The sequence below is a fragment of the Symsagittifera roscoffensis genome, chromosome 8 (assembly GCF_963678635.1).
Source record: "Symsagittifera roscoffensis chromosome 8, txSymRosc1.1, whole genome shotgun sequence".
NCBI lineage: Eukaryota > Metazoa > Xenacoelomorpha > Acoela > Convolutidae > Symsagittifera > Symsagittifera roscoffensis.
In genome coordinates this window covers 50,465,688-50,537,776 of record NC_087069.1, presented here as the reverse complement: position 1 = coordinate 50,537,776, position 72,089 = coordinate 50,465,688, and the positions used below count along the sequence as shown (strand labels likewise).

The following is a 72,089-nucleotide window of genomic DNA, read 5'->3' as shown; positions in this document are numbered from 1 at the left end:
TTGAATTCATTCAGAGTATAATTGACCTAGTCAACTTGCTTCAAGGCTTCATTTTCTTTTGCATTGAAGAGTCGAAACTGAATGAAGGGTGGTTTGTTCACACTGCATTTCTTGATTGTGATACACACGATCCTCATGTCGTATTTCGCTATTTTGTATACTCTATTAGAGATGTCGAGCAACTGATCCATAGTTGATTCTTTGACTGATTTGGCTTCATTTATAGGTTCAGGTCCAAGATTTTCAGCATCATGAGTCACATCATTCAGTTTTTCTGATATCCTCTCTCCTTCTTTTTCTCCAAGATAGACTTGCTGAGATTTTTGAGTTGCCTCAACTCAATTTTCTTGATTAGTTGGAAGCAGTTTTCAATGTAAATTATCCACTTGTAGGATTTTTGGGACCAAGAAGCTCTCCTAATTCTTTTCTGATTTCTTAAAAATTCAAGGTAATTGGGACTAGCGTCTTTTCTTGTGTAAATTTTGGATATAAAAGCAAACCGATCAGATGAGGAGAATTGAGAGAAACGATTTTGAGATTAAATGAAAAAGGAAATATACAGTATGAGTAATCATGATTTCCATAAAAGGAAGTAGTACAAAATATGGAAAAATTGAAACAAATCCATATATGGAAACTGTAAGGCATCAGTGCTCCTGTATAAATCCAGAATTCTCTGCAAAACTAATCTTCTAGATGGTCGCTGCAATGTCTGAAGCTCTCCTTAGCTTTTGTTCAGATTACAAAGAAAATCATCATTCAATACATTCTGTTTTCAACAAGTCTTACGAAATTTACAAATTAAATTAAGCTTATTGTTTGTCCACTCACAACTCATTATGTTATTTTAAGAAATTCATGCTCCATTTGCTTTTAAAAGTAATATTTCTTTCTAAAATTCTGCAGAGATTAGAATAATATATTTAGATTTATCAAGAATAAAACTGTCATTACACTTTGTTCAAACACAGATTCTAATCAAGTATCGTTACATCACGCGGAGGAATGTTCAATCAGGTTAGTCGGGCAGTTCAAAATTATTTACTTTGGAAAGAGCCGAACAGATGACTGGTATTTAAAAGAAGCGTTTCAGGCGAAAAAAAATGTCTCATGAGACGTTAAGTAAGTTCTAAACATCAACTTGCTTCCACACAAACTCTTGGTTCAGCGTTTCTGGACAGAATTCGAAGAGTTCAAAACTCAAAGCATGAAATTGATTTGCTTAAGTTTTTTGACTATTTTGTTGACTGTCATGGTGCCGTGCATAATGTGTATGTGAGTTTCGTGATAGAAAAATTATGTTAATTGAATATATTTCTTTTGATACTTTCCAATGATAAATTTTTGAAAATTTCAGAAATGGTTCACGAAAACATATTTCAAATCGGAAGAAAAACCCAATTAAAAAAATAAATGTTGATAATTGTGTAAAAAGACAAAAGAATTTCTACTTGATATAAAAATTGACATAGCTTTTGAGTTCTTGGTCACTTTTTTTCATATGCCACATCAGAATTTCATTTCAACAGAGATAATTTATCATGTTGAATCAGTATTTTTTTTCTGTACCGTCTTTGACAAATTGTTTCATTTTTTCGCCATTTATGCAGGAAAATTCTTAAGTGATTGAAACACTTCTTCGAATTTCTGTAGAAAATGTCAAGTTCAACCATTCCTTCAGAAACTGTCCTTTGTAAAACATGTTAATTTTTAAGCAAATGAAAAACTTTTCCGTATCCCAGATCTGCGTATCCCAGATCTCATTTGAGGCACTTACAATTTTTATTTTTTAGCAAAGTTTGTTTTCAGTTGGGATTTTTTAAAAAAAACTCTAGAATGTAACAGATTCAGAGGAGTCTAGAAATAAATATGTAATGATTTCTTATATAATTCTGGGAGTTCATGCGTATATTCTAACAATTCGAAGATTCTTGAAATTAAGGAGTAATTACGTCATTTTCCCTGGTTGAAATATTCTACGACTTTCACAGTTCTATTTTTTTTTATTGTTACTTCATTTCAAAAATGAAAATATATCAGATAAAACACTCTTTAACATATATATCTACGTAATTTCTAACTCGTGTGCCAAAATCATTTCAAAGTTTATGCAAAATGCAAAAATTTGAGCTGTTTTTCACAACAAGTTTGCAAATTTTGGTTAGGCTTTTACAAGGTCTGCAAATTAGAAAAACTGTTTAATAACCGTGCAAATATTTTAAAGAATTTTTTAAGATGCATCACGTGGATTTTTTTCGTGAATTTCCACAAAATTTTTTTTTCTTATTAAAAAGCAGAAATTGCAAAATTTTTTTTTGTAATTAATTTGTTCATTTTTAGCTGAGAAAAGTTCTATTTTAAAAACTTCGATCGCTATTCCCTTTGTTAATAATTTATTATTATGTTGTTTTTTCTCAATAGACAGGCAAAAACTAGTGTTCGTAAAAAAAAGTTTAAATCGAACCTGGAAATTCAAACAAATTCATTCGAAAAATTTATTTATCAACAGTGCAGAAAAAACAATAAAAAATTTCCGACCAAATGCTAAAAAAATTATTTCACTTTTTCAGCAAGATGCAAACAGTGTTTTAATTCTTTCTTGAAAATGCAAAAATTATTTTTTTTCGACAAGGCGCTAAAAATGATGAAGTATTTTTATATGTGAGCATTTTTTGTTGTGTTTTTTCTAACATACGTGCAAAGTTTGATCAATTGTTTTCAAAGTACCTTTAAAATTTTTGCGCTAGTTAAAGTTTTATTTCAATTGCTTTCACAGTTTCACAGTTAAAATAATTTTGAGTGAGTTAACTCATTACAAAAAGCTTAAAAAAAATCAAATAACATTTGTTTACAAAACAAAAACATTCAAAGAGCTGTAGAGCAGCAGAAGAGCTCTGTATGTTCTCCTAAAACACAGAGCTGGTCGAAGTTCCGTTGCTGATGATTGTTGTGGTAGGATTTTTTTGTGCCTCAATGTTTTGAGAAACCCTCATCTTTGTCAGTTGAGACGAGATTCTCAACAAAACATGCTTCCACTCAAGAAAAGAGTAAGTCGTTGACTGGTTTAGCCACATATCTGGAGTCAGCAATTTCAGAGTAGTTCAATCGAACTTGCTCAGACATTTACTCCATCATTTGCATTGATCCAAGTTATTTCTTTGTGATGGGTACTTGCATCATATGATGCTTCTAGAAATCTTTTCCCGTCCTTTCCGCCATGTGCCAGCCTTGTATTGGAACGTCCTGTCGTGCAAAAAAACAGCAGAGGTTGTTTCCCCGCTTGGTTTTGTACTAGCTCAAGCTAAGTTTCTATCGAGTACATAATGTTGCTTTTTGCACAGAGAAAATCATTTTGAGCAATAAGTTGAAATAAGAAAAATAAGATTGGGTATAACAAGAAATACGACTGATTTAGAGCTGAGAGAGAGGAGATAGTTGACAGTTTTTCGGTTGAAGATAAAATCATTTTACTTGAAAGTTAGAGGTACCTAAAACTCAAATGTGTGGGTTTAACTAATCAGAATTGTTTTTCGTTATTTGGATTGTAGTCGTTTCCCATCAGATTTTTTGCTTATTTTCAAGGGAATTTTTATTAAAAATTGCGTACAATCAGAATAAATTCTCCATTGTAGTAACGTTTCACCCATTGTCGATTTTAACCTCAAAAAATTGTTCGTTCAAGATAAATTTGTCGTATCCAATCAGAGAAACGTTAACCTATTAGGAAACTAAATCTACTGCGTAGGTAAAAACATAGAAAAAAACCCAATTGCAAAAAAAAAAACAAATGATCACACACTATTGGCTGTAAAAAAACTAACGCCGATGTAATTAACATATAACAGAAAATTAATAATAAAGAACTTTTCTGCAATTTTTTTCATCAAGTGAATCAAGTTTTTTTGATAAAATCAATGCAAAAAAGCTAGTGTTTGAGTAGATTGTCATTTTCTTAGATTTGTACGTAAACTTGAGAAAATAGCTCGAAGTTGATGAAATTTCCAATCAAATCTCTGAAAATCTTTTTCCAAACTGATTAAGCAAGACTGTGAATTTTTGAAATCATAAAAAGAAATGCAGAAACAAAGAACTTAGCTGGGGAGTTCTGGCGAATTTGTTAATGGGGAAAGAAGAAAAAAAGACTCTTTCACATATTATCACACGGCGTTTTGATTAATTTCAAGTTTTTGTAAAAAAAACAATTCCTGGCCAAGTGTAAAGGATTCAGCCACAAGCGTAAAGCTAATTTCGATTGATTCTGTTTCTCTAAATAGACCGTTACCTAGCCGAAAATAAACGTTCAGAACTTTTTGAAAACAAACAAGTCAATGTCTTTTCCATCAATAGAAAATTTAATTGGATTTTTTTCTTTTTTCAAGTAATTGTTACTTGAGGAAGCTCAAATGTTTCTTGTTGGAAATTTTCCAAAGAATGATAAAAATTTTTGAAAATTTTTAAGAGGTTTATTTATAGAACATTTTCCACTCTGATTAGTTAATTTCGAACAAAGAGTGTTACTAAAAATTACTCGATTCTGATATTTGATTTTCTTTCAAGAGAAACAAAACTAGTTTCTTTTTGAATATTTTTTAAATAAAAGCAACCGTTCTATACTTTGCATAACTACGCGAAATTAAAATGAAATTGTAAGTTTAAAATTTCAAATTTTTGGGACATTTCAAACCACTCGGTTTTGTAGGTACCAATGTTTTCAAACTTGACTCTGGTACAAGATAAATCTCTCTTTTTTCAGATTAAGGCACTCAACAGGAATGAGAAAGTTAAATGCGAGGACTGTAGTCAGATGTATTTTAGTCAGAATGCTGCCCCACCACAAAAAAGTTGTGTTCGAGGAGACATTTCTCACCTATAATGTAATTATTTGACTTACAATCAACAGAAAATGAAGCCCCGTACCAGTAAAAAGACTACACCAAAGAAAATTTTCTAAGGGAAAGAAACTCCAATCTAATATTTTTTCAACAGCATCGCAAGAAAGATCACGGGTTGAAAGCGAGGAAAACGAGTATTATAATGCTGGTCTGAATAAAATCTTCGAAAACTGGGAGAATAATGAACAGCTAAGAGATGAGATGAATGCCTGTCAATAGTTCTTAACGGAGATGGGAGATGGAAAATGGACGCCACAAGCTATTTACTTTTCAACTTTCGAAACTAGATCCCCACCTAGTTAATGAAAAACTGGGTCAAGTCCGTGAAAAGCCGGATTGTACAGCAAAAAGCCCTGGAGATGTATTATTAAAACAGGTAAAAATTATTGTTTCAACGCTTTTGCGAAAAACACACTCTTCGATAAACCTAGTTTGGTTCGCAAAAAAGTAGAATTGACAGCAGAACAAAATCAAGAAAACAAGCAAGGTATCAGGGAATTTTGTAGACAGGAGTGACAAAAAACAAAATGGCGATTCAAGTTGATTCTTAAAGTGAGTTTTGTCCGCCTTATTCAAACATGTACCCATGGGATGTTCAGATTGAGTGATTCACCAACCACCTCTGAGAAATAATTCTTTAAATTCTTTGATTTCGGTCTCGAGGAAGCAACCACATAATGACATTTTGGGTTTGTTTCGAGTGCTTGCAGTGATTTTGCACGTAACAACTAATTTTGAAACATCCAACTCCAAGGTTTTCAATGATTTTCTCAAAAAACGGGATTTTCTCAAAAAACGGGAGTTTTGTTGAGTTTCAACGAATAATCTGCCACTAAACAAATATGTAGCAAAAAAAAAACATCTTCACTCTTGGTATCGAAATTTAAGATGGAGATTTTGTGGGTATATTAGGTCGGAGGGTTTCAGTAAGTACGAAAACACATTAATGCTTCTACGACACAAAAACCTTATTATTCAAATCAATCAAATCGACAACTTCTCCAAATGCCCCCAATAGCGATACAATTTACTACATGCAGATAACTTCATCCGTCATTTGCTTTGTTGCAAAGACCGAGTCCAAAACAGTTATCCGAAAAAAATTTTCACATTACGAGAGACGTTAATTGAAAAAGTGGATGGGTTCAATAACATAGACACAAGTTGGAATCAACTTGCTTGCCAGTCGAATAAGTAATACAGACAGAAACAATAGCTTAGATTGGGAAGCATGAACCAATTTTAGAAACAACCTCATACAATTTGCTTGGCAAACCCATATTTTTGTGTGATAAAGATCCACAATCCTTCATTATTGAATTTTTGCAAACTTGGAAAAATTGGCGGAGAAAATGAAGAGGAGAGGCAATCAAAGTTTCTTGATATTGAAAAAAGATTAAAAAGGAACTAGATACGCTTTTTAGCGTACTCAACGAGTGAGGTAGTTCTTAAAAAGTGAATCAAAAGAGTACGAAGACGAAATTATCGAGGACGATGAAGAAACTAACACATCCACTTATTTTCTCTGGCTTAAGAAAAATCAATTGACTGATTTGATGCAACATTTCGAGAGATACACCAACCTTCTACCACTTTTTGGATTCAAAAGTGGCCGGTATGATAGAAACTTCATCAAATCATATCTCATTCTCTACCTTATCAACAAACAAAGGAATTGAACCTTCAGTTATCAAGAAAGCCACTCTTTTCTAAAAGCTTAAAAGCCAGTGAGATGTAAGGGACTTTACAGACGAGTGGTTTGATACTCCCAACGAGATCGATGGACAACAACTACTGTCGTATGGCGATTTTCATAGTAAATCGAATAACAGCAACCCTCTCTATCAAGAGTTTGACAATTTTCAGAAGCCCCCCAAGACTGGATTTACTAATTTGTGAGCAATGAACGAATTTGGATTGAAAACCGAACCTTTTACGGGACTGAAAAACTACAACTACCTGAAACCTATCTGGGAACAGGAAAAGATGTCAACATTTCATTATTTCTTACAGTGGTTTAATTACAAAGATGTTGTTGAACCCTTGAAGTTATGCATAAAATGGTTCATTCTAATCACGAAAAAGGGGTAGACATGTTAAAGCTCGGCTGCACACTGCCAAATCTAGCGAACAGTTGTCTACACAAGTCAAATGATTGTAAATTTTACCCGTTCTTCTCGAGTGATAGTGACTTGCATAAAAAATACGGGAACATATGACTGTTGGTCCCTATTATTGTTCCGACAAGGAAAGCAGCAGCAGGCGAGATGTTTGTTGAAAATCGAACTACATTTGTAAGTCAAACGTTTTGATTGATTCCAGTCGGTCATATCTTTTCGATGTGCCAGGATATTCGATGTGACTGGCTTAAATCTGGGATGGGACTACAACAAGGAACACAAAAATTCAAGCCAGGCAAAAACGAGTTTGCATATTTGAAAATCAGCTCATGTTAGATTTCTAAGCAACCAGAACTCATTGTAAAATTGAAAGCTACTTCACCATAGGAACTCAAAAAAATTTGATTGCTTCATTATTTTAGTTTAATGCTTTCTTTTAGTTTAATTGTCAAAATCAAAAAACAAAACTCGCAATTCACTAATAGCATAACTAAAATGAGCAAACAGCTATTTGTGAATTTCCTTCTAATTCGTTCATAACTTTCAAAACTTACGGTACGTTTACACGCAAAAAAGTGAGTTGAGGATATGCTGACATCACCAATGACACCTGGAGATCATTCATCAACTCCGCTTATTTTTCAGTTTGTCAGCTGAGTTTTGGCCTCCGAATTGGAAAATCTGAAATTTTGGGTGGTATTAATGTTTCTTGTATGATTGTATGGATAGAATTATAGCTTTGACTCGAACATTACATTGATCGCCAACAGACGATTCTTTCGATTGAAAAATTGTAGTATTGTAATGAAAAACACTTTCTCAAATGAATGATAACAGGAGTATTTCTACCAACAAGATTTGCTTATATTTCTTTAACTGCAGCGACGTAAGACCCACTGAACAAAGTTGACCTTGATATCAACATCAAAGCTGAAGTAAGAACAAACTAAACATAGTAAATTTGAAATTGAATAGTATGGAGAAAAGTAAGAATGAACTGAGCAGAGAGTATAATTTTATTTTTCATATTTCGCTATTTTGTTTCTGTCATTCAAACTCTAATCTTGCCAAACATCTTTGAATGAACGTCATTGATTCATTATACCATCCCAGATATTTCTTAACGCCAACTTCGAGCTAAAAATCTCCAAGAATTCCTTCGTTTGTTCAAATAATAAATGTAAGGCTTCCACTAGCGAAAATTTCGTCATTCGAGGCTCTAAAGTCTGTAGCGTTTCAAGTTAAATGGCGCTTGAGGCATTGTGTTTTACCCCATCAGCTACATAGTGTTTTTGAAATTAAATAGTGTTAGTAACTCTATGCCGATAAACATAGGAAACTTACTGGTACTGAAATTTGGAAAAATTAAGTAAAAATAAGTTTTAGTAAAACTCAGAAATAAAGTATTTATCTATCTCAATTAAAGTAATTTTTTATCTCACTAATTAAAGTTTGAAAATTTCAAAATTAGGTTTCACATTTGAACGAGATTTAAATTAAGTACTTCATCAAGTAGAAATATACTTCATTAAATTATTTTACGGGTTCTTCTCCTTCAATTGAATTTGGTAAAGCTGGCCTTTTGGAAATTATTAAGAGCCTAATCAAATGCCCCAGTATCATTGATAAAATTTTATTGAAAATTTTTTTTAATTGTGAAAATTAATATAAATATAATCTGTTAGGTTGATATAAAAATATATAATCTGATCACAAATTTTTCTGGTAATTTTTCTGCACAGAACTGATGTCTTCATTATTAGAAGATTGAACAGATGCAGCCATATCTGATACATATATGCACATCCAGTTGCGCCCCTCTTTGTACAAACGAAACACCAGTTTTTCAGCTCGACTCGACACAATAAGTCTTTTCCTCGTCTCACAAAACACCTCAACCACGCTCTCTGTTATTGTTCCGACTTCCGACTGCCATAATTGAAATTTTAATAGGAGCAAAAATTATCACTTTGTACTTAATCTGGCGCGTGGGGGATTTTATCACAAAAAATCTCAAACCTGAAAAAAATAATTATTTTTAATTTTATTTTATTACATTTAATTTTTTCATGTTATTTCTGCTCCATAGACCTTAATTTAAAGGCAGTCCGATTATTCAGGGCTTTACCCTGATATGAGCCGTCTTGTTTCTTTCGCTTTTTTCTCTTTTTCTGCTGAACAATTTCCTCCTCTCTCTTTTAGTTGTGCATTGCGTACAGTGTACACGAGCAAATCGTATTTGAGCGCAATACCGATATTGTGTACAAACTGCTGACTGTCCTAATCCTTTCCTGACCCGTACTGTCTTATCATCGTTGTTATATTTCAAACTGCAACTCACACTCAGTTATTTCTTATGATAAGTGTGACTCAGAGCGTTAACGATGCTGATGGGGTAAAAAACATGATGAAGCTGATGGGGTAAAAAACATGATGAAGCTGATGGGGTAAAAAAAACTCTATGTAGCTGATGGGGTGAAAAAAACTATGTAACTGATGGGGTACAAAACAAACTGGTGGGGTAAAAAACACTATGTAGCTGATGGTGTAAAAAACACTTTATAACTGGTGGGGTAAAAAACACTATATAGCTGATGGGGTAAAAACCTAATGTAAAAACATGTAATGCTATTATCGCATGCTATTATCGCGCTAACGATGTTCTTGCCTTATTTTGTGTAAAGTGTAAAGATCAGGCATATAATTTAGTGTATAGCACAATTTGATGGAAACTATAACACAAAATCATGTAAATGGCATGTTTTCTATTTCTTAGGTAAAATATTTTCGAATGGGCCATACAAATTTCTTTTTCTGAATTTTGTATTCTGATCAGATGAATTTAATCGATGCCATCCGTGTTCATTGATTAATTTTCATTGATAAATTTGATAATAGCCGACAAGGTCAAAGTGAATTTTGAAAGGGAATTGTTTTCACCATTAAGAACAATTGAATAGCTATCTTAGGACCATCTGGGTTAGTTAACGGCCGAGTCAAAGAAGTTGATGGGCTTTCTGAAAAGGTTCTTCTGCTCAAAACAAGTGCTCTTTCTCAAAATCATAGAAAAGGCAGTCGATGTAATCTTACTCAAGTAAATGGTCAAAATACGATTGTTTCTGAAGGGCTGTGCTAAATTTAACGGTGCATTGTCTCCCATAATTATTCATGCTCCTAATCATATAGACTTGCACACATGCCACTACGCCTACACAGTCCGCGAATAATCTTAGTTTGATGAATATGCATTTCAAACCGACAAGAAAAGTGAGAAATATCAAGTCGTGTGCTCATTTTCACTGCATTGAACTCCAATACTTGTAGTTTCAGCATCAGAACGACTTTGAATACAGTTGTTCTCCTTCTGGATAAACTCCAAGAACTAACTCGCATAAACCAGTATACACTAGATCTACTGAGACTAGGAGATATAATATTAAGATTAAGATCGGAGTTAGACTAAGAAGTTGCACGAGTTTATCCGGCCGAGAACAAGATAGCGTGACGAGCAGACGGTGTTCTTTATCTGAAATTAGTCTATGAGTATAACCAATAGGTCATAACTCATCTAGTGCGACCAAAAGTCTCGAAAAAGACCTTACCTAACTTAGCTTTAGAAAAATTAGAATTAGACAATTGCAAAACTGCAAAAATGCTAAGCGGAATAGATAATTTAATAGAAATGTCTCTACGTCTCAATAAATTTACGCCAAATTTTCAAACAAAACAAGAAATACCAGATACTAAAAGAAGACCAAGATCGTGGCGTGAAAGATAATCAGGAATCGGACCACTCTGCTACATGATAGTACGAGGGAAGCCGGAACAAACTTTTGTATTTAGAGTACTTTATGCAGTAAATTCAAATTTTCTTTTACTGACATGAAAATGATCTGAAGAAAAAGTTCCTCAAAAACCTTGCTGGTGCTATATCTACTATCTATACAATAACGACTGATAACAATAGCACAAGTCGTTCCCCCCAAAATCTACAGTGAATCAAATTTTTTAATAAATAATTTATTAAATACAAAATACAAAAGTTAGTTAGTATTAATAATCATTGTTAGTTTTATAAACTATCTGATTCTCTTCATCCCAGCTTCATCACCTAAAATTCCCTTAAGCGACACGTTTGTTCATAAATTGAACTATCTTTGTAAATCAACAGTTGGGATTGATGCCAGTTGGTCATATCCTTCCTTTCGATGTGCCAGGATATTCCCACTGGCTGATATACGGGATGGGTTTACAATAAGGAAACACAAAAAATCGCACATATGAATATAAGGTCATGTTAGGTTTTTAAGCAATCAGACCTCAATGTGAAAATGAAAGCTACTTCACGACAGGAACTGAAAAAAAGTTATTGCCTTATTATTTTAGTTGAATACTTTTTTTTGGTTTAAATGTCAAAATCAAAGAATAAAACTCACATTTCACTAATAGCATAACCATAATGGGCAAACAGCTATATAAGAATTTCCTTCTAATTTGTTCATAACTTTCAAATTTTACGGTATGTTTACACGCAAAAAAGTGAGTTGAGGATATGCTGACATCAACAATGACACCTGGAGATCATTCTTCAACTCCGCTTATTTTTCAGTTTGTCAGCTGAGTTTTGACCTCCAAATTGCAAAATCTGAATTTTTGCGTAGTATAAATGGTTATTGTATGATTGTCTGGATAGAACTGTAGCTTCAACTTGAACACTACATTGATCGCCAAAACAAGATTGGTTCAATTGAAAAATTGTTGTATTGTAATAGAAAAAAAAATCTTTGTCACGTGCATGATAGCAGAAGTATTTCTAACAAGAAGATTTGCTTATATCTCTTTAACTGCAGAGACGTAAGACCAAAACTGAACAAAGTTGTCATTGATATCAACATCAAAGCTGGAGTAAGATCAAACTAAATAAAAATAAAACTAACCGCTCACACAGTATGCTATGTACCATTATTTTTGGAGCTAAAAATCTCCACGAATTCTTTTGTTTGTTCAAATAATAAGATCTAACAGTTCTACTAGCAAACATTTCGTCATTCGAGGCTCTAACGTCTGTAGCGTTTTAGGCTAAATGTCGCTTGAGGCATTGTTTTTACCCTATCAGCTACATTAGCTACATAGTGGTTTTGAAATAAATTAGTGTTAGTAACTCTACGTCGATAAACATAGGAAGCTTACTGGCACTGAAATTTGGAAAAGTTAGTAAAAATAAGTTTTAGTAAAACTCAGAAATAAGGTATCTATCTATCTCAAGTAAAGTAGTTTTTTATCTCACTAACTAAAGTTTGAAAACTTCAAAATTGGGTTTAACATTTGAACGAGACTAAATTAAGTACTTCATCAAGGAGAAATATACTTCATCAAATTATTTTACGGGTACTTCTCATTCAATTTGAATTTGTAAAGCTCGCCAATTGGAAATTCTTGAAAGCTTAATCAAATGCCCCAGTATCATTGATAAGAATTCATAGCAATTTTTTTTGTGAATTGTGAAAAATAATGTAAACTTATACTGTTAGAATGATATAAAAATGTATAATCTGATCACAATTTATTCAGATAAAATTTTTGCACAGAACTGATGTCATTATTATTAGAAGATTGAACAGATGCAGCCATATCTGATACATATATGCATGCCCAGCTGAGCCCCTCTTTGTCCAAACAGAAGACACTAGTTTTTCAGCTAGACTCGACACCTTTACTCTTTTCCCCGTCTCACGAAACACCTCAACCAGGCTCTCTTTTTTTTGTTCCGAGTTTCCTTACGAAAGTAACGGAATATTTGTGCTCGGGGTGGTTTTTTTCTTCAGACAAATTTCGAATTTTGAATTAGCCATTTTTGACAAATTTTTTTTTTTACATCATTCGAAAGCTATTTTTGTACTAAGCTTAAATTTGAAAAGATATTTTTTAATTGTTATCTTTCTTTCATAAAGTTATGGGGTTTAAAGATAGCCTTTTTGGTCAATTTGGGACAATAAACGCGCGATGTATTTCGCGCTATTAACGTGTTATCGAGATTTAATCCATCTTAGAAAAGCTCAAAATTGGCTCAACGAAGCTTATAAGCCATAATTGAGTTTTTAGTAGGAGCGAAATCTATCACTTTGTATTTAATCTGTCGTGTGCCTGGATGTTTTCACCGAAAATACCAAATTAAAAAAACGTTAAAATTTTTCATGTTATTTCTGCTCCATGGACCTTAATTAAATGGTCAAAATACGATTGTTTTCCTACGGCTGTGCTAAATTTAACCGTACATCGTCTCCCATAACTGTCTATGCTCGTAATCTTTTCATTAGTAGACTTGTAACCATGCCAGTACGCTCACACAGTCCGCGAATATTCTTAGTTTGATGAATATGCATTTCAAACCGACACGAAAATTGAGAAATATCAAGTCGTGTACTCATTTTTAATGCATCGAAATCCAATAGAAAATGCCAAATAGATTTTATAATATATGTTTTTGTCCCACATAAATTTTCGGCACTATTTAACTTCGGCAGTTGAACATCGTCGCTGTTGTTCAATTTTGCAAGTATTAAGCAAGGTTCAAACTAACGCATAACTATACCAAAAATCCAAATACAAATTGACAGACATTTCATTGATTTCAACCAATCATATGCCAGGAATTTCCAGTCTATTCATATTTCAAATATTGAACTCAACTCAGAATTAAAAACGGAAAGAAAGAAGATCTATTGATTATTGCACTTGATCTGTACAATACAACCTAAGGTAAATATCACTAGTAGTATCAGCTATCGTTATGTTATTATAACATTAAGTTTGTTTTTATCTAACCAACGGACCACGTATCACACACACTTCGCCAATGCAATATGCCGCGCAGTTTTTCTTCCTTGTTTCTCTTTTTCATCATTATACCAATTGTATGTTCAAATCAAACTCACAATATACCAAGCAATGTTTAATATACACGCAGAGTTATACCATTCAAAGCTCTGTACATCGAATATCATTTCAGTTTTCATTTGAAGACCAACGAAAGATTTTCGTCTTAATTTTAGTTATCATCCTGAAGCGATTTAAAATTTCTCGACCTTCTTTCGTTTACTTTTCGAATTTCTGTCTTTGGGTCGAAATTTCGCAGCCATTACTTTCCTCAACTTCGTAGGTTGGTTGGATACTTTTAGCCAATTCCGTTTAGCCAGAATCGAACTTGGCCAAAAACTCCTCCAAATAATTCCCGTTTTTAATTTCTAATGTACATTGGTTAATGAAGTCAATGAGAAATAACACATTTTAGGATTATCAATTCCAAATTTTGAATCATAGTTTTGGTGAAGAAAGTGGATAAACCTGAAAAAATGGTAAAAACAAAATAAAATTTGGTTAACAAAACAACAAAAGATAATCATTTCAGAGCCAATTTTGGGAGCAGAATATCTAGAATTTCCGAGAAGAAAATGAGATAAAAGAACAAGTAAAGCCAACTAAGAAACAAATAAAGGTTGTAGTAGTAATTAGAATAACACTATAGTAAAAGTAATAATAGGACAACAAATGGCAGCGAAACTAACTAAATATAACTGAAACGAAGGGCTGACAAAACTAATTCGGACAAACTCCATAAACTCCGTAACTTGAACCACCATCTGAATAAGCAAAAACGGAGATTTAATCGCGAACACGGTGTTTGCGGGAGATAAGGGGGGGGGGGGTTGATCTATAGGGCAGATAAGAGTCGGCACTTGGCTGAGGTTGAGTGATGGGTTGGGTGGAATCTTCGGGTTTGGTCTGAAACAAAAAACCACCAATTCTGTAAATGATTACCAAAACTTTCTCTTGGAACTGCCTTAGATCAAAACAATCAAGGAAAATATGGGTATAAAAAGGAAGATGCATTATGGTTTATATTAAAATTAGCTCGTTACGCAATAAACATTAATTTTTTTTTCATTTCTACTGCTTTATTTTTATTAGAATTTATATTTGTTATAATTTCAAAACGTATTAACTAAAAACAATTTGAAGAAAAAATCCCGCGAAAAGCGAGAGCCAATATGTAAAAAAAATTGAGAAGGTTCGAAGTGTACCTGAATTTGTTTGAATAACTAGGTTCTGGGCTTCGAGGTTGAGGTAAAACCTAAATCCATTCTATCGCGGAGTTGTAGGCCCAGGTGTGAACAGAGTATTGAGCATGGCTGGATTAAGCAGCACTTGGGTCGTACCTGAAACGTAAGAATTCAGAATAAGACCAAGCAAGCTTTAATAGCCAAATTGCATTTTGCTTGTTTCTGGGGCAATTTTGGACAAGCAGTTGAATGAAGTCGATATTTGAAATAGCAAAAACTAGAACTTCTCGCTCGAAACAAAACCAAAACTTAATTAATAATGCCAAACTGTTGGCAAAATTGTTTCGCACAACGACTTTAAGCTAAATAAAACAACCAAAAAGTTCTCTTTTACAGCAAAAACTAAATTACAAATTTTAACAGAGAAAAAGAGCCTTTGATACAAAAAAGAAATTCAGCATTCACGGTCACTGAAACTTCACGGAATCCACAAACTCAAATTTTGTACTCTAGAAAGAAAATTTGCATTAAATTATTTGCTCAAGGTGAACACCAACCATCCAGTCCTGAAGCTGCTGCAGCTGCTGCCAGTCTATAGCTCTGAGCTATCTGATCAACCACTGGGGAAGTCGTGCTCTGAGTTTGCTGGGGAGATGTCTGCGAGATCCCCAGCGCCCTATGATACGCCACCAGTTGCTGCTGGGCTAACAAGGAATACGTCGCCGATGGGTCCAGATACGAAACCTGCGCGGCCGCCGCTGCGAGCTGTGCCGCTGCTATTTGTTGTTGTTGCTGCTGTTGCTGTTGGACAATTGAAGCTGTGACCGCGGATGCCGCGCTGTTCGGCGTGCTTCGGGACGCTACGAGCGCATTTAGGTTTGCGACCGAACTCGCCGTCGAGATGATCAGATTCTGTTGGTTCTGTAACTGTTGCTGTTGTTGACCGTCGGCGGCAGATGGGCTGACCGGGACTTGCTGACTATTTTGGGGTGGTTGGGCAGAGCAAATCGAGGATCCAGGGTTGTTTTGTCCAGAGATGGATGCTGATATCGGAGATTGTAAAGGCGTGGTGGTTGGAGTGCGGCGGTTGTATGTGTTGACCGAATGACCATGCCCGGATGCGACGGGGCCTCCCGATGGTCCGTTGAGTCTACCGGAACTACTGTGATCGTACATGACGTTTGCGTTCGGAATTTGAGAATTTAGCTCCTGAAAATGAAACTTATGTTGAATTAAAGCAGCGGCTAAAATAATTCAAAATATAAAAGGATAGCCGGTTACTGTACAAATGGCACAGAAAGATCCGATCAGTCTTAAAAAAAATACATTTTTTTTTCAAATTATTGTCGTTTTTTTTGGCGTGGTGTGATAAAAGGAGCTGCACATTTTTTTTAGGAAAGTTACTTGAAAAATGAAAATAAATCATTACTTTTTTTCAAGTTTTGCAGTTTTTTAAGTTTTCACGTTTTAAATTAAGCTAAGCAGTTAAAATAAGAGTGCTCGCTCGCTTTATTCGCTCGAAATCAGACGAAAAATCAAAAATTTCAAACCGGTTTTTCTCGACACGGAGAATAATTTTTTGAAATTTTTGATAGTGGTTCGAATCACGACTGTAAGGGCTTTAATGTGATATATCACTCAACCCAGTCCGATGATTTCTTGTGGTATCTGATTTTGCGAGGAAAGCAAAAAAACTAAAACACAACCGAATACAAAGTTCCTCCCCTTTTTCAATGGTCGAACAATAACATTAGCAACAGAAAATTTCATTGAACGAGGAAACAAAAAATGAGTTTTTTGAACATTTTCAAGTATTTCGAAGGAAAAAATGTCGCTATAAAATTCTTTGAAGTTCAAGAAATCTTTTATGATTACTACTTTTTCATGAAACAATAAATCAAGTCGTTCATGAAACACTCAAAAGATCATAGTAAGTAAACAATTAATCAAATAACCTTCATAATGTTTTAGGAAAAAAAAAACATAAATATCAATCAAACAAAAGGAATGAAATAACATAAATTTCAAAATATGGAAAAAGAACAGCGAAAACAAGTACTTGTTAAATTAAGGCTTTGAAAATAATTGAAAATCTTGCCTGTCCGTGGTTCGATCCCGGAAAGAAACTATTCGAATCATGGTGCATTCCACTTTTGGACCTGGAAGGAACTCTCATTGACGAATGGGAACCATTTCCATTTGAGGACAAGGCCGCAACATTCACTACATCCACATTTGAACCGCCCGTTGCACCAGCGTGCAATCCCGACGCTCCCGTGCCGTTTGTCGCAATTTGAAGTGTCGACCCCAGCACACCTTGAGAACCAGTGGCCGCGGCGTGAATGGAATTACTTGTTGTTGATAACGGTACCGCTAACTGTTGATTCATCAAATGAAGCTGCTTCCGTTTTGACGTAATATCCGTTAATTCTCCTTCTAACTGTCTGTTTTCAGTTTGCAAATCATACAGGCTGGAAAGTAGAGAGGGAATGTTATACTTCTTTCCTTGGAGCATCAGAAACTGGGATCCCTGGTTCCACTGTTCTTCAAGAAGGCTCACCATGGAGTTCAGCGAATGTCCCCCTCCTTGGTTCGCAACTTGGGGGTTGGGTAACCCCGACTTATGTTCTGAACCCGTGGTGGGGGCAGAGTTAGGAATGAAGGGGGAGTTGTGTTGAGATGAGAGAGATTGGGTGGGGGCATTGCGATTCCCGACTGCAGCGGTTGGGTGTGAGTGGGGGTGTGTTAATTGAGGGTTGATTGCAAGTGCGGAATTTGGGTTGTTGTTGCTGTTTGTGTAGTTTGGATGGTGTTCGGCGGCGGCTAGATGTTGTTGTTGTTGTTTTCGGAATTGGTCACTGTCGGAAGACATAGGGCCATAGTTCGGCCCTCCAGAAATTCCTAGAAAAAGAACTCAAACTAATTTTCTGATGGAATTATGTATCTTCAACCATTTCATGTAAGTTTGATTTTGATGTGCACATACCACAAAAAAAGTGTCGATTGTTAGCTGATAAAAAACTTTGAGATCATTGCTTGAAACAACGGGCATGCTTGAGGGAGTATTTTATAGTCGGAATGATTTCAAGAAACTAGTTCCCTTGTTTTCTTATAGTATCACAAGTATTTGATGACATTATTTGAAAATAACCCATTAAGTAGTAACATTTTGTTATTAAATTCGGTATATTTTCCATGTTTTTGCTTATCGTGAAAATGGAAACTCACCAAACATTTTTCGAATCCAAGAGCGATGAGTTGCAAAATATTTCTTCAAGATTGAACTTAAAAACGAAGTCATGGTTTTACTGCTTCGCTTCAGTTTAGAATGTGACTTCTGTTAAATGACTTGACTTTTGAAGGAAGCAAAAGCGAACCAAGAAGTAATCTTTTCCCCAAAAAAGCAAATGCTTCATTCAAATTCAAAACTCTGTCAAGCAAGCTATACTGATCTATAAACCGATGTTTCCGACAACTAATAGAAAACGATGATGTGCCTCTGAATAAAATTTCATAATTTTTTTTTGCAAATTTTGTTCATGGGCTCGGAAATAAATGCTTTTCAAAATCATTGAGTGCTTAATCAGATCATTTAGAAGATGCAACGTCCACCCCCTCAAAAATATACTTTTAGCGGTACTTGTATAATTTCTAAAGAACAAAAGTCGAATCGCAAGAGCAAAACATAGCCAACAGACAATAGGAAAAGAGTCACGAACGTAGGGAAACAGTAAAAAAGCTTGAAGGGCATATATTTTTTTTCTGAATTTCGAAAGAAGTTTTTTTTTTGTTTCAAGAATAATTTATCATTAACACTTTTTTGATAAAATTAACTCACCTTGAGAAAACTGAATCAAAAGGTTAAATTTTTTTTTTTGCTAAAATTTGATAACTTCGATAAAAATTCAATAAACTCGACACGTTTTTTGTACCCTTTACACTTGCTGTTCGATAGTGGAGTTTGCCTTCCTTTTAACAAGGGAATGAAGTGAACTTAAGAAATCAAACGTCAAACCGGGAGAAATCATATTTCAGCGTGAACAAATTTTAACTTGTTCCAGAAAAAAAATCACTAAGATCTATACAGAGTATTCACTACGTTCACGACTCTTCAAAAAATTGAAACTGTTTTTCTCGACACCGAAAAGTTTTTATTGCAAATATTGTTCTAAATCACGTATTTGGGGAAAAAAACTTTGAAGTAAAACAACCAATGTCACTATGAGATGAGTCATAGAGTACCTACGGTAAGATTCAACTACTTCATTGCCTGTGGTCTTCAATTTTGTAACTCGAACAAATCGTAACCGAAATCACTGAATAAATCTGTAATCAAAGTCACAGGAAACTTCAGAATGATTGGATCTTTTCTCTTTTTTATATCCTTACTTATCACCAATATCCTTGCAGCATAGTTAGAAAACAACCATGGTCCTTCTAGACAGCGATTTTCAACATATTTTTTGTGATATTCAGAATTCAGAGCCAAAAGTACGATCAAATTGTCGAAAGATTACAAAAATCTACTAACCTTTAAGTTTCCGTCCATCGACAAAATTCTCCGTAAGCAGTGGTGACATATGCGCGCCCAAATTGTTCTCGGAGCCGAAAGATACAGTCGGGTTGATTCCCGGCGAGGACAAGGCAGAAGTCGACAAACCCATCAACCTCGGACTGGGTAAATTTTGCGACTGGTTCAATCCCGACAGATGTGGACTTCCTCCAGAAACTGAATTACTTGACTTCACTCGTTTTCCAGGAACTCCCGGCAAACTTGTTTCTGGTGTCGCGCCGACAAAATCCGGTGTTGCGGACGATCCGGTGCTTGATCCAGTGCTCCGTCGAGCAGTTGTTTTCATGCGCTGTTTCTTTAACGGCGGCGGGATATTTCCGGCACCTCCAGGACTCGAAATTTCTGGCCCGTTTTGCTGGGCATTGCTGCTGTTTTTCCGACCAGCCGCCATCTTTTCAGCTCTTTTTAAACTCGCCGCTGTCGGCGCTCCCGACTTTGAACTTGTACTCGAAGCCTTCAACCGTCCGGAATCATTTGCGATACCGCTACTGTTGTAATTGGCTTGTTGCTGTTGAGTTAAATTCGCATTGTGATATTGGAAAGAATTGTTATTCGATGTCGGAACATACGAAACTCCATTTTTCGGAACCCTAGGGCTATGTCCAGGAGTTGATACATTCAAAAGTAGATTTGCATCTCCGTTTGAGATTCCGATGTTCGACGTTGCAGTTCCTGACGATTTCAGGAACCCGTTTGGAGGTACTAGCGATGTTGAAGATGCGCTTCCGCATCGAGCCGACGTTGCATTATGATGTGAGGTGATGTTTGTCGAACCGATTGCTTGAGTTGTTGCGCTCATTGATAGGATATGGTTGTTCAAATGCGAATTCAAATTGTTCTGCTGCTGTTTTTCGGTCGACTTCGAAACATTCGCAGATTTGAAATCGCCGCCGTTTGTCAAAACAGAAGTTGATGCTGCTGCCATAGAATTGCAGTTACTTGAAAACGAATCGGAGAGACTTAATTTCGCCGACCGCGGGAAAAACGTGCTATGTGAGCTCGAAACGGGTGGGCTTCGTTGCGCGTAACTTACAACTTGACTTCGGTCTACAAAGGAAATCGGCGAAGTTGGTGAGTTATTTTGGGCTTGCAATTTGCGACTTGAAGAAAATATTCCAGATAAATTTGGGTTCAAATCGTGGCCGCTTAAAAGCGGGTTTGGATGTGTGATTCTGTTATTACGATTTGCATTACTCAAATGGCTTTCAAGACTATCAAAATTTTGGGTTATTCCTGAAGTTGCAGTTGAATAAGAGAGGTTGTTTTTTGAATGAAGGGTAACTGGGGATGAAATTGCGGTGGTGGTTGTTGATGATATTGGGCGATGAACTTCCGTGCCCACTACGTTTAGGGTTTTATGGGCTGCTGAGGCTAGACTTGAACGTTTTATCCTCCCACTGTTTCTCTGCAAAAATGATCAATTTAAGATCTTACAATAAGATTTCATTATAAACAGGTATATTTAGCGCCCATTTTTGCGTTCGAATAATTCGAACTCGAAACTAAATTAAATGGCGCAGTGATATCTCAAACGATAATTTTGTAGTTAGTATTCAAATTACGGTAATATCTGTCGCCATCTGAAAGGCTTAAACATGACGAAAATGCAAAGCTAATTACTGCGACATACTTGTTTAAGAAGTTTCATTTTAAAAAGACCTCGAGCTTCTCACAAAATGCACCACCTAAACCAGAACTTGATTGTACCATGACTACCTTTAATTTCAGTGCTAACAAAGCTTAGACGAAACGTATTTAATACGCGAATTTGTCCAGATCGCCTCAGGTTAGGAAATAAATTTCCGGTCTACAAAGATTTTGAAAAAAGCATCCCAACAATTTATCGACCGATATAATAATTGCCAACAGCAGAGAAAAAATAGTAGATAGTGCTTTATATGAAAGGTTGATAGAGTTATCAACCAAAAATCCAATTACTCAAAACTGAGCAGTAGGGTCTCCGCGCCAAGAGAACTTGAATTGGAGAAATTCATTATCCATCTAGAAACGAAATTATCAATTAAATTTACAGTCAAATGAAACTATGCATGTTCTTAGACTAGCGCAAAAATTCTAGCAGACAGTTGGAAAAGAGTCAATGAACGCAAGTATACAGAAAAAACTGACTTGTTTTTATGAAAGAACCTCAACTTCCGAACTTCAAAGATAACTAGATGGCTTAAAGCTCTTTGAATTTCTAGAAAACTCGGTGATTGACATTTTTGGATAGAATGAACCCAATTTGACAAAAATGGAACATAGCCAACTGACAGTTGGAAAAGAGTAGTGAATGTAAACAGAAAAAAAACACTGACTTTGTTGAAAAAATCTCAACTTTCGAATTTCAACGAAAAAATAGATGCCTTTTATGCTCTTTGAATTTCTAGAAAATTTATGATTGGCGCTTTTTTGATAACAATAACCCAACTTGAGAAAAATGGATCAATACGTAAATTTTTTATTCCACTGGGAATCTAATAGTTAAATTCCACTTTCGAAACTAAGAATCGTTTAGGTTTTTTCGCGCCATTTCACGTTAGTATTAGGAGAGTGCTTTTAACGTAATTTTCAGCAGATGAATTTCAATTGAACTCAAAAAGTGCATATAAACCTAAGTGCATTCATAAACGCATTAAAATGTATGGATGCACATCTGTACTTATTAGAGCATTTTCTGTCTTTTTCCTGAAAAAAAAACAACAAGGTCTGTAAAATAGTCTTCATTACATTAATTACTCTAAGTCAATAGATAAATTTTTCATTTCGCTGGGAAATCTGAAAATTAAATTCCATTTTCGAAACGAGAAGTCGATGAAATTTTCGAGACCTTTACTACTGGCTGTTAGATATTGGAGTTTTCCTTCCTTTTAACAGAGGAAATGAACTGGACTTGTACAGAAATCAAAAGTCAAACCGCGAACTAGTAGGCCAAACTAATTTTAAGACTTTTCCTGAGAAAAACACAAGAAAAATCATCACGGCTTATATAAGAGTCCGAACTACGTTCATCGATTCTTACAAATGTAATATCAAGAAATTTTCAAAATGCTCTGGAACACAGTCAAAACTATGGACTACAAACTTGATTTTTTTTTCAAACGCAGTCAGTCAATTAAACAAATTAGACTTCAAAACCAACGTTATACATTCATTCATAGACCTCCATGTTTACCAATTTCTGAAACTTCTGGGTAAAAGTTGAGAAGCCATTGGTCTTCAGAATTCATAGGAAGCAAAACCAAAAACTCTGAAATTACACTATCAAAACACGGCACTTAGAGACTTGGAAACTTGTTGATTCCAGAGAGCATCCAAAATTTTCACTTCCGACTAGGAAAAGATTTGGAAAAGAGTCATGAACGCAATGGAATTGAAAATAAACCGAAGTTTTGGCCTTAAATAAATAAAAAACGAAATGACCTTAAGTACTTTGAAATTGAAGAACAACTTATGTTGGATTTTTTTGATAAAATAAACCCAATTTGATAAAAAAAGGTTCAGTTGGTAAATATTTTATTCCGCTAGGATATCTGAAAACTGAAATCCATTTTCGAAGCAAGGAGTCGAGCATGTTGTTTTTTTTTCAATTTGCTGTTCGACAGTGAAGTTCACCTTCCTTTCAACAAAGGAAATGCAGTACAACTAAAAAGAAATCAAAAGTCAAACCGCGAAAAATTAAATTTGAGCGTTACGAATTCAAGACTTTTTCTGAAAACAGACTAACAAAAAATTCACCAAGACCAATAAAAGAGTATTCAGTACGTTCACGACTCTTAAATTGGATCCTCATAAAATGGATACCCAAAAAAAGTACTTAAAAACGAAGACAATCCGACCATCTGCTGTCTGATGTCTTTTGGATTCAGCAAATAAAACATAGCCAACTGACACTTGATTAATGAACGCAAGGAAACACAAAAATACTGAATTGATTTTTAAAAAACTTCAATTTTCGAATTGTAAAGAAATAAGATATGCTCTTAAAGCTCTTTGAGTTTCAAGAAAAAAATTTGATTGGTGTTTATTTTGAATAAAAATAATCCATTTTGAGGAAACTGGATCAAAAGGTAAAGTTTCATTTCGCTGTAAACCTGAGAATTAAATCGAAACTAGAAGGCGTTAACGTTTTTGATAACCATTTCAACGTTCGTATTTGGAGATAGCTATTGACCCAAATTTCAGCAGATGAATTTCAAAAGAACTGAATAAGTGCATTTATACCGTAGTGCATTCATAAAGGCATTAATATATATGAATGCACATCTGTAATTATTAGAGCATTTTTAGACTTTTTTCGGTAAAAAAAAAATCACCAAGAGCTATAAGATTCTTCACTTTGTTCGGTACTCTTAAACATAGCCAACAGACAGATGGAGAGATGTCAATGATCTCAAAAAAGACCAAAACAAAACGACTGACTTTTTGGAAAATTTTTAACAAAAAAGATATGGCCTTAAAGCGCTTTGAATTTCACGAATCTTTCATGGTCGACATGGTTTCGAAAAACTAACCAGACTTTAGAAAACTGTCAAAAGAACACTTCGTTTCGCCGGGAAATCTAAAATAGAAATTCACTTAAAACCATTCACGGTTTTTAGCGCCATTTGCACATGCGTAATTGGGGTGTTATTTAACATCAATTCAGCAAATGAATTTTAATTGAAAGAATTAAAAAATCAAACCGCAGAAATCAAACAAGAGCGTGAATGAATGCTCTTGAATTTTCCTGGAAAAAACACGACCTTAATAAGCGTCCTCAGTACGTTCGTTGACACTTTTTTCAGACAGCATTTAAATAAAACGATTACAGCGTGCCTCCCCCAAAAAAGCAAACTGACTATGACATAGTGGTAAAAACATTTAATCGATTAATTGCTTGTTACAAAGAAAACGTAAGCTTCTGCCTATTTACTTCTGGTATGATGTTTAGCTATTCCATACATGTTTATAATTGAAAAAAATACTGAAGAAACATTTTTAAGGACCAGCCTGTCTGCTCCCTTGACGCACGTTCCCATATATGCGCCAACTGATCAATAATTAGTTGCTTAATGGCGCCAATTTAAAAAGTAATGTAATACAGAAGTACAATAAAAAACAGCTGACTTTGCTTACTTACATGCAATTCTCGAACAATTCGCGAGCTCGCACATAGAACACACAAAAAAAATCATTCAGCTTTCATTCAGAAAAAAAAGGTGCTACTAACAAAATTGATTAATTTGGACTACAATTTCAAATAATACCGTGTTTGCATACTAATGTTACCTTAGCGCTCGGTAGCATGGATATTTCCGCTGTGTTTAGAAGATATTAAGTCATCTGAAACGCGATCTCCAGCTATATCACCTCCTTCGAAGAAACTGGTTCCCAAAGAATTTCATATCTTGAGGTCATCAAACATAGCCAACAGACCACGTGGTGCAAAAAATATTAAAAACCTGAAAAACTTCCTATGATACTTCCTATTTCAAAATCGTTGCAAGAATTGGATATCCGTATATTTTTTCAATTTCCAGACGCTTTTGAGGCTACAACTATTCCAATAAAATTTTCATCAATTACACTAGTCCTTTGCACAATTTTGAGAAGTCCATTTTTCGCTGACTGACCTTAAAACTTTACTATCTAAAAAGTTGCGCCAACCTATACTAGTTTTGAGGGGTGAGCGCGCCGAGAAAACGCGATTTTTTGGCCTAAATTGTCTAAAAATTGCATAAAAACGCCTGCGGCGCAGAAAATTTTGTCAAATTAGGGTCTTATACCAATTTGCGTGCGGCGCAGAAATTTCACAAATTTGCCTGCGGCGCAGAAAATGTTGTCAAATTAGGGTCTTATATTGATTTGGGAGAGTTCAGAAAATCAATTTGATTGAACTAAAAAAAGGTCGACAATTTTTTTTTTAAATCCGCCCCCTCGAGATATTCTAGGTCCGCGCCTGATAATAGGTCTGAATTTTCACAAGACTACGCTTCAACCACAAATACTTTAAGCCCTAGCTTTCGAAGCTTAGCTAACAAAAATTAATCAATATCCAAAACCTTAACTGAACAAGAATAGCCGGTTACACACAATGCTCCTACCATAGTCTTAAAAATACCACAAAAAGTTTTTTCATATTAGGGTCGTTTTTTTTTGACGTGGTGTGATAAAAGGAGCTGAAAAAAAACTAGAAATTAGGCATATTCGCCAATCATACTGAAATCAGCAAACTGAAAAACAATTTTTGTGGAAAAACGGAAAAAAAAAACAAAACAAAGTTTCATCTTTTTTGTCAGATAATTGAGTTTTTGAAGTTTGACTCCATCCAAAAAGGCACTTAAATACTCAAAAAACTAGTTTTATTTGAGTAAAACTAAGTTTTTACGCTTTACATTTAGCTATTGTAAGCTTTAAAGCCATTAAAATAAGCTTTTGTAAGCCTGCTTGCTCGCTTTATTCGCTCGAAGACGAAAAACCAAAATTTTCAAACCGGTTTTTCTCGACACTGAAAAACATTTTTGTTAAACTTAACGCCGTTCAAATCACTACTGTAATGCTTTAATATGCTATATCACTCAACTCTCTCCGATGATTATCTGTGTTAGCTGATTTTTCGTGGATTACAAGAAAAAAGTAAAACCTAAAACACACACGAATACAAAGCTCCTACCCATTTGCCAAATGGTTGGAACAACAAGAGCAGCTGGTTGCTGTTGAAAAAAGTACCAAAACTCTCGAAAACGGAAATCAATTTTTAAAAAATTCAAGAAAAAAATCTTAAATTAAGAAATGGAATCTAACTTAGTAATCACTGTTAGTGCTGAAACCTATACTAAAACCTACATATAGACTAAAATTTTTAAAAAAAGGCTATTTGATTTCAAAAAACCTAATCAACTCATTAATTCAGCCAAATTAAGTTTTAAAGAAAAATTGTTCTAACAAAAAAATTGTAAGATGAGGTTTTTGAAATTTATAATATATTTGAAATATGTAGAAAACAACCTGCACAGAGATTCCTAAAAAGGTCCATAAGCGGAAAGATAGTTGAGGAGACCATAAGAATTGGCGGTGTATCGATAGCATAAAGCTCGACTAGCTTAATATTTTTAGAGTACTTGTAATGGTAATTCTGCAACATTGATAATATCAAAATCGAATTAAGTAACTCAATTGCAACCTTAATGATCTTCTAACATTGAACAAATTCAACAACAAATAGAGTCATTCATTTCGAAACTTAATGGTAAGGACAACAAGTTTCTGTGAGGTAGCACGAAATATTCCCAAAATTTGATTCATGAACAAACATCAAAATTGAGGACAATTTTTTGAAGAAACCACAAAAAAAAAAACGATGTGCAATTTTTATTGTCTGAATTTCCTGTTATTTTTTCTAGTAAAGGTGAAAAGTCTCAAGCAAAAGGAGCAAATGCAGTTGAATTAACGTTAAGCACGGCGTTTAAATTCTAGTAAAATTAGATTTATCAGCCTCTCATCAATTTTTGTCTAAATTTAAAAACGAACAAAAAAAAAACAGTTTTCTTCACAATGAGAAGATCCTAATCACGGATAAAAGGCTTTTTTTATGGTACGACACAGGGGCGGATTTAGGGGGGGGGGCGGACGACCCCCCTCAGGGATTCGACCCAAAGGGTCCCCCCTTTGATACTTTTTAAGAAATCCATTTTTGGCCGACCGACCCTAAAAACTTTCTTAAGGCGCCTTTGGCGCCAATATATACTAATTTTGAGGGGGGACCAGGCGCCGAAAAAACGCAATTTTTCGGTTAAAATTTTCCAAAAAGTGCCTAAAAACGCCTTTTTTTCCAAAATTTTGCCTGCGGCGCAAAAAATTTGGCCAAAATTGGGACAAAACCGTGCTTTGGGAGAGCTCGACCTAAAAAAAAGGTCGTCAAAATTTTCGAAAATTTTTTGAAAATCCGCCACCCCCCTCGAGAAAATCTTAGATCCGCCCCTGATACCACACTTGACCCTTGACACACGTACGAGATTCCATTGGGTAGTCAAAAAATTTTAGATAGTAAAAACTAGCTGGAAAAATATTTTAAAAACGGACCATTCGAGAGCTGTCGGAACCATTACTTGAATTAACATAGAACGAGAAGCTCTTTTATACACCAGACACTCTTTAAATTGACACTCACGATAAACACTCAACTCGAATAGAAACAATATTTCGCTGCGATTTCCAAGCCAAAATTAAAATATCTATTCGCGCATGTTTCCACTTTGTTTCGGAGAGCAGATATTGAGCTCCATTTTATAAAAAAAAACAATTTATAGTAGTATGCCTTTCTTTTAAGAAAATAAATTCACTGAACAGAACTCAAAATTCAAAAAGCGAAAAATCAAATTTTCCTGAAAAATAGAAATACTCATTACGGCCTATATAAATGACAATCACTTCGTTCTTTTACACTTTAAAAAATTGAGGTTAATATCAGCAAAACTCCGGAAAAAAACGAAGAGGAATACCTAAATTTGTGTCATGACAACGCTTATTAACGCTTAATCATCAGTTTTACATAGTGGCTTTCCGAACCTATACAAAAACCGGAGCGACAGACTTCATTATTGGTGACTTGCGAGTGCCTAAAAAGCGATCCTAATAGGAGCAGATGTTAAAAAACATTTCTACTTAGAAAGATTGTAGATAATACGGACGGTAACGTTTTTTCAGTAAGTTAGTTGAAACCTGTAATGCGACAACTCGTAAAAGACAACTCAAGCGATATACTCACCGCCGCAGTCGCGCGAACGTGTTGCGAGCTTGCCGACAGAGGGTAGGTCTTTATTAAATTTAAGCGCCAGTTGTCGCGACGACTCGCGCGGCGACGCGAGCGTAGCGCGACCACCGGCGTCCTTAATTCGAAATTTTGCCCTTAATCCTCAAATTAATTTTCAAAACTACGAGTTGTCGCTTTCCTTAAATTTTCTTGTTGCGAGTTGTCGCTGTACCGTTGAAACCACTCAAATGCATCGAAATTCGGGTAGAAGTGCTTAGGTGATGTCAATTAAAGTATCGAATAAGTTTGCGCGAATGATGCAGGGTATACACGTCAGAGAAAAGGTTTATAACGACCGACCGGCGCATTTTGATTAAGTTATTTGCCTAAAATTAATGTAATTTGGGAACCCTTTCCCACACTTGGTTTTTAATGGGACCCCTCTATCAAACTTGTACCGAAACTCGTGCATATAGTAAGAGTTTTTTTTTAATTATCAAAGAAACAGTTTTTTTTTTACTTATCAAATAAGAAGTACATTCTTACCTGAAGGGAACAGAGTTTAATTTGAGGATACTTTCAGTTTTGTAAAATGTTAAATATCAATTCGAAAAATCTTGTAGTTAAATAACAAAAAACAGAACGAATGTTATGTGTTTTGAATTAATTTTAACAACGGTTCTTTTTCTTTTCACAAAACAGATAATGCAAGGTGTGTTGATCTGTATAATGGTTGGTAGAGACCCGTAAAAAACAGTAAGCTTGCACGTAACACTGCAAAATAATCGTATTGAAGAAATAACAACCACGCCGTTCCATAATGTAATATTAAAACAGCCATGGTGAAAAATGCGAAAAAACAGAAAGCAAAAAAACGCTTTTATTTAATATTCACATAAAGAGAGCTATTGCTAGTAGTATTATGGTATGAAAAATGAGTGTATATTTGAGCGTTTGTTGAATTAACAAAACGCGCGTTTTATCGCAGCACAGGTGTACGTAAAGCGGCCGCACTTTGCTATAAAACATTGATTATTCTCATAGATCATACAAAAACTGTTCTCAATTTTACTATTTTAAAAAGACGTGCTCTTTGCATTACACGCATATGAGAATCTAAAACCAATTCAGACCAAATTTTATCCAAGATGATAAAAAAACGTGTTTTAAATCACGTTTGAAACCTACAGAAAACGAATTGAATTAACAAAAACGCCAACTGCTAAGCCTTTTTTTTATTTTACATGAGTTAAAATAGAAACATAAATCACAAACCTGGTAAACATGTGTGTGCGTATTAGCATATTGATTGCTCGCGCCGGTTCGGCTTTATAATATTAGCTTTCAATCGGCGTTAAAAAGCAATATTGGTCCATTTCAGATTAATATAAGAAGCGGTTTAACATTCTATAACCAATGTAAAAAAGGCCAAAACGTATTTTCAACAATTCTCCATTAATTTTTAAACGCTGTATAAATAATGCACGTTTTATACTGAAACCAAAATTTGCAGCAGTTCTGAATGAACATTTAAGTCATATGCGTTTTGCTCAGTAGTAATGGTATATGTTCAGAAATGGCTATGTTGGCACGTTTTATAAAATTATAACACTGTTTTGTAATATCTAGCTTTGGCTAGTTAGTACTAAGCTTGAATTGCAAGCAACAAAACCATTTATAATGGAACGTATGGCGGTCGACCGTCATTCAGTGGTTATGCATTATGGTTATGGTATACTATACACTGCTAAGGCAAAATCGGCAAATTTAACACTAGATAGAGAGAGGCTTAGAAATGTGTTTGCTAGTAGAATAGAAATATAGAGAGAAGAGAGCTCCTACAAATTCAAATTGCGTAGCAGTATGTTTCTATTCTAATGGAACAACTGAAGTCTGAAGAAAGAACACTGTCTTTGCACAGGCGAACCATAACCATAAGGCAAGGAAAGCGAGGGCACAATATCTTAATGGTATATATCACACATAGATTAAAACGTGATGTTGCATTTGCTATTACTTTATAGTATAACCAACCACTGTGTAGCACTACTATAGCACTTGCAACAAGCTAGTATAAAAAGCAATGATTCCATACAATTCCATGCCCCGTAAATTCGCCATACATTAACAACTGCAGCTCGCAATTGAAATCTTAAAACATAGCTGAAGAAATGAAATGGCCGTATACGCATTATTGCGACAGACTTTATACATGCAGTGCAACGAAAATGGCATTCTGTCCTATGCGTGGGTGCCTTCATATAAGCCCATGACATACATCTATGCATTGTGAAATCCTACGTACGTCCGAAGTACATTACAGCAGTATGTTACATAGAAACAGGGTTCTATTCCCCATATACAGGGCAATCAAAAGTTGGCGGCATTTTCCACTTCACTTATTCCTGCATACCTATCTCATTTTCCCCTGTATAGTAAGAACAGCGTAGTAGTAAATCGCAGTCTTAATAAAAGCCCCGCGCCCAAAATAGTGTTTCCCGCTCGCCGCAAGATATAAACTCCACATTTTATCCCTCAAATAGACACCACAAACTCACAATTGCTTTGCTTCCTATCCGAGGAATCTTGCATGCCAGAGGGTCTGATTTTCCGTAAATAATGTAAGCTTATCATAATTCGGTATTGGAAAATTTGGAAGAAAACGGCTGCGGAAATACGTCAGTTTAGAACAGTTGAAAATTTTCACGTATTCGGTCCTTCCTCCATATGCAAAGCTACCTGGCCTATGTAATCTTGCGAACGCATACGTACCTGGTATATTATTAGGCGAACATAAAATTACAACCAGCGATGTCTAGCTATTATTCAACATCATCAAATCAAAAAAAGCACACGGTCTATTAATACAGATCAGTTATTGCATAAGCAAACGCGTTCTTTAGCGCAGCCATTTTCTGCGGAAAAAAAGGTGGTAACATGGAAAAATTTAGGAAAAAGCGTAAATGTCCTTACGTCGTTTGAAACATTCGCAATGTGTTTTCTTTGATTCTTCATCCCTAATACTGCCAAGGCTCATTCAGTTCTTTTCATCTGCTCGTAAAAGAAGTACATAAACTAACACAGGTTATATAACTAATAAGATAACGCGTTATGTTACGTATGTGTTGAAAAACAGATATAATGCAAAAAATATCTGGAAAAACAAAAAAACGTCAATACGTCCAAACCAACCTGCCACTGCAACGCAGAAGATAAAGCATGATCATTCCATGTTCGCTTACACAATTTTTTGTTTGTGAGACTTGATGGCAGATTTTATATCAAGATAATCATGTTTTGGCCACATTTGGTAGGATTGAAACATCGTCAACTGACAGTTAGAAAAGAGTAATGAACGCAAGAAAACAGGAAAAAAACGGACATGTTCGTTGAAAAAACTTCAATTTTTGATTTTTAAACTTAAAAAAATATGCCCTTAGAGCTATTTGAATATCACGAACAACTTCTTATTGATGATTTTTTGGATCAAGAAAACTGGATCAATTGGTAAAACTTTTTATTTCACTGGGAAATCTAATAACTAATTTACATTTTCGAAATTCGAAGTCGATCACGTTTTTCGCGACCTTTACCATTTTGCTTTTCGATAGTGGGATTTGTCTTCTTAACAAAGAAATTGAAGTAAGCTTAGAAAAAATAAAACGAAAGTCAAACCTCGAAACTTCAAAAATGAACGTGAACAAACTAAGACCTTTTCCAGAAAAAAAACACGTTCACTGACTATGTTCAATACTCTTAAAAAAACTGATCCGTCTGAGATTACACGGAGGCGAAGCTGCAAAAACAGTCAAACCGCGAAATCAAAACTGAGCGTAAGCAAACTAAAATCTTTTCCCAAAAAAACACGTTCACTGACTACGCTCATTACTCTTAAATAACGGAACCGTCTGAGAGATTAATCAGAGGCGAAGCTGCGTCTCTGTGTAATCTGTTCTAATAAGTAAAATTTTTATTTCGCTAGAAAATCTGATAATTAAATTAAATTTTTGAAGTTCGAAGTCGATCACGTTTTTAGCGACCTTTACAATTTTGCTTTTTGAAAGAGTGTGCCTTTCTCTTAACACAGAAACTGAAGAGAATTTAGAAAAAAAAATAAGTCAACCGCGAAAATACAAACTTGAGCGTGAACAAACTAAGACCTTTTCCTGGAAAAAATAACACGTTCACTGACTACGTTAATTACTCTTAGAAAACTGATCCGTCGGAGAGATTAAAGAAGCAAAGCTGTGCTTTGCAAACAAAAGAAAGGAAAACGCAAAACAGAGCTTTAAAAAGGCAAACAATGTGAAATAAGGAAAAGATAAAAACGAACCTTAAAAGTTTTTTTTTGTTGAGAGTAGGAGTATCACATTTCTGCAAGTTTACTAACATTAGCAACCAATAAAGCATCTACAGTTTCTACCAAATTGCCAATGTAATGCAGCAAAATTTCGACAAAAAAAAGACTATTTAACTGTTCCGGATTTGAATATTCGACATGTTGACTAGGAGCCTCACGTCCTCGCATCTGCAACAGGGTCGTTTGGAAACACGCTAGGGGTCCAGCTATTGCTGGATCTACCTGATCTAGTATTTTAAATCATGTTTCTACTGATACGGATATGCGTAAAATTCAAAAATTGAAAAAAAAGGACTACGCTGAACCCTGGTGTTTCTCTGCTTAAGTAGGAGATTAACCGCTTATTTAAAGAAGAAAACAACAAATCGCTCTTTCAACTGAAGTCTTTATCTCAGATTTGACTGGGTACTTTTCAAAAGATTACAAAAATCTACCAAAAAAAGTTGAATTTTCCAACACCAAAAAACTTCTCTAGAATTGCCTCTGCTTTCCACACCCTGATTTTTATAATGAAGATTTCCGCACCCTGATTTTTTAAATTGAACCCTTTATCAGATTTAGCTAGTAGTTTTAAAGAATAGTGACGAAATGCGCAGTGGGTGATTCGCATAACCGATTTTTTTTTCTTTCGGTTAAGCCCTCAATCTCCGATTTGGCAGGGTAGTTTTTGTGAAAAATTTAAAATTAAGCAAAATGTCAAAAATGGGCTAGTTTGACACCATATCTTGTTTTCTAACAAGTTTTGGGTATATCCAAAGGGGAGACCTTTATAATTTGTTCTTCTGAGTGAAACCTTTATCTCAGATTTGTGCACTTAATATATGAGAAAGTGAAAACCCCCCAACTGAAACTTTCGAAGGCCGTATAACGTGAGATAAAAACAAAAAGAGACTAGCGAAAAACGCAGGCACATAAAAGACCAGCCGTTTTTTCTATTGGTACCACTTATTTTGAAAATCGGTCCACTAGTTTTTAGAAAGTTCAAATTTCTGCGAAAAAGGCAAAAAATTTTCAAAGCGTCCCAAAAAAAACGAAAAACAACAAATCCCATACAATTCCTTCATAAAGGTTTTTTTCAAACACAACCTTACACTAGCCGAGAGTAAAGCAGCAACAAATGCCATTAAACTGTTTATGCTTAAATATGATTAAAATGAAATATACCAAAAGTGCCACCAAACAAGCACTTTTATTTGCGACTTACGCTAGAAAAAACTCTTCGTAACAACACACAACGCTTTGTACAACTCACAACGCTGGTGCAAATACAATGCAAGATAGGAATAGTTGCTTGCCGCACAAACTTATCAAATTTACACAACTTAAAAATGAATGCACCGGTGGCGCTGCTCCAACGGCCACGCGGACGATGCAGCGATTGGCCGAAAAACTGAGTGAAAAAAGACAAGAAAGCTATCCAGAATATATAAACTACATAAGAACTAAGAAAAGCTTCGCGCTCCTGAGGAGCTCTATACTTTGTATAAGGGTGTGCAGATCGCTACGCAAAGTTCAATTTATCGACAACTCCATAAGCGCTATTGTAGAGGAAGGACGGCTAAGATAAATTAACATTACGACGATGCATTTAATGCTGATTTATGACTTCATTGCTGATATATATGCATTTTGATATCGCTGGTATGGCCCTATCCAGCTTGTGCACTTACCGTAACTAAACGGAAGGGCCCCTTTTGTAATTTAGTTTTTTTTTTACCGTGCCGAATGACTTTTTTTCGAATGAATTGCCGAATGACTTTTTTTCAACATTTGTAAAAGTTTCAGACAAATGAAGTTTTATTTCAAAATCAGAAGCAATAACGCAAAATTAAGACAAATAGGCAAAACTGCTTTTCGCAAATTGAAACAGCAAGAAAAAAGAGAACTTTACAAATGTAGGAAAAATAAAATTATCCAGCTTTAAAAAGAGAAAAAACTGGCAGACTGACGGAATTGAATCACCTTTTATAACGGACCACTATAGTTCGGGTAATTTTGCCTTCAGTGAATTATATATTAAATTCGCCTTGGTTTCTGAGTGCACCGCCAAAAATCTTTTCGCTAAGAAAAGATTAATTTGGACTGAAGCTATTCAAAACGGAGCAGATATACAAACAAAGTCACAGTTGATGTGATTTTATACATTAATCAATCATCTTTTATCATGCATTTTTTTATTAGCCCCCGGCCCTGCTCAGTGAAAGACCAACCGTAGGTGGAGAGAGCTAACAGCCATTTTACCGCAGCCGGTCACCTCTTGAGGCGGATGACTCTGGGACCCCTCAAACCGCGCTTGAAGTGGGATTCGAACTCATGTCCCTCGTGTTGAGAGACATGTGCCTAACCCACTCGACCACGTCTGCTCTGATCATGCAATCATACAGGTAGCACAAGACAGTCAAGGATCGCCAAGAACGCTACAGTTTTGAGGTTCAGAAAAAACAACTAATTTTTAAAGTACAAAAACGTTGCAGCATATAACATATTTCATCGACTTTGATCCCGAAGAGCAACTTACAAAAATCAATTTGTTGACACAATCAAACTGTCTATCACCGCTTTTACCCCTCTGCTTCAAAAAAAGAGTAGTTGAACATGAAAAACAATTTTTCACTTAAGAAATACGCAAGCAGAAACGTTCTAACAAACATGATGAAGGAGGAACTTACTTAAATTACTTACAATGCAAAACTGAAGAGTCGCACAACAAAATCTCCGTTCAAAATGTAGGTCAAGAAAGCGTTGTGAGAGCAAGGAAAACATAGATAATTATGCTTGCCTCTGCACTAAATTCGCTGAGACAAAATTCAATTTTTGAAAATCAGAAATTATCTATTCCAGTTTTTGTTACTTTGCTCTTTATCTTTGCCGTAAAAATGCCAATCAATCAAGTTGCCTCTCTAGTTGAAGCTGGTTCAAAAGCGGCAGTACATTTTAACGCTTTATTTCTAAAAACTTGTTCATGGGTCCTTCAAAACTCCGAAATGTGTGAATACAGATTTAAGGGAGCTGGAAAAATTATTCAATAAGACGAATCTGGTAGCCAAGAGAAATTACAACCGCGGTCGAACGATCAAAGAGAAACGGATTTTTGGCAAATACGACCCGGAAAAAGATCGGTTTTTTGGATTTTGCTGGGGACAGGGGGACTGAAACTCTGTTAGAGGTAATCTACCGAAGAGGTTTGTCTTAATTAAAAATTTGATGAGATGGTTGGTCATCTTACATTCCCTTATGTGGACCGAGACCAGTAGTTTTTCTTCAACAAATTGTTTATCACAGCAAAAATTGTAAGGATCCGATCACCGGCGTTCATACAAATAATATGGAAGCAATGTGGGGACAGGCCAAGACAAATTTGAAAGCTATGAACGATGTTATTGATCTCTTGTTACCCGCTCATTTTGACGAATTTTTTGGAGACAACGTTTTGGGAGCGCTTACACGAATTAGGCTTCATATCAAAACTTTGTTCCTCCGTTCAAAACTTTTATCATATCTTTCTGCTTTCTATTCATATATTTGTTCCTAGTAGTAATGCGCAGGTTAAAAAGTTCTGCCATCTACCTTTCATTTCTGACGGGTTTGGTACAGTGGATAACATATTTGACTCAAGGCCCAGAGGTATGGGTTCAATTCTCACTGGAACAAGTTTTTCTTTTGTCACCTATTGTAATATATCACCGATATACCTACTAAATAATATGAGAGAAGCGTAACAATGTGAACTCTTCAGAGGAGCTGTTGGAAAAGATAATTCTGCGGCCGCAAGGACTACTGTTACACGGATTTGGAGCAATTAACCACTTGCTGGAAGGATGTTAGCATTGCAGATCAGTATAATGAAATCTTTATTGAACAATTAGAAATTCTTCAGAAAATTGAGTTAGTGGAAACTCCTAGTGGAAACTCCATAACTACTAACCTACCCTTGTGCACGATCACACTGAGCAAGTCGAGTCTGACTTTCTGTTCGGTGATGAATATCCAGAAAATTTATTTAAATGTTTGAACAACCAACTCAATGTCACTTCTTCTACAGATTCTTGTTTAGTCAAGTACTTCAACCAAGTGTTGTACCAGATGATTCTTTTCCTCTTTACTGATACTTGAAAAAAATATTCGTCTGTGTCTTCCGGTCCTGTCGGAGAGAGACAGCATTTTAGCCACTATTGACGAAACAAACTATTGATTGCGAAGAAAGGAAAACCCATTCATCTGATTTTTATAGCACAAAATTGACTTATTTCAATTTCCGAGATAAAAATAATTACAGTGACCAGTCTATAGTTTCATATTGTCTTTCTGATATTTATATTCTCTCTCACACACACGCACATACAATGAAAAACTTATTCATTAGTAAATTGAACTATTTTTTGGGTCCTGCCGCTAAGAGTTACAGATAGTTCACGGTGAAATAACGGTTAACATGGATACCGCAAGCATAATACTTAAGGAGAGAGAATACTGGAGTACACAATAGCAAATAACCTGATCATAGGCAAAACTCGGTTTATCGTGGCACAACTGGCCTAAAAAAAACTAAACTCGTCGACGGATATAAAAAACTCAAACCTTCAACAGCATTGGCTCGTCTCCGATCCCTAAGTATGAAAAACAAAAAAGGTCGATGCCGTGCACAAAATGAGAGGCCAAGAAGAAAAACTTATTTAAATGACTTCAGAGACGAAAATATAATTGTGATGGCATCCAAATTGGTTCAACCCAAGAGATAGCTTCTGAGACGCTTCCAAATCTCAGATACAACTTTCTAAACCAGAAAAAAGAGAAATTGAGCCCTTGAGATGAAAGAAGGTTGCCTATGTAAACGCTTTCGTCGAAAAAAAAAGACCGAGGTTGTTACAGAGCGCCATCCGCCTCCTCAAGGTGGGACCGGCTGCGCGAAATGGATGACATCACCCTCCCCGCGGTTGGTCCTGCATTGAGCAGGACCTGGTCTAATACAAAAAAAAAAAAAAAAAACTTAACGTAAAACTGAAACACTTGGTCAAAAGCATGGTTACATGAGGTACTCATTGGACTCAAAACCGAAGTGCAAAGCAACCTGCTGAACAATTTGGGCTTTCTTGAGACGAAATCAAGTGTAAAAGCACAATCTGATGAAGAGATGCTAGAAACTCTTGGACGAGATAATATCAAAATTAATGGAACGGAATTACCAAGTGTTAACAATAGAGCCAACTATTCAAAAGGTGCTATATACTTACCACTGGATTTAGGGGGGGGACGCCCTTTCTCAGGGATTCGACCCCCTGCCGACCCAAATGGTCCCCCCTTTAAACTATTTTCAGATATCCCTTTCTGGTTAACTGACCTTAAAACTTCTCTAAAGGCGCATTTGGCGCCAAAATATACTAACTTTGAGGGGAAAAGCCATCCCCTCAAAAAATTCCTAGATCCGCCCCGGTATATACTGCTATATCCGCCCGGAATAAAGATGGGTGCAGAAATTGATTTTCAAGGCATGTCGCTAAGAGATGGAGCTACCGAGAAATGGCAGCGTGCACGCGGGTCTAAAGAGGGATGTTTCCCCGGTGCCAATCAATGTGTACCGCCACAAAGTCCTAGAACTTCTCAGTGAACAGCGAGCTAAGAGACGCCACAAAAAAGAACCTGGAATCCGCTGAAGTACCAACCTGGATGACACTTTCCCATTACAAACTATCATGAAAAAAATCAAACAGCCTCACATACAGCGCTCGACGGACTCTGTCACTTTTCGCTGACGACACAGCCATCTTAGCCGAGACATCGGAGATGGCAAACCCAGTAGAATCAAGTAAAAAGATATGGACGAGTTCGTATGACATAGTCAAGGCCACACTGAAAAACAGTAACTAACGAATAAATATCGAAAATAACTGTTTGAGGCCGGCATTGAGAACGGCCTGCTTTTTGATGCAGCAGTGCGGGCCTTGGAGCATTCGCATATACAAGAAAATACAAATGTGGAGCGGCAAATGCTACCGTTACATCTAAGAGCTCAAAGAAAAATTCCTCATTGCACAAATACAGAAATTTGACGCGAATCTGCAAGACGTTAGCAACATGTTAGAAGTATGAACAGTTCGCTGGAAAAACGAAAAAAGGTGTTTCCTGGGTAATGTACACGTTTTGCGCAAGTAAAAAACAAGAACAGTCAAATCGGCAGTCCTCGGATAGTTTAAAGAGCCTAAAACACCCCAACCAAAATAAGAAGAGAAGATTGAATCTCGTTTACTGCAAGACGCTTATTCGAGAGTTGGGAAAACATTGAAAAACACGAAGGTGACCAAGACAAGACAGTATTCCATGCTGATGTCAACTCCCGAATGCCGAGATGACGCATTCGCGAATTGCCATTACACGGTATGTTTTCTTGACTTTGGCACATCCGTGTTTTTCACTCTTTTCTCATCTCTCAAATGACATTACGAGGCCAAACTATGCACTGGATAGGAGCACAATTTTGTGTCTCTATGTTCCTGGATTCCAGAGGCAAGTCTTAGTATATGTTCCAAAATGTAAGTGGATTCCACAAACAAAATTTCAGTGGATTCCGCATACATATACCTGTAACGTAAACTTTGTCGCCACATCTGTTTTTGATGTACATCAGTTTCTTCCAGTAAACGAGATTTGACTTTCTCTTTCGTTTTTGAATGGGGTGTTTTTCCTGCTCTTTAAACCATCCGAGGACTACCCATCTGATTGTTCATGAGAAGAGAGCAGAGACATTACACACACAAAATCCAGTTCCTGATGATATGTAGAGAACAAACCGGAACCTTCTTCTGTGCAGACTGAGCCAAAGCTTGCAAATCAGCGACAAAACTATCAAAACAGGTGAAACGAATACGAGGAACAGTCAAAAGAAAATTAAAATGCAAAAAATGCTGTCGTGCGACCTTCAAATTGGACTCAAGAACAAAGAAGCACAAGAAGACCTGCAAAAATCTGCAATACCACACCAAAGCAGTCATCACAAAGCCACAAGAACAAATCAATGCTAAGTGAAAACTTGCCCGATGCGGATAACTTAGATCTGCGTCGAAGTTGGCACGCCAAATCAAAAATCCTAGGAACAAAGGGCTTACCCCAAAAGAATAGGGGGAACGCCTAAGTGAGCGGGGGAGAAACACAATTAGGCATGGCAAAAACATTATAGATATTAATAGGCCTAGGACCAAGTTGATAAACCTTATGAGAGCGGATGATAGGATCACATCTACATGGACTAAACAAGGGACAATATTCTTCGATTGGAAGAATGATGCCAAATTCTACAAGATATTCAGATTGTTTGAAAGGGCCAATTTCCCAATTTAACTTTTCATAAGTAAACGCGTCACTTTTTAGTGTTTTTGAACAGTTTAAAAACCTCATCGGCTCTTATAACTTCAACTGATAGACTTATAGACTGGTTGAACATTTTCTCTCTCCAATGATCTTTTTTTAAAAAATTATATGACAAGAAGCACTTCTACTTCATCTCGAGTCTCCACGTAGATCTCTATATGTTAAACAGAAAAATGACCAAAAAAGGACAACTAAAACCCCATCGAACTAACTGGTTATCAAGACAAAATAATAAAAATACTAGAAAACTTGTGATAGTGGTAAAAGGATTCAACTAGTACAAAATATTCATCTACTTGATGAGCTTGAAGCGGAACTATGCCAAGCGGTTGTCCACGGGTCTATTGGCCTTCCCATTTGAAAAAAAAATCAAATTCACGGAAGAATTAAGTAAAAACAGTTAGAAAAATTATCTAATATAAGTTATCTACAAAAAAGCAGGCGATTTCAGTAAGGATGTTCTCCGAAATAGTCTAATCGGTCGAAACTAGCGCAGCACTTAATCATCAAACTGTTTCGAGCTCGTAGAATCTGTCTACCAGACAGAATGATAGCTCTTCCTTTTTCAATGACCGTTTCATTATCTGCGAATTGTTTGACATAGTTATTGAGGTTCTTAGCACATAAAGCGTTTCTGAGCATTAAACAGTGTTTCCACATTACAATTTCTCAAAAAAGATCACCAAGTCCTACAATTTCCGGGCTATGTCGTTTTAAGGAGAAAAAGGGAACCTTTCCGATTTGAATTATAATAAACTTTTTAATGAATCTCACAAAACTTTCAAGATTAAACTGAAAAAATCTTAATGCATTTGCAGAATTTAGTGTTGATGAACTTGCAGTAGGTATAAAAAAAACAGCATTTCAACAGAAATGGAGCCTGCACCATGTACCTGTCTATTTTTATTTATTTCAAACAAGGAATCGCTATCCTGAATCATCCAAGAATCACATGTTCGGCTTATGGTTCAGTTATATCAGGTAAAGGAATTATACTCCAAATTAACTTCAAGGATACAATAATAGTTTTAGTATCTGTATGCTAATGTAATATTTCCATTGCAGTCTGCAAGTAATTTTATACAGCAATCATCAAGTGGCGCAAATTAGTAGCAGATTCCAGGTTCAAGGACAATGGTAATTGCTTATAAAGACCGAATAAAATCTCTTATGTCGTTCTTTAAGACTGCTCCAGTTAGTGCGAAACCATGATTGTTCTGTTCCGACTTTCGTTTCAAGGTCTCGAAAAATAATTACCAAATCAATTACATTGTCGCATTTGATCGTTAACAGAAAACTGGAAAAATTTGCACGCAAACTCTAAGCCTCATAACTTCACAGAAAAATCACAGGTGAAATATCTTTCAATAATTAAGCCCAAACTTCTTCGATTTTGAGGACAGTATAAAAATTTGGTCAAAATCGATTCATTAAGAGTCGGTACTAGGTTACTTGTTTCGTCCCTCAAAAAACTGTGGTCCCTAAAAACTCGAGGTACAGTATGTGGCTAATTCCAACAGTAAGCATTTTTATTTCTCTATATTACCGTCCAAACGTGCCTAGTTAGTTTAGCGGGAACGAATGCGGTTACCTACCCTAAGGCAAAGGTTTAAACCCCGTGCTGGACTTTCTTTTTAGAAAATAGGCGGGACCAATCATCTAAACTTGTTTTGTCACGGGACCAAACAAGCAAACAAGTACCCTAAAAGAAATCCGAATAGAAATGATAAAAGAAAGATTTCTGAGATATTTGATCAATGAATTGATCTACGATGACTAAAAAAAGGATACAACCAATACTGAATACAACCAATTAGCCCTTCGCCGAGGGATAACACTAAAAACTGGACAATTAAACTCAATTCTTGACCGAAAAGACAATAGTTGTTGCCTATTTAGTGTCTATTAATTCTTAAACCTGAATTTTGAAATTTTTAATTAAAGCCGGCGTAGTTGTGTTGTTGTAGCTGCCTCGTCGAAGAGCAGCATCTGACTTCCTGATATCGGTGAAAAAATTGTACAGAATGGTAAAATACCAATTTGTAGAGTAAAAGCGTTCATAGAGTAATAATGCTGAGTACAAATTTTTTCTATGAGTCGATTCAAGTTTTCAGTACTTTCAGGAGAAATATACATCAAACTGCAAACCACACCTATTCTCTATCTGCGAAACACCTCACAGAGTGACGAATTTGGCTTACATAGCCGAAACTATGAGCCAGTGTTGATATTATCATTGCCATCAGGAGCGAGCTTGACTGCTCTAATTGAGAGTTATTTGAAACTGAGGACGACAAATGCCTCACTGGATTGAACTAGAGTGAGAAAAGATGACTGATATCGTGTGGGGATGTTGAAGCGGTTAAAATTTCCATTTAAAACTGTAAGATTGAGACAGAAAAAGAATCGCCAGAACGTATACTGGCGATGCAGTAGGGGCCCTAACACTTGAATTCAGCTGGGGAGATTAGTGGAGGGTTTTCATTTAGCATTTTAGGAATGAAGACAAATTCAAGGTAGTTAGAAACCACCTGTGTCGATTACGAGGTAAATTTGAGTTTTGGCACCCTTGTCAATGTACACATTGAGGTCGAGCGAATCAGTTATATGAGCAGCGTAATGATTTTCAAACGAGGGTTTTATCCGTACGCGAGGGTCCATTGTTTCGATTTTTTTTGGTATCGCTAGTATGGTGACATATGGTATAGTTATTGGATTACAACGTTCAAGTGGTTGCAAACGAAAATTATGTGGCTTTAATCGCATTCATTTAAGTGCATCCAGTTACAAAGCGCAGTGCGGTATTTAGTACTCTATAACCTTGCAGACCGCATAAAATTTCCATCAAGCCGACTCAATATAAAGCCAAACAAATCCTAATATGATTTATTTAAAAATTTTTTAATGGATTTGATCAATGAGTTGATCTCAGAACACTAAAAAAAGGGTCTGGTAGATACTGGAACTTTGTTCAAAACGTAGATTATCAGTGCACAATCATTATTGGATATAATCATAAAATCCTTTTGCTGGAAATTATTTGTGTTGGTAGTTGTGTTGTTGTAGCTGCCTCGTCGAAGAGCAGCGCCTGATTTTCTTGATAGCGGTAAACAAAAACATTTCAACATGGTAAAATATGGATTGGAAAAGTTAAAGCATTCATAGAGTAAAACTGCTATTTACAAACGTTTCGTTTGATAAGTTATTTCAAAATTTCTGAGTTATGAAGGGAAGTTTTTGATGGGGCTGTCTCTTACAAGTGTCTACTGAAGCCCCCAGCTCCGTACCTTTTGGTAATAGACAGCCCCTTTCAATTTCACACAATGAGACGTCGAGTGTTTTAGGCTGAAGCGCCGTTTTGATGAATCAACACGCCGTCAAACAGCAAAAAATATCAGCAGAGGTGGTTATCTCTGTTTACGCCAATTTTCTATCTGCGAAACACCTCACAGAGTGATGGACTTGGCTTACAAAGCCAAAACCATGAGCTAGTGTTAGGATTATACTTGCAATCAAGAGCGAGATCGACTGCTCTGCTTGGGGGTTATCTCAAGCTGAGGACGACATGCTTCGACAGGATTGGACCAGAGTTATAAAAGAAGATTTGGTATCACTAGGGGGTGGTTGAGCAGGTAGAATATTTAATGTTGAAACTTAGATCAAATCTTTTGAGATAGGAAAATTAAAAAAAAGGGAGTCGCCAGAACTTATTCGGGCGATGCAGTAGCGACCCTTTCCATTGAATTCAGCTGCGGAGATAAGCGGAGGGTTTTTCAGCAAGTACTTCAGATATGGAGACACACTCATTTAAGTTGTGAACCACCTGTGTGAGGAGCTTTGTGATTTCGGTATCCTTGTCAATCTACACAATGAGGCCGACTAAATCAGTTTAGTGAGCAAGTTATGACTTTTAAACGAAGGGTTTTATTTGTCTGCGAGGCTACATTGTTTCGATTATTTTTCCTTTTTTCGGACCGTTAGTATGATGACATATGGTATAGTATTCGAATTACTAGGTTCAAGTAGTTGCACATGAAGAGGATGCGGCATCTACCTTGCAAAGGATCCAACTTATTCGATTAGCTGCATCCAGTTAGAAAGCGCAGTGCGGTAATTAGTACAGTCTGTAATCTTGAAGACAGCATATAATTCCGTCAAACCGATTCAATATAACGTTAAAAAAAATCGGAATAAAAAATGATTTATAGAAGAACTTCTGAGAGTTTTGATTAATCAATTGATCTCTGATCACTGAAAAAAGGTCGGGCAAAGACTCAACTATTGTTCCAGTGCAAAACAATTACTGGAAATAATCAAATGAGATCTTCGCCGAAAGATAACACTGGATACTGGACAATGAAACTCATTATTGATCAAAATAAAGTAGTTGATGTATGATTTATTGACCATTTGTTTTTATTTTTGAAATTCTTAACTTTTAGTTCAGGGCGCAGTCTTATTGTTGTAGCCGCCTCGTCAAGGAGCAGCGCATGATTTACATATTACCGGTAAGAAAAATAGTTCAGAAAGGCAAAGAATCAATTGGAAAGGTAAAAGCTTTCATAGAGTAATACTGGTACCATTGTCAATGTACACATCAAGGTCGCGCGAATCAGTTACATGAGCAGCGTTATGACTTCCAAACGGGAGTTTTATTTGTACGCGAGGGTCCATTGTTTCATTTCTTTTTGGTATCGTTAGAATGTTAACATATGAAATAATTATTGGATTACAACGTTCAAGTGGTTGCAAATAGGAATGATGCGTCTTCGACCTAGTAAACGATCTCATTCATTTAAGTGCATCCAGCTAGATTCGATTCAATATACAGTCAAAATAACTCCAAATAAAAAAATTCAGAAAAATATTTCTAAGAGATTTGATAAAACACTTCGCAACATTTGCCATACAAAAAAATTATGAAAGAAAAAAGGAAAGTCATATTTTTGAAAAATTAGGCTAAAAAATAGTCAAGAAACTATATCACAAAAATCTCTTTGGTTTCACAAAAATCTTTTTCATATCTTTGAATCACTGAACAAGTTTCAACTAAGGCGAAAAACTTGGGTCATCCCTCATTAAGCTGGCCGCAATTAAATAGTAGTTATAGAAAAACTTCAAGCTTTAAAATTTATGAAAATTCGCCCTTGAAACTACACAACAAAATTATTAACCCATAACAAGTAAGCCGAACCCATTTACCGAAAAAAAAACTGAAAAAATATAAAAATCAGAGCGGTTAACTTAGAAATACAGAACGAGTTTCAGCACAGAGGCAAAGCTCTGCTTCACAAACACTAGCGACAACACGATAAAAAGCAGCTCAATCAAATGCAATACGAAAAGTAGAAATGAGCCTCGAATTAGTAAAAATTAGGCTACGGCTCGTATTCGATCTGTGACCTCGAGATTATGAGTCGCATACAATAACCAATCAGACGCATACGCTTCATAAATCACAAACACTAGCCGCAAGTAAAGCACAGATACTTGGGATTTTCCAATGCTTAAGATCGTGATTATAGCAAAAGTGCCACCAAATAAATAATAACTTTTATTAGCGAGTTAGCTTAGAAAAAAGAAAGTTCGTACTAATACACAACGTTTCGCGAATGCGATACTGTAAGTATGGTTAAAAATAGGGGCCCAGCTAAAGCTGGAGGTACATGTTTTATATTTTTATATCAACCTTATCTGATTTTCCACTGAAAATAAACGATTAGCCGCGAGTATAGGGGAGAAAACTGTTACCCTTTCTTACGAAAAAAACTGACACTGATCTTTATAGCTCTTTTAAAGGCCTTTGATTCGGTGGACAGGTCAGCACTGTTCAAGCCCTAATAAGTCGAAAAGTGGGAAACCCTCTGAGTCGCATCATTTGGCAGCTGCAAGAGCAGGCTGAAGGTGTTTTAGACAAGCAGAAGAAGTTCGTGCTTTAGAGAGGGAAGAGACAGAGGTGCCTAAGCGGCCCCACTCTCTTCAATTTAGTGTTTGACGAAGTGCGCAAGAAAGGTGTGAAAAGAGGCGGAGATCGGTCAACTTGCATATGCAGATGATTAAGTGATTATGTACGGCACAATTGCAGAGGCACAAGAAAGTAATGATGCTCTGAATCCGGAAGTCAAAATGCAGAGATGGAGATACCATTAAGTAAAACCGAGATGGTTGTAGTGAAAAGAGAAGGATCAAATGATATCAACCTTAATGGCGAAAAACTGAGGTAAAATCCTTGTTTTACCTGGGCAGCTCGCTAAATGCGGAAGGAGACATAGGCGAAGCAATAGCAAACAATTGCAGGAAAGCTAGAACAGCAATTGTAAGATTGATGCCAGCTCTAGTAAGTGGCTTAATCAGTATGAGAACGAAAGAGCGGTTAGTAAAGACTTTTAAGCCAATGCTACTACACGGGTTTGAAATTGCAGTCATCAGAAAAGTCGATGTTGGCTAACTAAATGCAGTTCTGAACAAGGCCAGGAGAATGATCCTCAAATTGGACAGCAAGAGGATATGCACTAACGTTCAAACTGCAGAGAAAGTTCAGTTGAAAAGCATTGAAGTAGAAATGGCTGTACGACGGTCAAACCTGTAGGTTTCACTCAAGACACTTCAAGTAGAAGCAGAAACATCACTCGCCCAAAGAAGCAAGGTGTACAGCAAAGACTGGATCAGGGCAGTAAAGGTGGACCTCGAAAGGCTAGTGGTGCTGGATACAGAAAAATGGCTAAAAGACCCAAAACCACTTAATTACAATCAGAAAGTGGATAAAATCTGCTGAAAGAAAAGATATGCAGAGACATCTCAGAAACGATCGTGATGCACAAGAACAGTCGGGTTTAGATACACTCGACACGGCACCTTTCAGCGCATTTGTACCAGAGGATCTAAAGTACGCAAAGGTTGCAAAATTCAATACAAGACACTCAGGTGGCTGAAAGCGAACATTCAGACAGCTCACCCGCAGTGCACTTTGACTTGCGAAGAACAATCTGAAACAATAGAACGAAAGTCACTAGATGAGGATGAACTAAAAGCAACTGCAGAGGAAGAAAAATACTCTGCAAATGACCCGACCATTCATCAGTGCCCGAAGTATCCAAGAATTTAAACAGTGCTGAAGAGCTTGCAAAACCATTGCTTCGAGAAGCAAGCGTGGTCATACAGTCTTCAGATGCCTGTACGGGGAAGAGAGACTGGAAGCTCTCGTGCTCAAAATCCTTTCACCCGAGATCGACCCTAATCGGGAGACTTAGCACTCTATCAAGGGGAGGGGCACCCTTTCCTACAATTGAAAATGAAACGAAATTGAGCAGGGTAGTGGAACTTTCGCGCAAGATAGTCTTTTTATCCAACCCGTGACTCCAAAGCCGATTTTACCAGGAAGATTCACAAAATCAGCTTTTCTATATAAATCTAAAACTCAGATTTCTCAGGGCATTTTTCGAAAATAATTAAAACACTTGCAAAATTTGGAAAACGAATTAAGTTCCAGAAATGGAAGCTTCCAAGGAAATAACGTTCTTTTCTTTCGCAAAGAAGGATTTCGGCGTTTCTGCTGGAAAAATGTTCAAAACGGTTAATTGGATTCACCAAATCCTTAATCTCATATTTGGTAGGTTATTTTTTAATAGATCTAAAGGTCGGAAAAATAATTAAATATAATTTTTCCGAGTGCTATAGCCTTTCTTTTACAAAAAACGGGGTCCTTCAGCTGATGCGCCAAAGAAAGCCACAAAATGTTTTTCATATGAACCAATAATCTGAGAACTAGCAGGGTAGATTTCAAGCAAAGTCAAAGTTAAAAAACCACGGTCAAAGTTCAAAATTTAGGGTTATCGCTTTGTGCATGGAGCTTTCTACATCCGATTGAAAAATAAACCTGAGGTTTAGTAAGGTAATTTTGAAAAACCTCAAAAAAAAATTTCGAAACGGCCAAAAAATTACATATTAGACTTTGCCGCGGGCCATAACATCGTGTAAAAAAAAAAATCGGCGAAGCCGCATATGCAAGGGAACTTCACAGAACCTGTGCTTTCGATAGAACCTAAAATCTCTGATTTGGTTGAGTTAATTTCAAGACAAGTAAAAAAAACACACATTCCCACAGCCTGCAATGTCAATTGAACTCAAAATCTTAGAAATGGGTCGAACGTTTTCGAGAAAATGAAAAAAAAATGGTTTTGAAATACCTCCCACATAATTTTTCGAGAGCTGTAGAAAATAGGGCAGGTGGAAGGAGACTAAGGGACTGTGCAGTCAGACAGGGTAGTGTAATTTCTTTCTATTGGAACCACTTTTTCTAAAATCGGTAGGATAGTTTTGAGAAAGCTAAAAAAACAGTAGTCGAAACACACTCGAAGACGGTTCGCTTAAAATTAGCCTTTTACCGCGATAATCTAATATTGAGCTGACAAGAATTTCCTTAGTTCGCATTCAATCACAAACTTACAGGCACTTGAGATATACAGTTAGAGGCATGTTTTGCTGATTATTATAAAAAAAAACTCCAATGACTGAAGTTTTTTGTAAACTTGTTACACTTTTCATATTAGGATTTAACATGTTTTGTTTTATTGTAATTTTTCAAAGGCTGTAGAAAAAGCGTAAGGTAGAAAAAGACTAAAGGACTATGCAGACAGACAGGGCAGTGGGATTTCTTTCTATTGGAACCACTTTTTCTAAGTCGGTACGGTACGGTGATTTTGAGAAAAACTAAAAAATTTGCGAGAAAAAAAGTTTGCGACAAATCGTCTAAAAAAAATAAAAAAGCAAATCCCATACATATTCATAAAATCTGTTTTAATCAAACAGGAACTATTCGAATCAAGCAGGAACTGTTCGAATCAAAAATCAAAAAAAAACTTAAGCTTTGGAAAGAAAAGCTTTCGAGTTTCAAAGAAAAAATAGATGCCCTTTAAGCTCTTTGAAATTCAAGAAAATTTTATGATTGCCATTTTTCTGATAACACTAACCCAACTTGGGAAAACTGGATCAATAGGTTGAGTTTTTATTCCTCTGAAAATCTAAAAAGTTAATTCCACTTTCGAAACTAAAAATCGTTCACGTTTTTTTTTGCGCCATTTTCACGTTCGTATTTGGAGAGTGCTAATTACGTAACTTTCAGCAGATGAATTTAAATTGAATTTAAAAAGAGCATATATACCTAAGTGCATCAATACCAGTGTGAACAAATTATAATTTTTCTTCAAAAAAAACAAAAACACAAATCTGCAAGACCTATATAAGAGTCTTCACTACGTTTTTCACTCTTAAAAACAAAAACTAAGTACTACCTCAACTGAACTATGAAGTAGTTTTATTTGAATTTTAAAGATATTGAGCATGTCAGCATGAATTGAAGTGTAAGAAACTAAAGTGCAATTGAGAGAAATTTGTAGGAAACGTTGTTTACGGGAAAAAGTCTAGTTGCTCTCGCGAAAGAAATTAGACTTGTTTTCTTTTTCAGGAACTTTAGAAATATTTAAAATAACCAGATTGTCCTGAAAACTAATTATATTTATAAAAACACAAAATCAAATGAATCAACATCAGATATTCTAACAATGCAACAAAAGCAAGCAGCTACAAAAAAAACATTCACAACAAATTACACGAATTAAACAATGATAACTTAAATTGCATTGAAAACTGAGACGTTTTATTAAAACTAATTAACAGAAAATGTTAAAAACTCACCAGCTTCGTAATATGAACAGCGCAATATCCTCTGTACGCGACATTAGAGCTACTGTTACTCTCATTATTTTCTCCGTTCGCATTTCCTGGAGTCAGACTGTTGTTGTTGTTGTTTACAAACTCCTCGAATAGGAAGCCTTTTTCCTGGGCACAGGTCACGTGAAATGCAGATTTACATCCCACTTTGGCACATGACATACACGCACCTATGGGTGAAATGTTACAATAGGTGGTTTAATAAAATGGTACAATCATTTGTATTTTACAATACCTGTACTTTTTGAAACATAGCCAACAGACATTTGAAAAAGAACCAATGAACACAAGTAAACAGAAAACAGAAAAAAAATGATTTCTAGGATTGACACTTTTTGAGACAATTAACCCAATTTGAGAAAACGATCAATAAGTAAAAGTGAAAATTAAATTCTGAAAACTAAACTCTTTTACACTTTGGCTTTTACACTTTTGCTGTTCGATAGTGAAATTTGCCTTCCTTTTAACAAAAAAATGAACAGGACATAACTAGAAACAAATAGTCATTCAGCGCAGAAGCCTGAGCAAATTTTAAAACAGTTCCTGAAAAACCAAAAAAAAAAATAACGCCAACTATAAACCACCTATTATAACATATCACCGCACCTTGGCCTGCTAAATGATTCTGTTGTCTCTCTGTGCATATCGAACACGTCTGTTTGAATCTTTCTTTTGGGACATTTGTTACTATGATTGGCTCCAAAGCAGCCATATCTCCAAAACTGACTTCTTGGATGTACAGGGCACAGACTACGTGGGCCCAACCTGGAAAAAAAAAACAAATTGTTTACTTTATAAACGCCGGGAAATCTGAAATTAAACCAAAGAAGCATAAAAGATTTGCTACGAAAAAAAAGAGATAAAACATAAGGCAAAAACATTAACACACAGAGGCGAAGCAGAGCTTCGCGCCACTTGCGATACAACACAAACATGAAAGACAAAAAACCGGAAAAAATGAAAATATAATCTTATGAGAATATAAAAAAATGAGAATATAGTCATATAATCTTTCATATGTCTCGATAGAAGTTCATTTCAGGCAAACATGCCAGCATTTGAACTTTAAATCCGCAACAATGGAACAAATTTTACGAAAAGAAATAAAGCCGGAACAATCTTTGAGCAGACAAGTTGAGCCTAAAAAAATTATCTTATAAAAAATTAAGTCTACAGTCCCACCTTAGACAAATGGAAAACACTTCAACTTGCAACTACAATGAAAGTTATTTACAGCAAAAAAACACTGATGTGGTAACTACGCCAACAACCTTTGATCTGAAACCAACTGAACCAAAATTTTTTTTTTTAATTTTTCAAGTTCCATTGAAACTAGAATGAACAGCACTTGCATATGAGAACGTTAAAAAAATTTGCATGCAGTGAAAAAAGTTAGTGATGAGGGAACTAAGCCGACAATCTTCGAGCAGATATCAACTGAAACGAAAAAAAAAGATTTTATGAATTTTTTTAAAAATCTTTCAAGTCCTGAACTTAGAATGAACAACTTGCAACTATAATGAAAATTGTCTACAGCACAAACCAAATCCGTTGTTAAATTTGAATTTTCGAGAAATTGAGCATGTCAGTCAGTTGCATAGTCAGCTGCACAATCAGCAAGTGATTCAACTGATTTTGTCAAACTAGTTGTTAACTAGAAAAAAACTATATATTCCAGGTTTCATTCCCTTAAAGCTCTTTGAATTTCAAGAACATTCATGACTGGCACTTTTTCTTTAAAAATAAAACAAATTGAGAAAACTTGATCAATTGTAAAAAAAATTTTATTCGCCGAGAAATCTGAAATTAAAATCCAATTTCGAAAAACTAGAGGTCGATCACGTTTTTCGTGACCTTTTAACTTGGCTGTTTGATAGTGAAGTTTGACTTCCTTTTAACAAAGGAAATGACCTGAGCTTAAAAAGAAATCGAAGCTCAAGCCGCGAAAATAGTAAATTTGTGCCTGAACGAACTTTAAGACTTTTCCTGAAAAAAAAAATAAAAAAGATCATCGCTGCCTATACAAGGCAACTTCCCAAATAACATAACTCCCAAATGGCATAATTAGGAAACTTTTCCCATATGACATAATTCATTGTAATTCAAACGGTTTCTAACGATCTCGAATTCTAACAATTTGTCAGGAACGAAAATATGTGAAGAAAAATTAGAATTAATAGCTTCCAAACAAATGGTAAGCGACAGTTGACCACAAGAAGCTTATCATTAACCACAAGCTTATGCTTTTTGCTTTTGATAAAAAACTCTACAATTTTTTCAAGATAAATATCAATCAGCAATTGAAGTGACAACTTGACCCTGTTCGCACATCACGAAAAGTTTATTTCGATTTTTTAAATGCAACTGTTGCATGAAATTTACACCATTTGGGAATTTTTTCGATTTTATGCCATTTGAGAATTATGCCATTTAAGATGTAATCATATATAAGAGTCTGTCCGACGAACAACGACTCTTAAAACTCTAACTCGCTTTATACTAGCAAAGCACGCCGTAGTTTCTTTCTAAAAACGGAAAATTGCATAAAAACTCGTCTGCTAAATTTTAGCCCGGTCCAACGGGTTTGAAAAAAGTCATATTTCCGTATCTCTAAAAGAGTATAGCTGCTTTTCATTACGTCTTTGGAGCAGTTCAAAAATTGTTCTCAATTCCTGTATTTTTTAATCTTCTAAAAGTAAAGGTAGGATGATTGTGTTCCTAAATTTACACCTTTGAGCAACAAACACGTGACATACTATTTCATCTTTACCCCTCAATTCGGGGACTATCTCTTTTTCCATCTTTCTGTATATTCATTTCTCTACTTAGTTAATCCTACCGAAAAAAGTAGAGTAAATAAACCAGCCGAATTAAAAACCAACCGAACATGCGCAGAGTATAAAAACCTGACAATTTACGAAAAAAAAGTATACAACCCAGACGAAAGTTACGTCATATGAGCGAAATTTGCCTGACTTATAACTGCTAGAATTATTGCATAATTATTATATTACAGTTTCATATTTTCTGCTAGTTTATATGGTAGCTGGTTTATATTTCGGCTGTATTAGAAACCACCAAAAAACTACATGCACTTATTGAACGCCGTCAGCAAAATAAAAAAAAAGCAACGCAGACCATTTTAATTGCACTAAACAAAAATTGCGAAAAAAAAACTTTTCCTTTTTATTTCCAGCATTGCGCCAACATATGATATGTTAAGCTTACAGCAGTCGTCTAGCTCAAATGTGCCGCTTTTTCAATATAAACACTACTTAGTTTCTATGGCTGTTCTCTGATAACCAAACAAATTACTTTTAGCTTTAACATCTAATAATCCATGGAAAACGGAAACTTGTTTTTTTTCTGCTTCCATATATTTCAATAACTTGACATGTTCTGTAGTCAGTTGTTAATTGCCTTGAAATTGCGGAAATGTTTGTAAAACGCCAAAACAATTTATATAGACAGAAATTTCTCTAAAAGCCGACTAAAATCTACTTTTATTTGCGTTTAGCAGAAAAAAAGGCGCCATATATCAAACAGAACTGCTTTTTCACAGCTACAAAATCACGAACAACAAGTTGCACCAGTAAAAAAATTTGCACCAGTAAAACCAGTGTAAATTTTCTCCGCTTATGACACGTTTTGAGAGGTAGAAAAAAAAAGATAACACACATTGAAATATGATACGAAAGCGGTTCTTCATTATAATTGACTAGAAGCCCCTAGATTTTTTTGCGAACAAAGAATGAGTGAATTGGTAAAAAATAAGCTTTTCCGAAGCTTCTTAAATTTAATTGCATTTTTTATCGTTCAGTTAGAAATTCAAATGTATATACTGACTAGTAGTAAAAATCAAAAATGTTAAAAATACTTTAAACGTAGATACTAAGTGAATGAAAAAATAAGATTTCTTTGAAAAAACAGAGTCCATTATTCATTAGAAACCCACTAAATTGGGCCAATAACTTACTAAACATTAAACCTTAAGCTAAACTGACAAAAATTTAGACTGACCTTTTTATAACCACCATTTTTAGCTATGAATGAATTTAAGATGCTGAGATGATTGCGAAAAAAAACTTCCAAAAAAAAGTTTTGTACCTCAAACAACAGCACAACTTGAACTCACCTCCTGTGTCTGTTGGTTTCAGAGCTCCCTCTCTGTAAGGGCAGAGACAGCATTTCTGAAGCACAAATAACACTGTTGAAACATTATTAATTTGGTGAATACTCTTCATTATACTCATTTCACGCAACAAAAACGGACACCAAAATTTTTCCACGTTTTTCGTTTAAATCAATTACGCAGTCATGGGAAGATGACACGCTATACTCTATTGGAGAAAAAAAAGTAAGGCATAATGTCAACAGATAACCTTCGATTTCGAGTGTTTCCGAGAAAACTTGCAATCGAGAACTTTTTTTCATTCTTTTTGCCTGATTAAACAGCAAAAAGTATACACAGGGGTTACCGATTGCTGTGCAAGTAGCACTAAACCGTCATACCACAATGATAATTCCAGCAACTCAAAAAGAAAAAAAACTAGATACTAAAAAAATCGAAATTATCATTTTTGTGTGTCACTCGCACATTTCGTGTCATTTAGTCTAAAACCGAAAAAAAAAACAGAAAATTTTTCACGACAGCGAGTCAAATTCTTAATCACACCACACTTGATCACCTAGGAGCTTGAGTTGACAAAAACTTGACGAAATTAAAAACAGGCTGCTCAATAGATCCTTCCTACGGACATTAGGTTTTCAATTTTTCGGATTTAGGATTTTTAGTTTTTCGGACATGGCTGTAGGATGTTTTAAAAAGCTGCAGTAGAATTTTCGATGCACAAAAAAATCACATTCTCTAAAAATTGAAGCAAAATTAATCAATTTATTGCGTTTACTTAAAACTAGCGTGCAACACAACTCCGGCGCTTCTAACAGATAATTGAACATGAAAATTGCTTTACTAAAAAAATAAGAAAACAACAAAATGTATGCAACCGTAACAATAGACGGGAACGTTTTTATTTCAAAAATTAGACGATAAAATTAATATCAACTCAAAAGTTCTTTTTAAATTGCAATGGTCAAATCCTCAATACTACTGGGTTTCAGATTTCTGTATTTTAACGCCGACAAAAAGCCCTAAAATGGCCGACAGCATAGAACTGCACTTTCCATATTTAAAAAAAAAACTTTTGGAACAATTTCACTTGCAAAATTAGTCAATTCATAAATGAGATTCATGGTTTTGCTTAGTTTTTTTATCAATATTCCTTATGTATATCAATTGCTGCCATCCAACGTTTAATCCAGTGCATGTAATTTAGAAAAACCGACTCTTAGTTAAATTCTTTTTAAAAAAATTCTTGAAATATAATGAAAAAAACGTGAAATTTGAAAGCTTCAAAAAAATTGAGCCATTAAATTAGGATGAAGGTTACGTCAGCAACTAAATGAAATAGGCTGACAGCACCCCATTAAATGATCGACAATTTCAAATTTCTCATCATTCCGAATTTTGAGAAGTTTATTAATAATCGGATTTCTATCGTTCAGTTAGAAATTTAAATGTATAAACTGACTAGTAGTAAAAATCAAAACTGGTAAAAAATACTTTAAACGTAGATACTATTTGAATGAACAATTAAGATTTTTTTGAAAACAAACAGAGTCCATTATTCATTAGAAACCCACTAAAATGAGCCAATAACTTACTAAACATTACAGCTTAAGCTTGGCTGACAAAAATTTAGACTGACCGTTTTATAACCACCATTTTTAGCTACGAATCAATTTAAGATGCTGAGATGGTTGCGAAAAAACTTCCAAACAAAATTTTATACCTCAAATAACCGTACAACTTGAACTCAACTCCTGTGTCTGTTGGACATAACCGACTCTTAGTTTAATTCTTTTTACGAAAATTCTTCAAATATGATGAAAAACGTGAAACTTGAAAGCTTCAAAAAAATTGTGCCATTAAATTAGGATGAAAGTTACGTCTGCAACTAATTGGAATAAGCTGACAGTACTCCATTAAATGCTCGACAATTTCAAACTTCTCATTCCGAATTTTGAGAAGTTTATTAATTATAGAATTTCATGAAAATTTCGCAAAAAAAAACATGAAAAACGTCATATCTCGGAAATTAAAAGCATTTGAGTAACCAAAATCGGAGACAAACTTTGCAACCCCTGAGAGTACTCTCCGAGTACCTAAAAACATGGTTGGACACTTCAAATTCTGTTTAGTATATTAAATGATTTAGAAAAAAAACGTCGGAACATTTGGAGGTAAATTTTGCAAACCCTAAGATTACCCTGACAATACCCAACTAAAGGGCTGTGAAAATCAAACTTAGTGGAGTTTTTTAAATCTACGTTTTCTGAAAAGTTCGAAAAAAAAATCATAAAAAACGTCATATCTCGGAAACTAAAAGCACTCGCGCATTCACATTTGGAGGCAAGACATGCGACCCATGAGAGTACCCTGAGTCTCATTTCGAAAAGAAAAGGATTCGCAGACAATATTGCGACCCCTGGGAGAAAACTTACAACATCTCACTATCAACTAGTTACTATATACTAGGTGAAATAAACACTGTGTTCAAACTGGAAAAGCGAAAAAATTCTTTACCATTGCAATATACGATATAGCTTAAATTGAAAAAACTTTTTCGTTTAACATGCCCGAATGATAAGTTGAAAAAGCTTTTAATTGGTCAGACAGTGAAGCCCGCATTTAAATATATACTAGAAAAGAAGTTAAAACATGGTCTTGAATTTTCTTCTGGTACCTCCTTTGGTACATTTTCATGAGAGCCATTTCTGGCTGACCAACCCGGAAACATTTGTTAAGCACCCTTTGACACCAAAATCAATTGATTTCTAGGCAGGAGCGCGCGCTAGAAGAAACGCCTCCTAAAACGGCCTTTATGTACCATCACTTTAAATTACTCAAACAAACTATAGCTGCGAAAAGTTTTTTCAGTTGAGCTCAATTTGTCTGGTATGATGTCCATTTTTGGGAAAACATTTGAAGCTACAATGTAAAAACAACCCATTTTGACCAGTTTTTATCGCATGACTCAATTCAAACGGCAAAAAAATTAATCGGAGATATTGAAATCCTCTCATTAGATAAACAAAAATCGCAAAATTTTTATTAGGAATATAGCATTAAGTACATTTTCACTTAATTTCACCGTTTGATTAATTTTGGACACCATTTCTCGAAATTTCATATGCTCGTCAAATCAAACAAGATGAGGTCATTCATATGATAATATTATTGGCGACAACTTTTTAAGCCAAAAAAAAAGAAGCCGAAAAAAATTCAAAAACAATTTAGAGCCAAAAAAATGTATTAAGTCCCCCTCAATCTCAAAAATACACACGTACACTTCAGATAAAATTTTAACCAAAACCTACCAAGCAGAAAGAAAGAACAGCAAAAAAACAGCCGAAAAAAATTGTTGTTATGAGAAAAATTGAACTATAACTTCCATTAAGAATCTTAGCATTTTGTGCATTCATTAGCTCAAATTAAAATTTGTAGCTCAAAATCAGGTCACTATGACGATAAAAGATAAGCCGAAATCATTTGGGCAGCATAAAGCTTTTGAGCGAAAAAAACAACAAAAAAGAAAATATACGAAGTCAAGGTTACTAAAACTACAAACAGCGCAAGTAAATTGCGAACACTAAATGCAACTACTGTAAATTGCGAACAGCAAAAACTCAGTTTGTCTCGAATGGTGTTCACTTCGGGGAATACACTTCAAAAACCACAATTACTAGCTAGAATAAACATTGAAACGCAAAATACGAGGTCAATAATATTTGGCACATATGTTCAGCCAAACAATGTCATTAAAAATTTGCCTTAAATAAAAATTTGCCTTAAACTTTTGAGTCTCCTCGAGCTTATATACGCATGGAAAACTTTAATTCCCCTTTCAAATGACGTAAAATCAGGTCATTAAACAGATATATTATATGTCATAGCCGTTCAAGCCGAATAAAGCTTCTATATAAATAAAGAGTTGTTAAATTTACAAACAAAAAACTAATTTCGAAAAGATTGGGTATTTTGAATATATACATTTTCACAATAACTCTGTTGGTTGACGAAATATCAGACTTAAGAAAACAGATGAGAAAACAATTCAGTGATTTTTAAACAAGTTGTTTACATACAAAAAGCTACACTGAAGAAAAAAATAAACAACTCAGCAATTAGAAAAACGCTTTTATAAACTTAATTGATTGATGTAATTACGATCTTAGTTTTTTCTCAGATGATATTCGCCCAATTTAGAAATAGGTCACTTAAAATTTGATTGTCTGATACTGATATTGGTGAAACCAATTTTTTTTTCCAGAAAATTGCAAATATGGGGAAAATAATCTAAACTTTCATGCACAAACTGTATAACTTGAATAACAAATTTCAAATTTAATAAATTTCACATCTGGTGTTCAAATTTTCAAACTTTGGTATTTAAAATGCGATCAAACATTTTTTTTTGTTTAAAAAAACTGGTGTTTTCACAGGCAGAGAACCAAGTTTCCGAAAGAAAAACTAAAACGGTCCCATAAATTTTTTTTCTTTCTAAAGTATATTGGTCGTACGGTAGGACAGTTGAGAGGCTTTTAATTTAAAAACGCTGGCTAATCACATGCGCAATTACCAATGCCTTTTCGTCTTTTGCGGTGTTGCTAAATGTAATGGTTAATTAGGCATTATTCGACATTAAGTGACTTCAAAATATGTCAATGAGTTCGTCAATATGTATCAAACTTAAGTAAAGCTTAAAACTTGGGAGAATGAATCTGATCCGCTTGTCCCTGGGCCATTTTATTTTACACATTTGTAAAAATCGCATAAAAAACCATTTCGTTTTTTAATGAACAGAGTGGTTCCATTAAACGCATCAATTTCATTTTAACAAAAATTTTGGACACTTTTTAAGATCGGTTGACAGCAAAGTAAATTTGTCAAACATTAACAAAACTTTCGATCCAAAGTATTTCCTGTATCTTTTGATTAAAAATGTGGTGACCATGGCTTTCTTCAAATCTCAATCTCAGCGATCGCATTTCTAAAAATCAAACGGCGACCCCCAAAAAAGATCTTTTCTGTCAATTTTAGTTTTTTTTCGCGCTCGTTAAATCAAGTTCACTTTTCGTTTTCAAACAAACCGATTAAAACTTTTATCATTAAGGATAATGATCGTCTCCCAGAAACGTTTTTGTCGTGATTTAGGATGCAAGCTACCAGTAAAATTAATAAAACTGAACTCACCTTGTAAATGTCTTTCTTCATAATCAGTCAATCAATTGGAGCAAGTTTGCATTGAATATTCGGCAGAAATCGTAAATGAAAAGTTGATTTGACTCAACGTGGAAAGAAAGTCATCAAAGTCTTGATCAACTCAATTTCTTTCTTGCATTCAAATAAAGCATGGAGCAAATTTTGATCACTTCTAGAATATGTATGAACTAATTTGACGTCAAATTAAAACATGCTTTTCTATTCATGAAAGCAAAATGTTCAGTTTTACTTCAAAATCTGTTCAACCAACTTCAATTTAAAAGATCGACGGAATTTCTTACGAAAGTCTTCAAAGTGTAAATGCAACACTTATGTTAGACAGACAGTTATACTATAAATTGTTGTAAAATGTAGATAACAAATACAGTCGAAATAACTGTTAGAAAAGGAATAAGGAAGGTAAAAGGAAATAATAATAAGTTCTCGAACGAATAAAGGAGTAAATTGTCTGGGGATTCCGCAGCAGTTGCCTACTACAGCATAAAGCGGAAGGTCTGCAAATAACACAATGTTAGGAAATTCTGCGTTCTTTACGTTGTAATATAAAACAATTTTGTCTTGATCCAATTCCAATATGAATTACATTTCTGTAGCTCAACTTTCATTTAAATACAGGATTTGAGCTCGAAAGAATTCTGTAAACAAATTGAAACAAACACGAAAGTAATGACCAGAAGTTTTAATGGAAATAGGTAAAAAAAACAAAACCAGGAATCAAGGAGCCTGGATTTTCTTGGGAAATGTTTAATGAAAGCTAAAAACTCGGAATAGAGAGTTCAAAATGAATTGAAATCAGGGTTTGCGGTCACCTCGAATATTTGATATTTGTTTCAATATTTAACAATTCTATGGATATTCAAACTCCAATGAGTAAAATATAGTAGTAAAACTAGCGTATGAATTCAAACAAGCTTTGCGTTTGTCTAAATGTTAATGTTGCCGATACATTTACGAAATTCAAGTAAAGCAACGAAAATATTTCAGTTTCACTAAGTTCAGATCCAAGCCATTTAACAATACCAACTTAGAGCTCACGATTAAATTTTGCCGTACAATTTAGAATTCACGTCGTGGAATAAGTAATCGCAGAATTTAGCAAAGAAAGAAAATGGTTAACCGTCAGTGGATAAATACTACAAACCGTTCGTTGTTTTAAACAATCAGTCTATTTTTGTTCATATTGTACTCACGTAAAAACATTCGCTAGCAATAACGAAGAGTTGTATGTAAATTCTTGGTAACAGCTGAAAAAAAAAAGAAAAATTAAAACTCAAAACATTCGACTCAGTATGCTGCACAATTTGGTTCTTGTTTTACAGTACAATTTAGTCTCAAACTTCAATGCATTTACAACAACATATATGAAAATATGTATAACACAACGCACGTAATTTAACATTTTAGAGCCCAAAACACACTACAATTCACGTGCGTTAAAAACGCGCGACTTTTTTTTCATTTCTTAAATAGTAAAACTGAATATAACTCCGTTGCAACGAGAACGCACAAGTACAATAAGTGTATAGAATTGAAAAAGCAAGCACGACATGCAAGGATGGCACAAAATGAAATTCTAATTTAGCTGAAGGATTTATTTTTACTTTACTTACGTTGCTCCAATTCCCTTCTTTTACCTATACACTGATGAATTCTCATCCACGTTTGCAGAAAAAAGCAAATCACTTTTTATAGAAATAGAGATCAGTGAATAAGGTGGAAGGAAATACTATGGAGTGCGGTCAAAATTTAGACAACCTTTATTTCATACCGGTTAAAAAGTAGACAATCTTATAATATCATCCTATAAGAATCGAGAACAGAAAGCAAACTTAACAAATAAATAATCAAAAAAATATTCATTACCTAAGTTTGCTCCCTGTTCCCGATTCTGATTGGTTGATATAGTAGTTGTCGACTTTATAAGGTGTCTACTTTATGAGTTGTCTTCTTTTTGCTTCGTAACCAAATACTATTACATGTATACAATCCCATGCCGCGTACATCTTCGCTTCTGACTTGACCAACCATTTTACCTTTATTTCCATAACCAGCGAAGAGCACAAGCACTTTTTTGTTTTCTCTGTTTTGTTCGAAGGGATATGCATTGCTAGACCGGATATAGCTGTTCATAGGTAGCAAGCTAATACTATTTTAAGGTATAAGGTGAGCATCGCCAAAATACGGTTGCAAAAATGTTAAAGAACAAGGGCACGAAAAAGTAAAAAGGGATATTTTTGAACACTTTAACTTTCAAATTTCGAAGAACAAATATCTCGTTAGAGCTCTTAGAATAAAGATATCACGTTAAGAAACATTGTTTTATTGGCCTTTTAAACAATATCACAATTACAGAAAACTGGTACAATTGATTTTTTATTCTGCTGGAAATTCAGAGCATAGCCAATCGAAGATAGGCTATGCTCCGAATTTCCAGCAGAATAAAAAATCAATCGAAGATTGGAAAAAAGTAATGAATGCAAGTAAACATAAAAAAACACTGACTTTCTTGAAAAAAAATCTCAACTAAGGAAATTTCTAAGAAAAAAAATAGATGCCTTTTATGCTCTTTGAACTTCTAGAACAATTTATAATTGGCGCTTTTTTTGATAACATGAACCCAACTTGAGAAAACTGGATCAAAAGCTAAAGTATTAATTCCGATGGGAAACCTTTAAAATAATTTCCAATTTCGAAGCTAGAAATCGTTCACCTTTTGTCGCGCCATTTCCACGTTCGTATGTAACAGTCGCTTATTTAAGTCACATATGAGGTTAAAGAAAAATAGGCCCTATATCCATTGGCTCAAGAGTCAGGGACACTATCTCTTGTGTTTTTCTAACTCGAACGGTCGGAGCCAATTCGGTTCACTTGCGACATGAGACTAAAACCCTCGTTACAGCTTAAAGGCCACTACCAAAATACCCCCCCAACTCTAGAAAATAAGAACGTCCATTACTTAGGTCTCTTAAAAACCCAAAATATGCGAACGCCGTTAAAAACAGGGTCGCAATATTCCGTAAAGTTACTTTTTATTAGACAGTGGAACTTTGATACCAGCACACTCGAGAATTGGAGTAACTAAGTTAATCAGCAACTCTAGCATTAAAGGTAATTAATTTCTAACTCAAGAAGTTTGCAATTAACGAATTCCAGCAAAGGAAATGAGTTTTAACTTGAGAATTAATGTGACATTCGACCAGAATGAACGAAAATTGTGACATTCGACCAGAATGAACGAAAATTGTGACATTCGACCAGAATGGACAAAACTGCAGATTTGGTGAATTCAAAAATTTAGCAGCTACCCTTTCGAATTGACGGTTTTAAGAGATTAACAACGTTATTGGGACGAATAGTCAAACGGTGAAGGTCAAGATATTCTGGTATTTTGAAATTTTAGAAACTCGAAGTGATGACGTAATAATTCTGAGAAATGTAACATTCGCCCGGAAGATACATATCGACGGAAAACAAAACTAAGTCTTAAGACGACTGGCTAACGTCTAAACAAAGCTTTGCATGTTTTCACCGTCTCTACCAAGCCAGTACTTTTGGTGGTTTCTTTCTAACATCGGGTCGACAAAAACGATTCTGTTCTCCGGCTTCGACCAGAACGCTCAAATTAACTAGATTACATGCAGAATTAGTGAGCTCATGGCTGGGTCTCAGTATCCCCAGACCACGAGGTCACTCCTAAAAACAGGGCTATTACTATTTATTGAATTATTGTTTTTGTTCAGTAGATAAAAATCATCATCTCGATCGAAGATGGATCAACCCTTCCCCCCCCCAACTCCTAGCTTCTCATCCTTGTCAAAACGAATTTAGATCTCAATTAAATTCAAGTCAGGACATGACAGGATGCTAAAAGTCTATACCAGTTAATAAAAGTTCCAGTCCCGAGGCCCTTCCGGATTCTTGAATCCGCCGAATCAAGCTCCTTAAGTTCTATTTCACGATAACTCGGAGGGCTGGTTTTCACCCTTCACCGTTGTTCGCAACGGCCTTGCAACTATTGTAACAGTACAATAGTTGCAACTCGGAACGCTTTCTGCTGTTCTGTAGTTCGTTGTCGTTTTCTTATCTCGATTTTCGTCGTTATCGTCAACGCAACTAATGTTGTTGTGTTTTCTTTTCGCTTTTTTAGCTAAAATGGCCGTTTCTGACGTTTCTCAGAAATATGACGTCATCATTCGAATTTTTGAAATTTTAAAATACCAGAATATTCCGGCCCTCACCGTTACTATATACTAGGTGAAATAAACACTGTGTTCAAACTGGAAAAGCGAAAAAATTCTTTACCATTGCAATATACGATATAGCTTAAATTGAAAAAACTTTTTCGTTTAACATGCCCGAATGATAAGTTGAAAAAAGCTTTTAATTGGTCAGACAGTGAAGCCCGCATTTAAATATATACTAGAAAAGAAGTTAAAACATGGTCTTGAATTTTCTTCTGGTACCTCCTTTGGTACATTTTCATGAGAGCCATTTCTGGCTGACCAACCCGGAAACATTTGTTAAGCACCCTTTGACACCAAAATCAATTGATTTCTAGGCAGGAGCGCGCGCTAGAAGAAACGCCTCCTAAAACGGCCTTTATGTACCATCACTTTAAATTACTCAAACAAACTATAGCTGCGAAAAGTTTTTTCAGTTGAGCTCAATTTGTCTGGTATGATGTCCATTTTTGGGAAAACATTTGAAGCTACAATGTAAAAACAACCCATTTTGACCAGTTTTTATCGCATGACTCAATTCAAACGGCAAAAAAAATTAATCGGAGATATTGAACTCCTCTCATTAGATAAACAAAATTCGCAAAATTTTTATTAGGAATATAGCATTAAGTACATTTTTACTTAATTTCACCGTTTGATTAATTTTGGACACCATTTCACAAAATTTCATATGCTCGTCAAATCAAACAAGATGAGGTCATTCATATGATAATGTTATTGGCGGCAACTTTTTAAGCCAAAAAAAAGAAGCCGAAAAAAATTCAAAAACAATTTAGAGCCAAAAAAATGTATTAAGTCCCCCTCAATCTCAAAAATACACACGTACACTTCAGATAAAATTTTAACCAAAACCTACCAAGCAGAAAGAAAGAACAGCAAAAAAACAGCCGAAAAAAATTGTTGTTATGAGAAAAATTGAACTATAACTTCCATTAAGAATCTTAGCATTTTGTGCATTTATTAGCTCAAATTAAAATTTGTAGCTCAAAATCAGGTCACTATGACGATAAAAGATACGCCGAAATCATTTGGGCAGCATAAAGCTTTTGAGCGAAAAAAAACAACAAAAAAGAAAATATAAGAAGTCAAGGTTACTAAAACTACAAACAGCACAAGTAAATTGCGAACACTAAATGCAGCTACTGTAAATTGCGAACAGCTTGTCTCGAATGGTGTTCACTTCGGGGAATACACTTCAAAAACCACAATTATTAGCTAGAATAAACATTGAAACGCAAAATACGAGGTCAATAATATTTGGCACATATGTTCAGCCAAACAATGTCATTAAAAATTTGCCTTAAACTTTTGAGTCTCCCCGAGCTTATATACGCATGGAAAACTTTAATTCCCCTTTCAAATGACGTAAAATCAGGTCATTAAACAGATATATTATATGTCATAGCCGTTCAAGCCGAATAAACCTTCTATATAAATAAAGAGTTGTTAAATTTACAAACAAAAAACTAATTTCGAAAAGATTAGGTATTTTGAATATATACATTTTCACAATAACTCTGTTGGTTGACGAAATATCAGACTTAAGAAAACAGGTGAAAAAACAATTCAGTGATTTTTAAACAAGTTGTTTACATACAAAAAGCTACACTGAAGAAAAAATTAAACAACTCAGCAATTAGAAAAACGCTTTTATAAACTTAATTGATTGATGTAATTACGATCTTAGTTTTTTCTCAGATGATATTCGCCCAATTTAGAAATAGGTCACTTAAAATTTGATTGTCTGATACTGATATTGGTGAAACCAATTTTTTTTTTTTAGAAAATTGCAAATATGGGGAAAATAATCTAAACTTTCATGCACAAACTGTATAACTTGAATAACAAATTTCAAATTTAATAAACTTCACATCTGGTGTTCAAATTTTTAAACTTTGGTATTTAAAATGCGATCAAACAACTATTTTTGTTTAAAAAAACTGGTGTTTTCACAGGCAGAAAACCAAGTTTCCGAAAGAAAAACTAAAACGGTCCCATAAATTTTTTTGTGCGTTACTTCCTTTCTCAAGTATATTGGTCGTACGGTAGGACAGTTGAAATGTTTTTAATTTAAAAACGCTTGCTAATCGCAAGCGCAATTACCAATGCCTTTTCGGCTTTTGCGGTGTTGCTAATTGTTATGGTTAATTAGGCATTGTTCGACATTAAGTGACTTCAAAATATGTCAATGAGTTTGTCAATATGTATCAAACTTAAGTAAAGCTTAAAACTTGGGAAGATGAATCTGATCCGCTTGGCCCTGAGATATTTTATTTTGCACAATTGTAAAAATCGCATAAAACCTGTTCATTTTTTAATGAACAGTGTTGTGCCTTTAAAAGCATCGATTTCAATTTTGCAAAAATTTTGAACACTTTTTAAGATCGGTTGACAGCGAACGTGGTTGAATTTGTCAAACGTTAACAAAACTTTCGATCCAATTTATTTCCTGTATCTTTTGATTAAAAATGTGGTGACCATGGCTTTCTTCAAATCTCAGCGAGCGCATTTCTTAAAATCAAACGGCGACCCCCAAAAAAAGATCTTTTGTCTATTTTTGTTTTTTTTTGCGCTCTTTAAATCATTTTCACTATTTGTTTTCAATCAAACCGATTAAATCTTTTGTCATTAAGGATAATGATCGTCCCCCAGAAAACTTTTTGTCGTGATTTAGGATGCAAGCTACCAGTAAAAATAATAAAACTGAACTCACCTTGTAAATGTCTTTCTTCATAATCAGTCAATCAATTGGAGCAAGTTTGCATTGAATATTCGGCAGAAATCGTAAATGAAAAGTTGATTTGACTCAACGTGGAAAGAAAGTCATCAAAATTTTGATCAACACAATTTCTTTCTTGCATTCAAATAAAGCATGGAGCAAATTTTGATCACTTCTAGAGAATGTATGAATTAATTTGACGTCAAATTAAAACATGCTTTTCTATGCATGAAAGCAAAATGTTCAGTTTTACTTCAAAATCTGTTCAACCAACTTTAATTTAAAATATCGACTGAATTTCTTACGAAAGTCTTCAAAGTGTAAATGCAACACTTATGTTAGACAGACAGTTATAGTATAAATTGTTGTAATATGTAGATAACAAATACAGTCGAAATAACTGTTAGAAAAGGAATAAGGCAGGTAAAGGTAAATAATAATAAGTTCTCGAACGAATAAAGGAGTAAATTGTCTGGGGATTCCGCAGCAGTTGCCTACTACAGCATAAAGCGGAAGGTCTGCAAATAACACAATGTTAGGAAATTCTGCGTTCTTTACGTTGTAATATAAAACAATTTTGTCTTGATCCAATTCCAATATGAATTACATTTCTGTAGCTCACCTCTCATTTAAATACAGGATTTGAGCTCGAAGGAATTCTATAAACAAATTGAAACAAACAGGAAAGTAATGACCAGAAGTTTTAATGGAAATAGGTAAAAAAACGAAACCAGGAACCAAGGAGCCTGGATTTTCTTGGGAAATGTTTAATGAAAGCTAAAAACTGGGAATAGATAGTTCAAAATGAACTGAAATCAGGGTTTCCGGTCAACTCGAATATTTGATATTTGTTTCAATATTTAACAATTCTATGGATATTCAAACTCCAATGAGTAAAATATAGTAGTAAAACTAGCGTATGAATTCAAACAAGCTTTGCGTTTGTCTAAATGTTAATGTTGCCGATACATTTACGAAATTCAAGTAAAGCAACGAAAATAATTCAGTTTCACTAAGTTCAGATCCAAGCCATTTAACAATACCAACTTTGAGCTCACGATTAAATTTTGCCGTACGATTTAGAATTCACGTCGTGTAATAAGTAATCGAAGAATTTAGCAAAGAAAGAAAATGGTAACCGTCAGTGGATAAATACTACAAACAGTTCGTTGTTTTAAACAATCAGTCTATTATTGTTCATATTGTACTCACGTAAAAACATTCGCTAGCAATAACGAAGAGTTGTATGTAAATTCTTGGTAACAGCTGAAAAAAAAAATGAAAAATTAAGACTAAAAACATTCGACTCAGTATGCTGCACAATTTGGTTCTTGTGTTACAGTACAATTTAGTCTCAGTTTTCAATGCATTTACAACAACAGTAAATGAAAATATGTATAACACAACGCACGAAATTTAACATTTTAGAGCCCAAAACACACTACAATTCACGTGCGTTATAAAAACGCGCGACTTTTTTTTCATTTCTTAAATAGTAAAACTGAATATAACTCCGTTGCAACGAGAACGCACAAGTACAATAAGTGTATAGAATTGAAAAAGCAAGCACGACATGCAAGGATGGCACAAAATGAAATTCTAATTTAGCTGAAGGATTTATTTTTACTTTACTTACGTTGCTCCAATTCCCTTCTTTTACCTATACACTGATGAGATGAATTCTCGTCCACGTTTGCAGAGAAAAGCAAATCACTTTTTATAGAAATAGAGATCAGTGAATAAGGTGGAAGGAAATACTATGGAGTGCGGTCAAAATTTAGACAACCGGTTAAAAAGTAGACAATACTATACTATTAACTTACAAGAATCGAGAACAGAAAGCAAACTTAACAAATAAATAATCAAAAAAATATTCATTACCTAAGTTTGCTCCCTGTTCCCGATTCTGATTGGTTGATATAGTAGTTGTCGACTTTATCAGGTGTCTACTTTATGAGTTGTCTTCTTTTTGCTTCGTAACCAAATACTATTACATGTATACAATCCCATGCCGCGTACATCTTCGCTTCTGACTTGACCAACCATTTTACCTTTATTTCCATAACCAGCGAAGAGCACAAGCACTTTTTTGTTTTCTCTGTTTTGTTCGAAGGGATATGCAATGCTAGACCGGATATAGCTGTTCATAGGTAGCAAGCTAATACTATTTTAAGGTATAATGTGAGCAACGCCAAAATACGGTTGCAAAAATGTTAAAGAACAAGGGCACGAAAAAGTAAAAAGGGATATTTTTGAACACTTTAACTTTCAAATTTCGAAGAACAAATATCTCGTTAGAGCTCTTAGAATAAAGATATCACGTTAAGAAACATTGTTTTATTGGCCTTTTAAAGAATATCACAATTACAGAAAACTGGTACAATTGATTTTTTATTCTGCTGGAAATTCAGAGCATAGCCAATCGAAGATAGGCTATGCTCCGAATTTCCAGCAGAATAAAAAATCAATCGAAGATTGGAAAAAAGTAATGAATGCAAGTAAACATAAAAAAAACACTGACTTTCTTGAAAAAAAATCTCAACTAAGGAAATTTCTAAGAAAAAAATAGATGCCTTTTATGCTCTTTGAACTTCTAGAACAATTTATAATTGGCGCTTTTTTTGATAACATGAACCCAACTTGAGAAAATGTGACATTCGAACAGAATGGCCAAAATGCAAATCTCTGCAGACTTCGAAATTTTAGCAGTGAACCTTCCGAGTTGATGATTTTGAGGGATTAACGACGTTATTCGGATGATTGGCAGAACGGTGAAGGTCAGGATATTCCCGTATTTTAAAATTTTAAATTTTCGAAGTGATGACGTAACATTTCTGAGAAATGCTGAAATGGCCATTTTTAACAAAAAACGAGAGAAAGAACACAACAACAACATTAGTTGCGCTGACGAGAACAACTTTATCGAAATTGAGGAAATCGAAATTGAAGAAGACGACAACGAATTACAGAGAACATTCCGAGTTGCAACTATTGTGCTGCTACAATAGTTGCAAGGCCGTTGCGAGCAACGGTGAAGGGTGGAAACCAGCCTTCCGTGTTATCGTGGAATCGAACATAAGGAGCTTGACTCACCGGATTCAAGAATCCGGAAGGGTCTCGGGACGGAAAAACTTTTATTGACTCGTGTGAACTTTTAGCATCCTGTCATGTCCTGACTTGAATTTAATTGATATTTGGATTAGTTATGACAAGGATGAGGTGCTAAGAGTTGGGGGGGGGGGGGGGGGAAGGGTTGATCCATCTTCGATGGAGATGATGATTTTTATCTACTGAGCAAAAACAATAGTAATATAATAAGTAGTAGCCCTGTTTTTAGGAGTGACCTCGTGGTCTGGGGATACTGAGACCCAGCCATGAGCTCACTATCTTTGCATGTAATTCAGTTAATTTGAGCGTTCTGGTCGAAGCCGGAGAACAGTAACGTTTTTGTCGACCCGATGTTGGAAAAGACCACCGAAAAGTACTGGCTTGGTAGAGACGGTGAAAAACATGCAAAGCTCTGTTTAGACGCTAGCCAGTCGTCTTAAGACTTAGTTTTGTTATCCGTCGATATGTATCTTCCGGGCGAATGTTACATGTATGTTTTTATGGCGCTCCTGGGTGTTATTCTTTTTTAACATCATGACCGGCAGAACCGTTAACAAGCACTCCGCGCCGAGCGGATGCTCACATTAACGCCCTTAATAGGCCTAAACCGCCGGGCGGAAGGGTAGTTCGGAACGCGGAGGCCTTCCGGATTGCCGTGAATAGTTTTTTAACCTAGTTAAGACCGAAAATTCACGAACCAGGAAGGGTGGGGGGTTCGGCCGTCTCCTCGGCCCCTGAGTGGTTGGTGACCAAAAACACTTAAAGATATAAGTAAAACCAAACAAAAAATAGTATAGAACCCAAGAAAAACAAAAAACATAAAAAATAACCAAAAAAACCAAAAACAGTAAAAAAGTAAAAAATCTGTAGAAATCATCCCCCCAGACAAGATGTGATTCAACCCCCCCCGTTTGTTGTTGATAGATATATTGTTGTTGCAGGCATTTATATCAGTCAGGATCGTTACGATCAATTTTGTGGCCCGCTTGTGAGGCTTGTACTGTAGGGTTATTTGAGCATTTAAGCACGTTAATGATAAATTGCGCTCAATCCGGAAGGGTTAGCTGATTTGCGCTCAATTCGGAAGGGTCTTGGGTGAAGACCGATCCGGCAAGCAGTACAAGCAGCAACAAGAAGGGACTCAACGACAACAGCAATCGACTGTTGGGTATCGTTAACAAGTTTTGTATCCCTTTTGGTACATAAAGTAAGATAGTAATCTGTGGGGGGCTCGACAGTGCTGCACTGTAGTGACCCTTCACCGAACTGCGAATATCCGAGTTAAGCACCTTAATTCAGATAATAAACAAACCCGGAGGGGTATAGTATTACTAATATTATTACTTATATAGCCTATATTAATAGTCTTATATCGTTTTTCAGTGAAAAACAACGAAAGCAGACCGGTTTTTAGGGTCAAAATAGCGATATTTTGATCCCCCCACAAGTCGCGATTTTTGAAATATCGGTATTTTTTGAAACGGAAAAAAGCGCTAAGTTAGTGTGTTACATCGTAACTGCACTACCACAATAGATAGAACCGGTTAAGTTTAGTTCGGAAGTGGTTGGAACTATTTTGGAACCAAAAACCGAATTTTCGTGATTTTTGAGAAAACGAAACACTAAAAATTCAGAAAATTTTTTGAAATTTTTGAGTTAGAACAGTAAAAATAGTTGTTCGGACAACGTCCACTAGTGAATCTACGAGTTTTAAAACCCGCTACCCGAAAGCCTTCCGGGTTGCAGAGAAATCGAACATAACGTGTTTGATTTGGTGGATTCATCAATCCGGAGGGGTCCAGGTAGCATAGTTTTTCGCAAATTTTTTCTACAAAAGCGTTTTAGTTCGGGTCTTTTGCATTGAACTAGAAGAGTATAGGCCTTCTGAGCTCGGATCAATAATTTTCAGGTCAAAAGGACCAGATTTGCGGAAAAAGTTAGGCGGAACCTATAAGAGAGAAAATTTTTGAGTTTGAAAAAAAGACGTTTTGGTTAATAACTTTGGAACTACAGAGCACATCGAGTTGATCTTGGTACCAATAGATCAGAGATTAGCTGAGCTTACTGACAGGATGGGGAAATTTCCCGGAAAAACGAGCGAGAAAATTTTTTGAGATTGTTTTTAGCAAATTACACAAATCCGGAGGGGTACACCCTTCACGTTTTATAAATTTTTCTGAAAAACCCTTATACCCCTACCAAAAGTTGATAGCGATTGAACTAAGTAGTTTAGGACAGTTCTAGACAGAAAGGGGGGCTGAAGGCACAAGACAACCATAATAGAGTCGAAATTAGGCAAGTGATAAGACCCTTCACCGTTAGTGTGAATGAATTGTCAAATAAGTGCCTTAACTTCAATCCGGAGGGGTCTAGGAAAGGACCCTATACCCTTCCCAGTTAATTCAAACAGCATAAAAGCAACGCAGAACGTATCCGGAGGGGTATAAGCTGAAATTAAGAAAACTACCAAAAGCTACTTTGACAGAGCTAAGGGCTCCGAATCCGGAGGGGTTTACTTTCCACAAAACCGGAGGGGTCCGAATCCGGAGGGGTCTTATAGTTGCTAATTCGGAGGGGTCCAAATCCGGAGGGGTCTACTATTAACTAACTCGGAGGGGTCCCAATCCGGAGGGGTCTATATTCTGACAGTCCGGAAGGGTCCTATTTGTGCCAATCCGGAGGGGTATTATTTTATTAAGGACTTAGGTAAACGAAAGAAAGACTAAAAAGCGAGAGGTATTAGGTTATTAATACACAGGCTAGGTATCAGTGACTGCACTGGTAACTTGCCTTTCAAAAAGAACCAGACTAAAACAAAACAGGTCCGAACTCGGATATTCGCGACACT

The 72,089-nt window shown here is 35.3% G+C and overlaps 1 protein-coding gene across 1 annotated transcript; it reads right to left on the bottom strand.

The window, feature by feature from the left end:
• Window positions 1–13,717: 13,717 nt before the first annotated feature.
• On the bottom strand, window positions 13,718–59,554 carry LOC134853305 (protein AF-10-like). The gene is made up of 9 exons (XM_063869277.1): window positions 59,144–59,554; window positions 53,963–54,017; window positions 50,434–50,592; window positions 49,792–49,997; window positions 19,604–21,050; window positions 17,171–17,973; window positions 15,630–16,281; window positions 15,094–15,228; window positions 13,718–14,794 (listed from the first exon to the last, which is right to left on the bottom strand). Exons 1-8 carry the CDS (start codon window positions 59,162–59,164, stop codon window positions 15,155–15,157), a joined length of 3,417 nt encoding a protein of 1,138 aa, XP_063725347.1. The 5' UTR covers window positions 59,165–59,554; the 3' UTR covers window positions 13,718–14,794; window positions 15,094–15,154.
• Between the last annotated feature and the right edge of the window lie 12,535 nt (window positions 59,555–72,089).

What these genes read in the sequence shown, in the direction of transcription:
- LOC134853305 (XM_063869277.1), bottom strand. Translation starts at nt 59,164, where the DNA reads ATGAAGAAAGACATTTACAAG. An exon ending in CGGGATCGAACCACGGACAG is followed by an intron (nt 16,282 to 17,170) that starts GCAAGATTTTCA and finishes TTTCATTTTCAG; the next exon opens with GAGCTAAATTCTCAAATTCC. An exon ending in AGCAGCTTCAGGACTGGATG is followed by an intron (nt 15,229 to 15,629) that starts GTTGGTGTTCAC and finishes CTTACGTTTCAG; the next exon opens with GTACGACCCAAGTGCTGCTT.